Source organism: Gorilla gorilla, chromosome 12 (assembly GCF_029281585.2).
Source record: "Gorilla gorilla gorilla isolate KB3781 chromosome 12, NHGRI_mGorGor1-v2.1_pri, whole genome shotgun sequence".
Lineage (NCBI taxonomy): Eukaryota > Metazoa > Chordata > Mammalia > Primates > Hominidae > Gorilla > Gorilla gorilla.
The window spans coordinates 31,106,011-31,178,099 of record NC_073236.2 but is presented as its reverse complement, the minus strand read 5'-3'; the positions used below and the strand labels follow the sequence as shown (position 1 = coordinate 31,178,099).

The 72,089-nt window shown below is 43.6% G+C and overlaps 1 protein-coding gene and 2 pseudogenes across 1 annotated transcript; 2 read left to right on the top strand and 1 right to left on the bottom strand.

The window, feature by feature from the left end:
• Positions 1 to 31,863: 31,863 nt before the first annotated feature.
• On the top strand, positions 31,864 to 42,806 carry LOC134756424 (uncharacterized; annotated as a pseudogene).
• Positions 42,807 to 47,097: 4,291 nt separating this feature from the next.
• LOC115933574 (sodium- and chloride-dependent creatine transporter 1-like) lies at positions 47,098 to 55,388 on the bottom strand. Its single transcript, XM_063695517.1, is given in 14 exon segments — positions 47,098 to 48,243; positions 48,425 to 48,595; positions 48,681 to 48,781; positions 48,868 to 48,964; positions 49,290 to 49,402; positions 49,721 to 49,815; positions 49,931 to 50,034; positions 50,122 to 50,160; positions 50,162 to 50,257; positions 51,190 to 51,322; positions 51,766 to 52,015; positions 52,808 to 52,933; positions 54,462 to 54,573; positions 54,575 to 55,388. Coding segments are annotated over 14 exon segments (1,644 nt in total). The 5' UTR covers positions 54,728 to 55,388; the 3' UTR covers positions 47,098 to 48,189.
• A 7,357-nt stretch (positions 55,389 to 62,745) lies between these two features.
• Positions 62,746 to 63,652, top strand: LOC115933559 (immunoglobulin heavy variable 1-18-like; annotated as a pseudogene).
• Positions 63,653 to 72,089: the final 8,437 nt, after the last annotated feature.

Sequence of the window (72,089 nt, the reverse complement as noted above, 5' to 3'; positions counted from 1 at the left end):
TTTCAGTAGGAAAACCATATCTGTTGAAATGAAGGATTAAATATATGGTATAAATAGCAGAAGGGTTAAATTTGAGGAGTGCTCATTAGTGAGATGGAAGATAATGTTCAAATAATAACAATTTTTTTTTTAATTTAGAAAACTAGACTTCACATGTACTGCTGATGGGAGTACAGACTGATGCAACCATCCAGAGAGCAATGTGGAGTGAAATGAAATCCAAACCTATGAACCAGCAATCCTACTCTTGATCCACATGGCAAATCAACTTAAGTTTAAACTCATGAAAGGATATGATATCCATTAGAGACATTTGTTGCTGCAGGGAGTTGGAAGGAGGCAAAGAATCTATCACTGTAATACACACACACAATTGTTCATGAAAATGGAATACAGGCCAGGTGTGGTGGCTCATGCCTATAATCACAGTGCTTTGGGAGGCCGAGGCGGGCAGATCACAAGGTTAGGAGTTTGAGACCAGCCTGTTCAATATGGTGAAACTCCATCTCTACTAAAAATACAAAACTTAGCCAGGCGTGGTGACATGTGCCTGTAGTTCCAGGTACTCGGGAGGCTGAGGCAGAAGAATCACTTGAACACGGGAGGCAGAGGTTGGAATGAGCCGAGATCACGCCACTGCACTCCAGCCTGGGCAACAGAGCGAGACTCCATCTCAAAAAAAAAAAAAAAAAAAAAAAGAAGAAGAAGTAATAGTGTGCTGTGCAGCATGAAAAAAAAATGAGGTAAAGATACACACGATAACAAGAATAGGTCTTAATAATATAGTGTTGGATTTACAAAAGTAAAAACTATATATATAGCATATAACTCAAAAACAACCAAAAAATTTTACAGTTTTCAAAAATGCATATTCGAGGGCCTACCACAAACACATGAATGCAACTGAAGTAAGAGGGAGAAGCAGAAGGAAATAAAAATAGAGATTAGAGATTAGGGCAAGATAAAATAATTCGATAAATCAAGAAATTCCTATTTTATTTATCATGATAAGAATGTACTTTAAAAAGAGGATGACTACATAAAATGAGTTAGGGAGGAGTACCTCTTTTTCTATTGTTTGGAATAATTTCAGAAGGAATGATACCAGTTCCTCTTTGTACCTCTGGTAGAATTTGGCTGTGAATCCGTCTGGTCCTGGGCCTTTTTTTTTGGTTGGTAGGCTATTAATTACTGCCTCAATTTCAGAACTTGTTATTGATCTATTCAGGGATTTGACTTCTTCTTGGTTTAGTCTTGGGAGAGTGGATGTGTCCAGGAATTTATAAATTTTTTCTAGATTTTCTAGTTTATTTGTGTAGAGGTTTTTATAGTATTCTCTGATGGTAGTTTGTATTTCTGGGGGATCAGTAGTGATATCCCCTTTATCATTTTTTATTGTGTCTGTTTGAGTCTTCTCTCTTTTCTTCTTTATTAGTCTGGGTAGTGGTCTATTTTGTTGATCTTTTCAAAAAAACCCCTCCTGGATTCATTGATTTTTTGAAGGACTTTTCATGTCTCTATCTCCTTCAGTTCTGCTCTGATTTTAGTTGTTTCTTGTCTTCTGCTAGCTTTTGAATTTGTTTGCTCTTACTTCTCTAGTTCTTTTAATTGTGATGTTAGGGTGTCAACTTTAGATCTTTCCTGCTTTCTCCTGTGGACACTTAGTGCTATAAATTTCCCTCTAAACATTGCTTTAGCTGTGTCCCAGAGATTCTGGTATGTTGTGTCTTTGTTCTCATTGTTTTCAAAGATCTTATTTCTTTCTGCCTTAATTTCATTATTTACCCAGTAGTCACTCAGGAGCAGCTTGTTCAGTTTCCATGTAATTGTGCGGTTTTGTGTGAGTTTCTTAATCCTGAGTTCTAATTTGATTGCACTGTGGTCTGAGAGACTGTTTGTTATTATTTCCATTCTTTTGCATTTGCTGAGGAGTGTTTTACTTCCCATTATGTGGTCAATTTTAGAGTAAGTGTGATGTGGTACTGAGAAGAATGCATATTCTGTCAATTTGGGGTGGAGAGTTCTGTAAATGTCTACTAGGTATGCTTGGTCCAGAGCTGAGTTCAAGTCCTAAATATCCTTGTTAATTTTCTGTCTTCTTGATCTGTCTAATATTGACAGTGGTGTGTTAAAGTCTCCCACTATTATTGTGTGGGAGTCTAAGTCTCTTTGTAGGTCTCTAAGAATTTGCTTTATCAATTTGGGTGCTCCTATATTGGGTATATATATATATATATATAAAATCATTGGCACTCCTTGTTGCATTCATCCATTGACCATTATGTAATGCCCTTCTTTGTCTTTTTTGATCTCTGTTGCTTTAAAGTCTGTTTTATCAGATACTAGGTTTGCAAACCCTGCAAGGCTACAGTAACCAAAACAGCATGGTACTGGTACCAAAACGGATATATAGACCAATGGAACAGAACAGAAGCCTCAGAAATAATGCCACGCATCTACAACCATCTGATCTTTGACAAACCTGACAAAAACAAGTAATGGGAAAAGTATTCCCTATTTAACAAATGGTGCTGGGAAACTAGCTAGCCATATACAGAAAACTGAAACTGGACCCCTTCCTTAACACCTTATACAAAAATTGACTCAAGCTGCATTGAAGACTTAAACATAAGACCTAAAACATTAAAACCCTAGAAGAAAGCCTAGTCAATACCATTCAGGACATAGACATGGGCAAAGACTTCATGACTAAAACACCAAAAGCAATAACAACCAAAATTGACAAATGAGATCTGATTAAACTAAAAAGCTTCTGCACAGCAAAAGAAACTATCATCAGAGTGAACAGGCAACCTAAAGAATGGGAGAAAATTTTTGCAATCTACCCATCTGACAAAGGGCTAATATCCAGAATCTACAAGGAACTTAAATTTACAAGAAGAAAAAAAACAAACAATCCCATCAAAAAGTGAGCGAAGCATACGAACAGACACTTCTCAAAAGAAGACATTTATATGGCCAAAAAACACATGAAAAAAAAATTCAACACTGGGCCTTACAGAGATGCAAATCAAAACCACAATGAGATAAAAATGATGAATTCATGTCCTTTGTAGGGACATGGATGAAGCTGGAAACCATCATTCTCTGCAAACTATCGCAAGGACAAAAAAACAAACACTGCATGTTCTCACTCATAGGTGGGAATTGAACAATGAGAACACATGGACACAGGAAGGGGAACATCACACACCGGGGCCTGTTGTAGGGTGGGGGGAGGGAGGAGGGATAGCATTAGGAGATATACCTAATGTTAAATGATGAGTTAATGGGCGCAGCACACCAATATGGCACATGTATACATATGTAACAAATCTGCATGTTGTGCACATATACCCTAAAACTTAAAGTATAATAAAAAAAACCACAATGAGATGCCATCTTATGCCAGTTAGAATGGATATCATTAAAAAGTTAGGAAACAACAGATGCTGGAGAGGATGTGGAGAAATAGGAATGCTTTTACACTGTTGGTGGGAATGTATATTAGTTCAACCACTGTGGAAGACAATGTGGTGATTCCTCAAGGATCTAGAACCAGATATATCATTTGACCCAGCAATCCCTTTACTGGGTATATACCCACAGGATTATAAATCATTCTACTATAAAGACACATGCACATGTATGTTTACTGCAGCAGTATTCACAATAGCAAAGACTTGGGACCAACAAAAATGCTCATCAATGACAGACTGGATAAAGAAAATGTGAAACATATACACCATGGAATACTATGCAGCCATAAAAAGGATTAGTTCATGTCCTTCACGGGGACACAGATGAAGTGGGAAACCATCATTCTCAGCAAAAATACACAGGAACAGAAAAACAAATATCGCATGTTCTCACTCATAAGTGGGAGTTGAAAAACGAGAACACATGGACACAGGCAGGGGAACATCACACACTGGGGCCTGTTGTGGGGTGGGGAGCTAAATAAATATAAATATAATTTAAATATATACATAAATATAATATAAAATGTTATGACTAAATTCTTTGTTAAATAAAAAGTGAATGAACAAGTAAACAAATGAATCAATAAAGGTAGATCAGTAAGATTGGACCTGTTACGTTTCTGATACACTTCTGTCAGCATCTATGCCAAGCTTTGCCTAACCACCTTAAGCTCCCAATGGTCCCAATTTCTTTATTCTTGACAAATGAACTCATTTCTACTTTATTGAAACCATCAGTGACCATCTATAAAGAGCTCCTTTATGTACCTATAAATCATCCTAGCTCACATTTTCCTACATTTGAAATCACCCATTCTTGAATTTTCAGTGCCCATTGTCCAGACTAACTTTTCCACTAGAACTTTAAATTCAATCAATTCCTTTTATCTCTAGCATCAAATATTCTCTATCAGCTTTAAGCTGTTAATCCTCTGTGGTTCCTCCTGTACTAATGCAGACTCATGCTAGTCCATTCCAAAAGACCTCCTTGATATGGCTACTATTACATAGTCCTTCCTTTATTAAAAATATTTCATCTCTAACTCCCTATTGTAACAATGTGTTGTTATGCTTCCTGTTAAGTTTCTTCCTAAAATTTTTCATTAATAAACTACTAAGAAATAAAATATACTAACTTATAGTATTCTGTGACTAAGATATCTAAAGTTTGGTTTGATAGTCCATTTAAGGAGTAGATTTTCCCATCTCTTTCTTTGGGAAAAGGAACCTAGCCAAGCCCAGATTTGTGTGTCTATGTGAATCAGTAACACTTCAGGAAGGAAGTATGACATAGTGGTTAAGGTCACAATCTCTAAAATCAGACAAAGTATATTCAAATGCCAATCTTAGCAGTTATTAGGTATGTAAAGTTGAAGAATTTCATTACCTCTTCTGATACAATTTTCTCATCTGCAAAAGTGTGTATTGGTAGTATAGGCATTATATTTTTGTGAAAATTAAATAAAACAATAAATACATAATAATATTTTTAGTGTTAGGCTCATAGTAAAGGGTTACTATGTATTATTGTCATTTCACTGTGGCTCTTATTTCTGAAGGACAGGACAGTCTACTAAATGTATTGTAATGTAATGAAAATAACTAAGCCATGTTATTCTATTATTTTGTAAAGTATCTCTGGTTTTTCATTCACTAAAAAACATGCCTCTCTTTTGGGGACACTCCATTGTCCTTTTCTTCTAGTCACATTGAAGTCTGTTTGCCTTTGAAGGCAGCCACATTAACTCACTGTCTACAGGGAAAAATCGCACCCCTTTTTATGGGAGGAAGTACAGATTTTTGATTCCTGAGTCCTGCTAATACAAGTAGCACCTCACACTTTACCCAGATTGATATCCCTCTTTCTCCACTTCTCAGCTTGCAAAATGGAGTAGGCAATTGTTTAAGGGGAAAAGCGTATGTGCTTTCAAATTCCAGTTCACTTCTCATTAGTGAAATCTGTGGATTGGTGAATACAATTAATCTCCTGAATTATACTTTGCAAAAACAACCAACACTTTTTCTTAGACACAATACAATGCAATTTCATACTAAAGAAAGAATATTACCTATTAGCATAATCATGCCATTTTAATAACAATAAATGGATATTCATTATCCATTTTTGTGCTGAGAATCATTTGGTGTTTTATTCCTTTCCTATAGACCTGAAGGTATCAAAATGCTACAGCAGTAGTAAATAGTAATCTTTGTTGTTAGAGAAAGAGGCAATGGTTTTGATTACATTCTGGTTTGAGGTAATCTGATTGTGATAGCATGTTTGGTGAGAGAAATTTGTGATCAATTTCTTTCTAACATTATTATTTACTGTAATATTTTTAAAATCTATCAACCTGTCCTTTTAAGGCTTTTATAACATGAACCTATCCTGAATATTTTTGTTTCTGTCTAATGCTTTATTTCTTTTCTTGATTTTTAACTTTCCATCTGAACCATTACTTTTTCTCAAAATAGTGTAAACCATCATCTCTATGTAAATGAGTATACTAAAAATACATCATAATACCTATCCTGAGCTCCAGTCTCAAATTTCCAACTTTTTTCTGGCCATTTTCATTTTTTACTTTGTTTTATGTATAAAGAAAACAAACAAAAACTAGCAAAAACATAAAGCTGGCTCCAGCTCTTATGCCAGGTGCTATGAGTAAAGGACAAAGTTCCTGACTCAAGTTTCTCCTATTTATGTCAAAGGTACTATTGCCAAACTGATCAAAAATTTGTGGTCACAGACATTGTCATTACCTTGGTTTGCCTATGCCTACTCATATACTTAAATTCTTTTTTTCAATGATTTCTCAAATTTATTTCTACTTTCTTTACCTTCTGTGACCCTTACACTTAAAAGGTGAAAGTGGAAGACAGTCTTTTGATTTTTTTTTTTTGAATGTACAAAATACATGTTATTCCCTGACTCTCCTTTTGATGGATAGCCCTTTTTTGAGCAATTTACAATCATTTTCTTTTTTTGATTATTTATGAATAAAGTTCAAATTCTCACATCTAATATTCTAAATCCTTCATAATTTGTCCCAACATTTACTTCTAATTGTATATTCAAATATTCTGAAACAATCACATTATTCTGTCTAATGTATGCATTCTATACTTCTGAATATGTTTTCTATGCTTATCACCAAATTTGCACTTGTCTTTTGAATAATCCATAATGCATTTTTCCTCTTCCCCATATTGTTGAAGAGTATCGCATAATAGGAAGCTCTATTAACCTTTCTTTGATCATCATAGTCCACGATGGCATCTCCCTCCTTAGAAGATCCCCAATATATATTGCATAGCACTTTTCTGAAAGTTACTTTTTTGTGTTTATGTTTCTTATGTTCAGACTTGGATATTAAGTGACCTGAAGATAAAAGATCTGTATTCTACATCTTCTGTTCACACATAGCACTTACTGAGGAACTATACACATAGCAATTCTATAAAGTAGGGAGTGTTTTCTAGAAAAGAAGTGACTATGTGTTGATACGTCTCCTTCAATTTTATTAATAAACTTTCATTTACGAATATGTATTAAAAGTGTCTTTAGGCTCTCTTTATATGTTTGACCCATTTTGTGGTAAATGTGAACAGTGGAACAAGATAGTTGCAGTGCTAAACTTAGACTAAAGGGAAGAGGAACTCAGGTTCTAGGCCAGCCCTTTAGAGTGAACCACAAACCACTTTCACCTTCCTCCCATGGGGGCTGGGAAGGAGAGTAGAAGGGGAAGTGGCGATGAGTCCACAAAACAAGTGAATGTGCTCATGTGAAACAAGACTCATGCCCATCCATGTGCTATGCCAATGTACCAATACTCAAGACTCTGGATTCCTCTTTAGGAGAAATAAAAGGTCCTAAGATTGCTTTCAAGGTCTATTCAAGGCCATTCCCTACACCAGCCTTTTTGAAGGTGGACTGGTGTGTACAACCCTTGGTCAAAGGGATGTCTCATGAGGAGATGCTGGACAAATAGGCTGCCGTATCTTGGATGTAACAAACCCTTCATCCAGCAAGATGGAAAGAGGGGTGGAAAGAGAATGAAATTGGCTATGACCTGGGGCCTCTTTCCAATCCTCACATTCCACTGTGGACCTCTCGTGGCAGTCCAAGAATGCAGATTTCAATTTAATTTTTTAAGTTGTTATGAAGTTGTCAATGTAGGAATTTCAATACACTTTAACAGTTCTTAAGCTTGATTGATGTCTTATAAATATGTAGTCATTAATATGTGGGTCTAGATTTGCAATACTTCTGAACTTCCACAAATGTTAGGGACAGGCCTGAATAGCTAACTTTTTTCTTTTATTTCAAGTTGACTTAATATTATAAAAAACATTTTATTTTTTCCTTTAATAGAGTCAAGTATACAGTTTCTGTTTTCATCCAGTAACTTTAGCAGAGACTTTTTCTCTCTGCTAGTGAAAGAGAGGACTCAGGTTTAGAGGAAATTTGCTTTTTCAGAACATTTGATCTTCGTAACACATCAAGATGTATTTAGAGAAAAGAACACACGGACTTAGTACTATTTATAAATAGCTTCTTTACCCTTACTCCTAAATTAAAACAAAACTAAAACCTAGGAAAAGCACTTGCATTATACAAAATTTATACTTTAGCTATTTCTACATTTAAAAATAAAATAATATAAATCACCAATTTTACGTTTTAAGCAAAAGTGTATTCTCAAACTTTATATTATTCAGCAATACCTATTACTCTCCAAGTATATGCATGTATCATTTCTCTCATTTAAAGTCTCTGACCACATCTAGAAAAAGTGAAAAATGGTGCAGTCATTACATTTTTGTTTTGGAACTGGGAATTTTATTTAGCACAATATAAATAATTAGGGAGTAATTCCTTTTATACTATTTTTCATCCACTTTTTTTTTTTTTTTTTTTTTGAGACGGAGTCTTGCTCTGTCGCCCAGGCTGGAGTGCAGTGGCGCGATCTCCGCTTACTGCAAGCTCTGCCTCCCGCGTTCACGCCATTCTCCTGCCTCAGCCTCCAGAGTAGCTGGAATTACAGGTGCCCGCCACTAGGCCTGGCTATTTTTTTGTATTTTTAGTAGAGCCGGGGTTTCACCATGTTAGCCACGATGGTCTCAATCTCCTGACCTCGTGATCCGTCCGCCTCGGCCTCCCAAAATGCTGGGATTACAGGCGTGAGCCACCGCGCCTGGCCTCTTTTTTTTTTTTTTTTTAACCATTTCTGATTTACTGAAATCCAGTCTGTATTTAATAAGGCTTAAATATTTGTATGTTTAATGTAACAATATGTCCTCAGTGGCAGCTTGATTAGATTTGGATTTTAAAAGTCACTGTAGAAGGGAGGAAAAATATCAAAGAAGGGATACGTACTGGTGACAAATACTTTTAAAATAGCATAACTCAAGTAACGCAAGTCAGTCTCGCCAGCCAAATGAAAATTATAGGTGGAAATCTCACACTGAACCTGGAGCATTTCCCCTTCCTGTTAAAGTAGTTTCTTACTGATGTATTCATAAAACAATACTGTCCATTTATGTCTTTCAGAAACCATTCTATTATTTTCATTAACATACCTGTATATTAGAATAAAAACTTTACAAGGTTATGTTTTCATTTTCCACTTTTTTTCGTTTCTGTATTACTTTTTATATCAGTTTAATTTTGGCATTTAACCTAGCTATCTAATACCTTGGCAGTCAACACATTTCCCACCCTTGCTCTTGAATATAATGCTGTCAGAGAGTGGGATATGAGAAAAGCAAGAGGTTTTCTAAAAGGAAAAGATCTATCTATCTATCTATCTATCTATCTATCTATCTATCTATCTATCTATCGATCATCAGGAGAGAGAGCCTAGAGACATTATAAAAGAATTAAATTCAAATTGTAAGATCATAATAAAGTTTAACACATCATGATTTATAAACTACAGATATAAACTAAATAACTTGTTTAAAGCTCCAGATGCTGCTTTCCATAATATTTTAAGTGAAATACTGTGTGTATAACTTAAAACCATTAGGCCATGAAGACCATGGAGGAGAATATTTTAAGAATCAGTCACAATCTGAAGTGACATTATTGTTTTTTGTTTCAGTACACATTAGTACCAATTAGTTAATTTTAATTTGTGGAATGAATCAGTAAACAATAAAAGGGTATGAAAGGGTAAAGCACAATTTAAAGTGTTTTGGAAAATGTGGTCAGAAAACAACATAAGATCAGTAGAATAATTCTAGCATATCCATAGAATAATTAATATTATCACTATAGTAAACATGATTTAGCTCACACTATTTGGAGAAAAGAAAATTCACTTGCAGTATTCTGCACATTGTGTTATTTCTGCTCAAATGACATACTTACAATAATTTGATTGAAATCATGTGACTCTCCTGAGCAATCATGTTCTATCTTCTGGTTTAAGGCTATGTAGATATTAAGAGACATACAGTGATCCATCTTCTTTGTGTGGAAATGATCAAACACTACAAGTCAGTTAATGTGTTTTCAATGGTGAGGGGTTAATACCAAAAGATTTATATTAGAATTGTATAGCATCTATATTTCTAATCCTTAGTTATTTGTATGAACAATTAGAAGTCTGACCTGTTTGGAACTTATTTTGGGGTAAATAGGTTCCCAAGCCTTCTTGCAAAGGACATGCAAATAATGAAAATATGATATTAAGAACCACTCCACTGTTATTAAAATGAAGATGAAAAGAATTAAATCAAAGTCTGCCATAGAATAATTTATAGATACCATATTGAACATTTTCTAAATATGCCCACATTCTTGGAGTGGCAGATAATGTGTTAACATTATAATAAGCATGAGTTAATAAACATTATGCATATTTTCTACTACAGATGAGTATACTTTTTGGCCCTTTTAATGAAGGATGGGGAATAAGCAACTCCCTGTAAGAAGAAGAACAGAAATGGATCCATTTTTGACTTGAAACTTTTATAAAAATAGCTGTATTTAATAATGTTTTACTTATCATGGGTACATTTTTTTTTAACTTGTGTTCATAAGGTAGATTCATTCAGCAAAAGAGTAACCGGTACTAGAAGAGAAGTAAGAAATTCATGGCTGAGTTGTAGTTAAACTATATCCGTCTGAAACTCTTTCTCTCTGAGGAAGCTTTTAAAATTATTTTTTCATTTTTCCAGACCTTTTTTCTTGATCTCTGCATTTTCCTCTAAAGCAAAGACTATCAATGACATTCTTAAACTTTGAAAGATTTAGGATGAAGGGAATATTTACCTATATTTTAGAAATAGTGCAATTTTGGAGACTGAGAAGTCTCTCAGGTTATTATCATCAATGTAGAACTTACCAGAGATGACTTTGGCTTTCTAAAGCATCTAAAATAAGCTATAGTATGCCCATGTTCCTGCAGCATTGGACTTACATAATTTCAAATGTTAATAATACCTTTCATGGATGCCTTTACAGGTATGCATAAACAAAATATCTCATTTTTTTAAATCATTCTGCCCTCCATATGAAACTATTGGTCTATTGGATATATTTTTATTAACTGTTGATTTGAAATTATTATAGATTTACAGAAGGTTGCAAATATAGTACAGAGAGGTCTCTCATACCCTTCACCTAGTTTCCCCAGTGGTTACATTTTTTTTGTAGCTACAGTAAAACATTAAAACCAAGAAATTGACATTGAAAAAATGTGTATGCATACATCTGTCATTTTATTACATGTGTAAATTCTTGTGACCACTACCACTATCAAAATATCTAACACTTCTAGTGAAGTGTAAAAATCTTATCTCGTTGGAAGTCTCTTTACCCATCCTTGTTTATATAATTTTTTAAATTTTTCACTTAGGTATTGATAACCATTTCGATGTTACAGTTTTTGATTCAAAAGTCAAACATAATTTAGAAAACTCAAGAAGAAAAATCTGTTGTACTTATTCATATTTTTGCTCTTTCTGTTACTCTTACATTTTTCTGATGATTTCAGGCCCCTTATTCATTTTATGTTTCAAGAACTTTTTGCTTTTCTTTAGGGTAGGTCTGTTTGCAACCAATTCTTAATTTTTCTTCTTCTGAGAATTTATTTAATTCTCCTTCATTTCTAAAGGACATTTTTGCCTAATACAGAATTCTGGATTGACAGTTCTTGTTTTGCAGTACTTGAGAAATATATCACTTCCTTCTGGCCACCATTATTTCTGACAGGAAATCATTGTCATTCAAATTGTTTTTCTTCTGGAGAGATGAAGCATTGTTTTACCTCACTGTTTCCAAGATTTTTTCTTCTGCTGTTTTCTGAAATTGACCTGTTTCTTTGTTGATATTTTTGTATCTGTCCCGTTTTAGATTTTCTCATTTCTTGAATCTGTAGTTGTACGTCTTTTGCCAAACTCGAAAACGTTTTGGACATCATTTTTTCAAATATATTTTTAGCCCAACCCACTTTTGCCTTTCCTTCTAGGACTCTGATGACATGAATAGTAGGTTTTTTGCTATAGTCTTATAGGTCCTTGAGGCTCTGTTCTTTTTTTTTTTTTTTTTTTTCATTTTCAGTCTATATTCCCTCTGGTCTTTGGATTAGTAAATTTTTAATGTCCTATTTTCAAGTTCACTTATTCTTTTCTCTATTTCCTCCATTACCCTATTGGGCCATCAAGTACGTTTTAAAGTTTCAATTATATTTTTCGGTGCCAAAATTTCTATTTGTCTCTTGGCACCTTCTATTTCTTTGTAAAGCTTTCCATTGTTTCATTTGTTTCAGCATATTCGCAATTGGTCATTAAAACATTTTTATGGTGGTGGCTTTAAAATCCTTGTGAATAAATCTAATTTATGTGTTATCACTGTGTTGGCATGTGTTATCTCATTCAAGATGAGATTTTTTTCTGGTGCTTGATATGCTGAGTAATTTTCAATGTATCTAGGGTAATTTGGATATTATGCTATGAGGTTCTGTATTTTAACTCTTGGAAATAAACCTCCTGTGACACCACACATGGTGAAAGTGGGGGTGCCTTGTTATTGCTAGGTGGTGATAAAAATTTATCCCTGCTCAACCACCTTTGGAGAGTGGGGGATTTTTTTCTTGTTTCTGCTCCCACTATGGCCTACACTGAAGGGAAGGCAAACATCAGGAGGCCTTGGACCTTTTTACCACTAGATGATGGTGAAAGTTCCAACTTCTCACTTAGTTTACTTTGACACCTAAGGAATCTGGTGGAGGAGGACGGGGCACATTGTAACTACCTGGTAGAGAAGAAAGTTCTAGATTCCCACACGGCCTTCTCTGATATCACCCAGACATTGATAGGCGGCAGGGCCTGTTAGTTTGTATGTTTAAATTACACATTACCAATAGTATCACTTTGCATAAACCTATACTAAACTAAAAGCACAGACCCCACAGAAGATATGTAATTAAAGTTATGTTGTAGTATGCAGGTCTTTTTCACAGATGCATTCAGTGTGTGGTTTAAAAGGAGTTAAAAGTTTAGTTCTAGTTACCATGCTAGAAGAACTTAATATGTAAAAGATGACATCATCAAAGACAGTGAAAGTCCTCTTTAATGTCTCAAGGCTTTTCATTGTGTATCATGAAATTTTGATTATCTGTTTCTTTTCAGTAAATATTTAGTCTATTTTTCTAAGTTTAATATATTAGGATTTTCATTTTCATCAATCCTTAGTGTTTGTACTACTGATATTTGCACATACAGTATGAGAACATACATTTCAAATGATCATTTTTTAAAAATTTCTTTGAGATATATCAAAAGTTCTATACCATATAAAGGAAAGTTATTCTACTATTCTAAAGCAGCTCATAAAATACAATGTACAAATAGGACAAAATACATACAAGAAGCGGGAGAAACGTTCCTAAGCAGCTCCACTGATACAGTGGAGATATAATCTCTCCTCTCTATTGAATGAATTTGCTGAGGGTCGGTGCATATAGTAGTCAATGGAATACAAACCAATAAAAATATAATAGATAAATAGAATGAAAAGTATCCAAGGGTCAAGTGCTAAATCTGTTCTGCTGATTCCAGCTGATATTTCCTTTTCTTCTTTAACCCACATGAAGACACTCTACTAAAAAGTCATGTATATCTCAGGCATACTGGTTTTCATTTGTAATTTTCATTTTATTGCACTTTCAATTTTCAGGTTTTGTCCATCTTTCTTCCCCTTGGCCCTTCCATCACTTCTGCTACTTGATGAATTCTGCCTTAAACAGTAGCTAGAATATAAACATTTAATAAAATATTAACCTGATTGCTTGCCCTCCCTATAAACAATAAAATGACATACATGAACAAATGACAAATACAATATTTTATGTTGTGTTTATTTCTACATTTCTCCGAGGCTTCTTTTAATCTTTATTAAAGTTTATTATAGCAAACTACTATCAAATATTTCCATGCATTTAACTGGTTATTGTAACATCAACACAAGAGAGCAAATGAAACTTGTGAAGCTTATACTTTCTATTGCTCTAAGGTGTCTATGCAGATCATTATGTATTCTTCACCACAGGTCAGTTGCTTAGCGACCAGAGAAGTAGAGAACTACTAATTCAAAGTATTCTGTATTGCTGCCAAGGCTTGCTGCAGGACGTTGAACTTGGAAACAGCAGAGACTGTGTCAGATAAAAATGTTGCAGAGGATGAAAGAAAAATAGTTGCAGCATTATCATACTGGTTATTATTTACTTTATGGTAAATTCTGCAAAATGCTTTGCTGTGCTTCTGCTTTATAAGAAATATTAAAATTGATTTTACTATTAAGGATCATTTATGCAATCAGATTAAAAATCAGAGTTGTGGCATCTATTTTTAAAAAGTAAAACAGAACAGAAAGGAGAAAAAGAAGAGGAGGACAAAAGAGAAGAAACAGAAGCAACAGCACTAAGTTAGATCCAGGTCCCTAAAGATAAGTAACAATATCTGTATGAACTTTTCTGATTGCTTATTTTATTTTGTAATGAAAACAAAGAAAGAAGAGGATGAGGATGGAGATGAGGATGAGCAGACTGAGGAGGAAGGCAAGGAGAATAAGGAAGAGGAGCAAGAGGTAAAGGAGAAGAAAAGAAAAAAGAGAGAGATAAGATTATTAAAAATCAAACTAAATACATATTGGAAAAACAGTTGAAAAACAAACCAAAAGTAGCAACACTCTAACAGAGCAATAGTATAAACAAATTTATTCAAAGCATTAATTTTATATTAGTCTGTATCAGGCTTTCTAACCTGTACATTATATAAAATTAGGATTATTTTCTCTCTTCTTTCCATGTAATGTACAATTCATGTATCCATCAAAAATAGATGAGTGGTCATTGTGTGACATCTTTCACTTAATAGAAAAGACTAGGTCAGAAAAGAGGAAATGTCCTTCACAAGACCAAGTTGGCTCAATTTTCCTGATAGCTTATTTGCTACAAGAATTCTGATATAATTCTGTATTTACAGGCTCATTCTCACTCTCTCACAATCCACAGGCATACAAACAAAGTGTGTGTGTGTGTGCACATGCGTTTGACAAAGAGAGAGAGAAAAAGACTTGAATAACTGTTTCTTATGAGAATTCATTTGTGGTAATGGTTGCTGCTTGTATTTCTATAAAGATTACTCCTAGTAATGATCAAAAAACAGGACATATGTTAATTAAATGTTCAGTGACTTTATAGTTAAATATACATATAATGCACATTCCAAGTTTTTAAAAAAATAACAATCAATAAATAAATGTTTTAAATCACAACTGGTCAGAATTTAGTTGTTAATATTCAGATACCATTTCAATATTGTGTAGAGTCATTATGAATATCATTTGTCTGCAGTACTCTGAAGATAAAGGTGGTAAAACATGTGTTAGTCAATGCTCTACCTGTTATACAGCCTTTTAAAACAAATCCTTGGCATGAGATTGTCATTTGTCTGTTTCTCATAAAAGCTGAGTGTAGAACATCCTAAAAATCCAGTTCAGCTTTTTTATTCTTGTTACATTTCTGCAGAATTTTAATATAACTTTCCTTTTGTGTATTTATGCCTACTGTTTCTATTTACTTACAGGTGGCTTGAATTTTTTATCCAGAGATAAAGTTAATGCAAGAAAGAATTTAAAAATGTATGGTAGATTATCAAAATTCTTAATTGAAAAAAAGGTCAAATCCACCTTTGCTACAGCACACAACCTAATCTTATATCTGTTCATCTTTTTTGTCTTTGTTTTAAAAACACATACTTGATAATCATATTAGATGGTTACAGCTTTCTATTGCTGCATAATAAACCAGTCTAAACATAGCAGCTTAAAACAGCTAAGTAGCACAGATGGACCTGCTCACGATTCTTCAATCTGGGCTGAACTCAGCTGGGTGGCTCATCTCTTCCCTAGATGGTGTCTCCTGCTGGACTCTTTAATATGTTTGTATTTAGAGGCAGCTCCATAGGGACTGAAGGATCCTAGCTGGCCCCATTCATATGTTGTGCTGGAATGACTAGAAACTGGGTCTTCCTCTCTATCTTCCCAGTCTTTCATTCCTCCTGGTCTTTTTCATTATAAGGTGTCTCATCCACAAGGACGCTAACCTAGACATCTTTGCACAGTGGCTCAAGGTAAAAGACAGAGTAAACAAAAGCTATAAACCTTCCTTAAGCCTAGGACTGAAACTTATACAGTGTCTCTTTAGCTGCATTCTCATGGCTCAACTAATTCACAAGGCTAATCTATTGTCTGGTTGGGAGGATAATGCAAGGACATGAAATCAAGGGACATCCATAATTCATTGGGGACTGTTTGGTACGAATATGAGTTAAGGCTTAAATTTGTTCGAATACAACTGGTTCTAAAGCATCACATTGTTGTATTAGGTTTCCAGGGTTGTCATAACAAATTACAACAAACTTGATGACTTAAAACAACAGAAATTGATTCTCTCACAGGTCTGGAGGCCAGAAGACAAATCAATGTGTTGGCAGTATTGGTTTCCACTGGAGACCCAGAAAAAACCCATTCCATGCTGTCAGCAATTCTTAGCGGTTTTTGTCTTTCCAATCTCTCTGACTCTGTCTTCACATGCCTCCCCGCCTTTTTTTCTGTGTCTTTCTGTTATTCTATTTCTTATAAGGACACTCATTAGATTTAGAATTTATTGTAATAGAGGATGAGCACACTTTATTACCTTATTACATCTTCAAAGATACTTATTACGAATGAGGTCAGACTGTGAGATTTTGGGTGGACAAACCTTTTGGGCAAACACCATTCAACTCTTACGATTTTCTATCAAAATGTATAATTTTCTCCCATACCTTTTCAGTAATCTCCACCATAAAGAACTTGGATTTAGAACACTTGGATTCAGTAATCTCCATCATAAAGAACTTGGATTTAGAACACTTTTTTTCCACATGTATTTAAGCAATGTTTCTCAAAGTATATTCCTGAGAAAAGTATTTCAGTTATTCTATGAGTAAAAAGTTTCTTGGTCACGCAATTTTGGAAATTACTGCTTACTATTAACACCTCCTGGATATTTGCTTTGTGCATTAATTTATTAATGAGAAATCATAAAGGAAAATATGCTAAAATTTTAGGAAGCATGTTTTTCCCAAACACCAATAAACACTAAATATCGCCAATTTTATTCAAATGATACCTATCAACACCTTACAGAAAAAGGGTTATGTGCCAAAGGTCCTGATTTGACCTATTGTGTTGACTACATGATATCTGTTTCAAAATTATAAACAAAATTACCACGAGTATTACTAAACATTTTAGTAATCTGTGCCCTTGCAATTCAGCAAGCCATTGCAACTACCTGGAATTTTTTTTCTCCTTTTTATGGATAATTTCTACTGGTCCTTTAGATATCAGATTAGAGGTTATTTTCCAAAGAAAGCTTTTCTTCACTCCCCAAAGATTCAGTTAGATGTTCTTCCAGTGATTTTTATAGCTCTCTGTTCTTGGTGGTAATGTATCACTGAAACACTCTACTGTAATTACCTTGGTTTTTGTTCTTTATTTAGTGCTCAACCATATGCTTGCTGAAGTTTAGAATGTTATTCGTCATTGATTTTTAAGACACAACGGATATTTAATCAATGCTTATTAAATGAATAGATGAGAAAATTTGACATTGGGTAGAAATCCTTTAAAATATTTTGCATGGAAATCACTTTTTGCTTTCAAAGTAATGTAATTAAAGACTTTCAGTTCCCACAGTTTGCAACAATAATCTTAGGAACTTAACTATTTGTTTTGTGAATATCTAGCACTAAACAATGAGCTAGAAATTTGATAAAACAGTTCAAATAATTTTTAAATCTCTTTGACTCAATTAGTCATGACTGAATTCATTAATACCATTAAGATATTAACACGTCTTTTAAAAAACAGTGTTAAATGGAGCTGGTCAAGCTATGCATTTTAAGAAGAAAAAGTACTCTCTTTTTAATAGGCTCTGCATAAGTAAGGCTATCCTCTTTTTCATAGTTTTTCAGAAACAATAACTTTGTCATTTTCTATACTTATTGATAATTTCCCCAACATATTAACAATTAAGAAATAAAGTTACGGCAGCCTAATTAGTCCAGTCAATACAGGAAGTAAATTGTTAGGACAGTGGGCATACCATCTTAGTTAGTAAGATATGGACATTCAACCACACTCTTTCCCTACCCTAAGACACACACACTGTCAGAGAAAATGTTATGATGTGACTGATAACTTTATGCTCAAAGCTTTCCAAAATTTCATATATAAATATTGTACTTTTATCAATATAAGATTTCACACTGTAAGAAAACATTGGCATAGGAATCATTCCTTTTACACAGTTTGAAAATGAATTTTAATGACATTCATATCTGATAATATAATGTCATGGAGTAAAAGTTATTTTCTTGATATAAATATTTTATCATTTGAGTATATTCTCCCTGAAATCTAGGTGTCAGTCTAATAAAATGCATTTCTCAGTTCACTGAATATGACTCCAGGATAAATAAAAAAGAACATTCATATTCAAAAAAAGTAATTTATTTACCTAGTTTATCCCAAGATTTATACTGTCAATGCCTTCATTACAAATTAAGGGCTAAAATATATAGTAAGTTCCTGAAGCTCTACCAAATGTTATCTATACTAAGTAGAATTAAATTAAATCATTGTGTTAACTTTTTATTCCTATTAAAGGATTTAGTCTTCTTCTAGTTTAGATATAATAACAAAAGCAAATGTACATCCCTGGTTTCTTGCCAATTATAGCTGGGTCACACCTGCCTAAGTAGTGTTTTATAATAAATACATGGTAAGTAAATTAGTATCCAACCCTCAGGCCTACATGGAATAAATTTGGTGGGGTACTTCTTCCTTGGGAAAAAAATGTTGTTAGCATTTTTTGTTTGCTAGTATCCTTTAGACCTACTACCTATAAAAACCCCTCTAAATGAAGCCTCTGGCAGCATTTCAATAAGCTAACTTCCATAGGTTTCTTCAGTTCTCCTTTAATTTGCCAGCAGAGATCTGACATGAAAAAGTTCAGGTGCTGTTTTATAATATAAGAAAACATATACATGAGACTCCTTGTTCCTTGTCATAATCACATGTACAGTGCTTTAATTTCAACAAATCATATAGAAAAAAGAAGGTTGGTTTAAGTCATCATCACAAATAAAAAAGCCCATAAACCTACACCTATATTGTGGTCTTGTAATTCACCACTTGGAAGCTTGTAAAACCTAAAACTTAATATGCCTACAAATTTTGAATATTTTAGAATATACTCAATTTGCTTCTACTTCTTCCATTGGGGTTCATGGCTATCATACACTGTAAGACAGTTAGTAGACGCAGCAGAAATGACTTCAAAATATTTGTGTTTTCTGTGAAAATTTGAAAATCTGTTGACTCCCTGGTTGTTCTGTTTGGAAGTCTTTTATGCGTTGCTTTCCCTTTCTTATTTCTCCTCACACACATACAAGCTCTCTTCTTGCCTATTGTGTGTACTTGGCTGATTTTCTGGGCACAGTGCCCAGTTGGTTTAATGTGTGCTTACTATTCTCTATAGCATTCCTGATTCTGTTTTGGAGATGGGTATTCTATGAATTATTAATGATAATTATCATCCTTTAGAATCAACTTTGCTTTTGGAATTTAGAAACAAAAGATGAACATTGAGCCCTATGGGTAATCACCAGCAATATCAAGGCCATGTCCAATGCTTGACTGTAAGGGAAAGGAATAGTGAATATACTGAAGTGAACAAAACAGGATTATTCCTACAAACAGATAAAATTAACAGAAGAAAACTTAAAGTTCAAAATGTATTACTTGAAAAAATGCTCATAATATTATTTTACCATACCCATTTTACCATTTAAATATTACCAGTAGTTTTTTTCCTCAATATCCATTCATAAGCTTATTCTTTAAAAACAGAAGTAGGGAAAGTGCTAGCTTTTTTGCTTCTTATTCACAGGAACTTGTGCACCTGATGTAGTATAGCACATTCTCAAACATCTAATAGGTCACTTCTGAATTTTTCTCTGAATTTTGAATAAGATAAAAAGAATTTGAATTTAGCTATCATTTCAAAGAAGAAAAAAGTTGCATTTGCAAATTATTTACACAAGCACAAATTTTTAGAGAAATAAATACTAGAGAAAGAAAAACAGAGAGGAAAATAGGTGGTGAAAAAATTCTTTGGAAGTGCAAAAGAAAGAAAACTTTTATTGGCAATGACACATGATTATTAATCCCCACGTCTAAGTAAATTTGGGGTCTTTACCCTTGCTATAGTTTGGACATGCGTTATTCTCTCCAAAATTCATGTCAAAATTTAATTTCCCATGTAAGGTGTTAGGAGATCTTGCTTTGAAGAGGTGATTAGGTCATTAAGACAAATTAATAACTTTCTGGTGAAACTGGGTTATTTTTCATGATAATGGATTAGTTCTCATAAGAGCCGGTCATTCTAAAGAAAGTTGCCTCTTTTATAAAGCAATGTTTTGCCTGATTTCCATTTTGTTTCTCTGCCTTGCTGTGACATAGCATGTGGCTCTCATCAGAAGCTCAACAGATGCCAATGCCATAGTCTTGGACTTTCCAGCCACCAGAACCATAAGCTAAATAAACCTTTTTTTCTTTATAAATTACCCAGTCTCAGGTGTTGTTACAGCAACACGACACAGACCGAGACAACACTACACCTGTAATACGTAATATTTTGAAATTAGATTTTAGCTTAGGAACAATACATACCCAATAAAGTGGAGCTCAGAAGACATCACTTAAGAATTGTTAAATAAGTGCCATCTTTTTGTTTTTATACTGAAAAACAAATGTATCGATTCTCAATTATTTTCTCCCTAATGTAACAATAATAACATAATATTGTATTTTCCAAAACCATTCCTCCTTTCTCTCAATTGTATGAATTTTTCCTTTTTTCTTTCTCCTTTTTCTTTTTGGAGTATGATAAATATTTTTAAATCTATCCTCCTGAAATTGCATCTAGGATTTGGATATATTTTGCTATAAATCTTTGCTTCCTTGGAATAAAAATATTCTCTACATTTTTATTATTCTAATGTTGATTCAGCTTTGGAGTTAATTTATATGCAAAGCAAATAATTTACCCAAACTTGTAAAGGATATGCATTATCAGAACACAACACCTGCAGGACAAAAGAGAGGTTAATTTCATTGTTGCTCCAAAGCAGAAGGAGATCATTATGGAGCCTGCAGTAACCAAGCTCTGTGAAATAGCTGCATTAGTCATTAACTTTCCAGCACTAAATTTCATATCAAACTCAATTAACTACTACATAGCTTTTAATGACAGTATTTTTTCAGATGCAGCTCTTGTTTACTAATAAGATTTCACATCACGACTATCTGTTCCATTACTTCCTCCATGTTAATGAATTCAAGTCTTGATTTTCTCCAAAGAAAATGGGGCAATGAAAATTGCATTTCCTAAAATTCTCCTTGAATTATGTTTTAACATTTCAAGTGTGTTAATGTAATGCTTTAGAAGCTAAAGGGAACGATTATATAGGAAGCTAAAGTCATCTATGTCTATCCTCGGGATTGATTAAGTTTGCTATTTATACATGTTTCCCCCACAACATTGCTGTGTTGGAATTTATCAGGATAGGAACCATCTAAATTGAAAATGCCCCTTCGTATATTTTTATCACAGTGAAAGTCAAAGCCTAGAATAACAAAAAGGCACAAAATTAATATCATCAGGAAACAATTTACTCAGCTAATTAGCATAACATTCTCATATAAAAAGACAGATGGATTAAGGGATCAGGTCATTCATAGCCTGCAGCAAACTGCTTCAGTCTTTAATCCCCTGCTGTTACCTATCAACTGGTACTCTTTTTATGGATTTGGACAGATCCCTGGGAAGATTTAGATTCTCCCATTGGACTGATTCACCTTGTTCCTTTAACTTTTTATTGATGATGTATTTCATTATTTCCTGACTAAAACAACAGTAAGAACTCTAAATTAGTTAGCAGCTAAAGAATTGAACTAAAGGTGTATCTCCACATTTCTCATATAGTAGCTTCTACAACACACACACACACACACACACACACACACGATGCCCTGCAGTGCTAACAAATAGGCTCCAGCTTGAAGACAACCATAGAAGAGTTATATATATATATATCCTACTTCAATAAAAATTGGGATTTCATGCTACATACGCAACATTCAAGACAATTAGGAATAGCACAGCAACAGCCAGTAGTAACTATGAAAAATATCAAATTCTTTACATGGAAGTAGTCAATCAGCATAGATTATAGATTTCCATGAGTCCTTTAAAAATGTTTCCAAAAATAATGTCTAAGAAAACTATTAGTGAAGATGTTTGATCTATTGTACAGAAACCAAAACCAACAAATCAAAGAAAAGGCCTCCGGGAAAAAAATTATTTTAAAGTTTTAGGCAACAGGGAGATAACTTATTTCCTTTTGACTATTGTATTAGCTTTCTAGGGCTGCCATAACAAAGTATCACAATATAGGTGGCTTAAAAAAAAAACAAACATTTATTGTCTCACAGCTCTGTAAGCTAGAAGCCTGAAATCAAGGTGTTGGCAAGATTGGTTCCTTCTGAAAATTTCTGACTTAAAGTCCGTTCCACGTGTGTCTTCTAGTTTCTGGTGGTTGCCAGCAATTTTTGGTGTTCCTTGACTTGTGCATGCATCACCCCACTGTCTGCCTCCGTCATTACATGGCCTTCTTCCCTATATTTCTTTATGTCTCTCTATGTCCATATTTTATTTCTTTATAAAGAAACCAGTCATTGAATTAGGGCCCATCCCATTTCAATATGACCCTGTTTCAAAATAACATCTGCAATAACCTATTTCCAAATAAGGTCATAATTTATAACAAGAACTATGTTATATAAAATAAAATTCTTACTTCAGCATAAACAGTACATACTTTCCACCCAAACGAACACCTGTATGGGAAAAAAAAATGTAGTCATATGATAGCTGGGTATGTGTTAGATCAGAAAAATAAAGTTCAATGATTAGAACATTTAACACCATCAAGCTAATATAAATGTGCACATGCATTTATTTTTATTGTAGGAAGGCTTACCAACTTAATTGGCAATTTCACTTGCCCAGACTTCCTACCTCAGGAATTGGACTTCCACTTAGGTGGAAAAGAGATTTATGCCTTAAAGATTCATCTGTAGCTCAGTTTCCATAGGCAACTAATTCTCCTTTCATTGACAGACTCTTTCTATAGCTATGTTAATAAATTCAGTCCCAACATAGTAAAATCCTCTGACTTTACCCCCCTTAGGTTAGTTTACAGTGCTTCAGAAGGCATTCTTTCTTCTCTTAGTTTTATATATTTATGAAGAGTTATATAAAACTAAGAGGGTTGTATTTTTGTAGCCATCTTTCTGATTATCCCCATGTACTGAGAATATGTGTGTGTGTGTGTATCGATACATTTTATTTATATGTGTGTGTGTGTGTATATATATATATATACATGCAAGACTATATGTATATAGTCTTGTCCTATTTGGAGGCCCATTAAAGTATTTTTTCTTCCCATTCTTTTACTTCAACTATGATATACAATTAATTCTGTTATACACACACACACACACATACATATACACATACATATATATGTATGTGTGTGTATACATATGTTTTAATAATCAAAGTTACAATTTATTTTGAACATATTATTTGCCAGAATTTATATGGCATACTTTGAATTCACTAACCTATTTAATCTTTAATATCTAAATGGGATAATTATTATTATTTATTTTTCAAAGATGGGGTAACAAAGGCTTCTGTTACCCCTCAATGTTGCCCATTCTCCACAGACTGTATAATAGAAGTTAAAATTATTTTTGCCCAACATCAAATATCTTGCATCATACTGCATTCCTTTCAGCAACCTGCATTTTTCAGCAACCTGCAATTTCCCTATAACCTGGAAATTTTGAACCTCCATGCCTTCGTGTGTAATATTTTCTGCATGAAAAATGTGTCATTTCAACTTATCTAACTCTTGCTTACTATCTAAGGTAAGGTAGAAGTGCCAACTTTTTCAAGGTTTTAGATAAAAGGTGAAAATAATAGTCTCTTGGTCCACACTCACATAGCCATTTGTTTATATTAAACACCATATTATATTATGCTATTAATAGTCAGCTGTTTATTCATCTCCTTCAGCAGACTCTAAAGGCCATTAGGGACTTGCTAATTCATTTACTAATTAACTAAAGAAATTCGAGGAGAATATCAAGAATAACCCTCTACTTGTTCCCAGCCACCATTCATCACTCACTTTCTTAATTGTTCATTCACAGTGTACATATACAATGATGTCAGAAATGTTACGCCATACCTCCATGAGAAACAACTTTTATTAACTGGAGCACTGTGCTTGTATACACTTCCTTTCACCTTTAATTTTACAGTCTCCTCTCATTTCTGAAGTTACTTATTTCAACGCATTTTTTCCCACCCATCTCAGTGAGGTTGTTTCATATGTTTTCAATAGTTATAATATTTTGTCACACTCTGCATTCCATCTTGCAATCCCTCTACTTCCTAAAGGATAGTTTTTTTTTAAAGTTATATAAATTAATGTTTCCTCCTCAAGCTCAGAAACTCCTGTGGATTTTGAGAAATGCATAATGTTATGTCCACCATTACAATATCACATAAAATAGTTTCAGTACAGTAAAAAATTTGTTTTCATGTTTCACATATTTAACCCTACTTCCTCTCCCCTCACCTCTGGAAGCAATAATCTTTTATACTATATTGTTTTGCCTTTTTTACCATGTCATATATTTAGCAATATATAATACGAGGCATTTGCTGACTAATTTCTTTCACAGAGCAATAAATATTGAATATTCATGTATTTATTCCTGTAGATTTATATTTATTTCTTTTTTCTGGATGTACCAGTACATCAATTCACTTATTTAAGGTTTAAGGCCATGTAGGTTGCTGTCCATTTTTGATAATTATAAAAAAGAGCTCTGATAAACACTCACATTTTTATGTGATATAAATTGTCACATCATTGGGATAAATACCTAGAAGAATGATAGCTGAAGTGCGTGGTGAGACGATATTTAGATTTGTAAGAAACTGCCAATCCGTCTTCCAGTGTGCAGTACCATTTTTAAAATTCCCTTCAGCAAACAGCTACTATTGCTCTACATTTTCACCAGAATTTGTAATACTTCGGTTCATGGATTAAAGCCATTCTAACTAATGTGTGGTAGTATCACAATTGTTTTAATTTGTGTTTCTTTAAAGAAAAAAAATACTGTTGAGCATATTTTTATATGCCAGTTGCCATGGGTATTTCGGGGGCAGGGGTGAGGTGTCTTTTCAGATTCTATGCACATTTGTAATTGGCTTGTTTGCTTTCTTATTACTCAGTTTTCAGAGTTATTTGTATGTTAAGATACCAATACTTTATTAGATATATGGTTTACAGATATTTTCTTCTAGTTTGTGGCTTTTCTTTGAACTCTCTGGAGTCTTTCACAGAGCAGAAAATTCCATTTTAAATTTAACAAACTCTAACATCATTTTTTCTTTTGTAGCTAGAACTTTTCGTATTAATATTATATCTAAAAATACATTATCAAACCTAATGTCACTCATTACATGTAAAGCATACTTTCTTTTTCAACTATTCTAGTGGTTCCCCCAGAGTATCCAATACACATTTGTTACTAATCTAAGATCACCTTCAAATAGCACTCCACCAGTTCACATATAGTGCAGGTACCTTAATAAGAAGTGACAGCGTGCTGGCAGCCATTGCTCGCTCTCCGTGTCTCCTCGGCCTGGACGTCCACTCTGGCCGCGCTTGAGGAGCCCTTCGCCCCACCGCTGCACTGTGGGAGCCCGTCTGTGGGCTGGCCAAGGCCGGAGCCTGCTCCCTCTGCTTGCGGGGAGGTGTGGAGGGAGAGGCACAGGCGGGAACTGAGGCTGCCCGCGGCACACGCAGGGCGGCCCTGCACTCACAGCGGTCAGGCTGGCGCCACAGGCCCTGGGCAGTGAGGGGCTTAGCACCCAGGGCCAGCCGCTGCGGAGTATGCGCCGAGTTCCGCATCACTGCCGGCCCGCCCGCCCTAGGCTCCAATTCTTGCCAGGCCTCAGCCGCCTCGCTGTGGGGCAGGGCTCGGGACCTGCAGCCCGCCATACCCGAGCCTTTCCCGGCCCGCGCCTTCCCCTGTGGGCTCCCCAGCGGCCGGCGGGAGTCTCCCCAACGGCACTGCCCCCTGCTTCGCGGCGCCTGGTCCCATCAACCACCCAAGGGCTGAGTAGTGCAGGCGCCTGGCGGGCAGCTCCCCCAGAGGCCCCAGCGCGGGATCCGCTAGGCAAGCCAGCTGAGCTCCCCAGTCAGGTGGGGTCTTGGAGAACTTTTGTGTCTAGCTGGAGGATTGTATATGCGCCAATCAGCACTCTGTGTCTAGCTCAAAGTTTGTAAACGCACCAATCAGCACCCTGTCAAAACAGGCCAATCAGCTCTCTGCAAAATGGACCAATCAGCAGGATGTGGGTGGGGTCAGGTGAGGGAATAAAAGCAGGCTGCCACAAGGGACAGTGATAATCGGCTTTCGTCCGTTTCCGTGGTGTGGAAGGTTTGTGTTTTTGCTGTTTGCAGTAAATCTTGCTGCACACTGTTTGGGTCCACACTGCCTTTATGAGCTGTGACAACCACCGGGAAGGTCTGCAGCTTCATTCCTGAGGCCAGTGAGACCAGGAACCCACTGAGAGGAATGAATAACTCCAGACGTGCTGCCTTAAGAGCTGTAACACTCACCGCGAAGATCAGCAGCTTCACTCCTGAAGCCAGCGAGACCACAAACCCCCCAGAAGGAAGAAACTGTGAATACGTCCGAACATCAGAAAGAACAAACTCCGGACACACCATCTTTAAGAACTGTAACACTCACCACTAGGGTCTGCAGCTTCATTCTTGAAGTCAGTGAGACCAAGAACCCACCAATTCTGGAAACGTTAATAGAATAGTCCCAGTTCATCCTTCATACCTTTTGTAACATAACCATCAGGCATTTCTCTTACCCACATGCTGTAATTGCCCAAAACATTTACTAATATTACTTCAAAGAAACATGTAGTTTAAATAGATTTACAATAAGAAAAAACTTTTTTTTCCTTTTTCAACATATTTGCTTTCTTATAAATACAGGTTTCTGATCTATATCACTCTTCTTCTCCATGAATAACCTCTTTTAACACATTTGCAGGAAAGTTTTCTGGCAATATATTCCGTTAGTGTTTTATTGTCTGGTAAATTCTGCTTTCCCCTCTGCTTTTGAAGTATGATTTTGCTAGATGTAGAATTCTAAGTTGGTGCATTTATTCCTTTAACACTTTAAACATTTCCCGCAACTCTCTCCTTTCTTGCCTGGTTTCTTACTGGAAATGGGCTGAAATCCTTGCTCTTTTTTCTGTACAAGGAATGTAGTTTTCATTCCAGATTCTGTCAAGATTTTCTGTCTATTTATTGATTTATTTTCTTTTATTCTACATATAGGAAATGCTGTGTCTGGTGCTGCATTTTTGTTGTTTGTCATGAATTATATTCTATGAGCTTCCTGGACCGGTCGTTTGTTTCATGTCATTATGCTTTAAAATTTCTTGACCATTACTCATTTAGATAGATTCTCCTCATTTCTGTCTTTCTCGTCTTTCTGCTATTCCAGTTTCCAATTTTGTACAACTTTAGAAACTGTCCAGCGGGTCTTTGATGTCCTTCACTTTTTATTTTTCTTGGCACTTTGTTTTAAAATGTATTTTTGACCTATCTTTAGTTTCACCAATTCTTTCCCCAAACATGTCTGGTCTACTAATGAAACCATTGAAAGCATTTTTAAAAAATCTATTGGTGTTATTTTAATTTCTAGCCTTTTCTTTTGGTTCTTTGTTAGAATTTTCATCTCTCTGCTTATACTAATCATCTTTTATTGAATATTTTCTATTTTCCACTAGTAGAAAAATTTATTGAATATTTTCTACATTTTCCACTAGTGTCCTTAACATCTTAATCACAGTTATGTAAAATTTTTTGATTGCTATTTCCAAAATATGCATCATCATCACTGAGTCTTGTTCTGATGATCATCCTGTCTCCTCAGATTGTTAATTTTTTTCTTGCCTTTTACCATGTTTTGTAATTTTGTTGCCATTGTTGAGAGCCAGACATGTGGTATCCATAATAGATATTGAGATAAATTGATGCTGAGATAAATTGATACTGAGATAAAGTTAATTGAGGATATATGTTAATCTGTCTTGGAGTTGAACTGCATTTAATATTTGTTATAGCTCAAGTTTCTGAAGGTTTCAAATTCCTCTAGTGTCCTTGTTTTTGTCTCCTCCCTTAACTTTGGGTTTCCTTAAGTACTCATCTTCAAACAGTGTCTGTTTCTTGTAGCTCTTTTGTCTGTCTCCTTATATTGGAGTCATGTTGGTTTAAATTTTATGGTATGAGCAGAGAAATATGTTCTATAGTGCTCGATTGAATATCTGCCTTTCAGTGGGCCTATGTCTTAGGTTATGACTTTTACGAGTGTTTTGCCAGTAGTTTATCTTTTGTCCCTATTACAGGACTGCCAGATTCATATGCCCACTGAGCAGCAATAGACCAATACACTGAGACATCATAATTTGCAGCAGAAAAAGCGTTTAATAATCACAATGCCATTGGGCAAAGAGATGAAGGAATCCTCAAGCTTCAAATCTGTCTGCTTGAGGGGTTCTGGGCCAGGGTTTTTAAGGGGATTGTGGCAGGTGAGGGTTTGGAGAATTGGGGTTGTCAATTGGTCAGGTCAAGGAAGATTAAATCATCACGATGTGAAAACTGCATTCTTCCATGAGTCGGCTCCTTGCTGGGACCTTCAGATCAACTGGCATCAACGATTTTATCAGTATGCGTAACATAAACGAGAAACTCAAACAGAAAGCATATCATCTCACGTGCCTTAGATCTTATCTATAGAAAAGAAAAGGAACACAGTCTTGTGACAAGGGCTACACTATCTTGGGGGAGTAAGCAGTAACTAGCTACAAAGAAGTAGGCCAAATTGGGAAGTGGATTTCATGATTGCCACTGATTATTCTGCAAGCCTAGTTGAATTTTATTTTCTCCCTTAATTGGTTTATAAACTTTTCTTTGGGACAGTTTCATCTTTTATCCCCTTTAGATGAGAAAAGAAGGTTAAATGAGGAGGTGCCAAGATGGCCAATTAGAAGCAGCTGTGGTCTGTGACTCCCATCTAGAAGAACAAAAATAGCGAGTGAATTCTGCACCTTCATCTGAGGTATCCAAGTTCTCTCACTGGGACTGACAAGGTGATTGGCGTGACCCACAGGGAGCAAGGAAAAGCAGGGTGGAGCAATGCCTCACTTGGGAGCTGCATGGGGCAAGGGGCACTCCCACCCCCAGTCAAGGGAGGCAGTGAGTGATTGTGCTACCTTTCCTGAGGAGCCATGCTTTTTCCGTGGATCTGTGCAACTCACAGATCAAGAGATCCCCTTGTGAGCCCACGCCACCAGGGCGTTGGGTGCCAAGCACAGAATTGTGCAGACTCTCATCACCGCTTAGGCTGTGGCCAGTGACAGCAGACTGGAGACTGTCTAAGATGACTGAGTTCCCAGGGGAAGGGGTGGTTGCTATCACTGTGGCTTCAGTTGGCTGTTTTACCCAGGTGGTGCTGGGGAGACGGAGGTTTAGACCGGGAGCACAGCAGCTGTGGCAGATCATGGCCAGACTGCTTTTTTAGGCGGAACCTGGATCCATCACTACTCATTGGGTGGGGCCCCCTTGTGGGAATTTCACCAACTCCAGCCAGAGGTTTATGGACAGAACTGTGATCTTCCTGGGCAGAACTCCTGTGGGGAGGGGCAGCCACAGTCTCTGTGGTTCAACAGACTTAGTCTTTCTTGCCTGCTGGCTCTGAAGGGTCTGGACATTCTGGACAAGGGAGATTCCCTCCAGTGCAGTGCACCCTCTCTGCCAAGGGGCAGCCAGAGTGCTTTGTTAAGTGGTCCCTGATCCTGTACATACTCCCTAACTGATTGAGACCACCAACAGGGGTCTCCAGGCACCTTATACAGGAGTGTTCCTTCTGGCATCATATCAGTGCCCCTCTGGGATGGAGCTCACAGAGGAAGGAGCAGGCAGCCATCCTTGCTGTTCTCCAGCCTCCACTGGTGACACCTCCAGGTAGGGGAGGGACCAAGTGAATAGGGTCTGGAGTGGACCCCCAGCAAACTGCAGCAGCCCTAAGGAAGAGGGATCTGACTGTTGAAAGAGAAACAAACAAACAGAAAACAACAACAACAAAAACATCCACAAAAATGACCCCACAAAAACCCCTTCCAAAGATCAGCAGCCTCAAAGATCGAAGATAAAAAAGCTCATGAAGATGAGAAAGAATCAATGCAAAAATGCTCAAAACTCAAAAAGCCAGAGTGCCTCTTCTCCTCCAAATGATTGCAACACCTCTCCAGCAAGGGCACAGAACTGGGTAGAGGCTTGAGATGGATGAACTGACAGAAGTATTCTTCAGAAGGTGGGTAATAACAAATTTTGCTGAGCTAAAGTATATTCTAAAACAATTCAAAGAAGCTAATAACTATGAAAACATTATAGGAACTGTAAACCAGAATAACCAGTTTATAGAGGAACATAAAAGACCTGATGGACCTGAAAAGCACAACACGAGAACTTCACAATGCAACCACAAACATAAATAACTGAATAGACCAAGCAGAGGAAAGAATCTCAGAGCTCAAAGACTATCTTGCTGAAATAAGAAAGGCAGATAAGATTAGAGAAAAAAACTGAAAAGGAATGAAAAATAATCAGAGAACTATGGAATTATGTAAAAAGGCCAAACCTACAACTGATTGGGGTACCTGAAAGAAATGGGGAGAATGAAACCAAGTTGGAAAACATACTTCAGGAAATCATTCAGGAGAATTTCCCCAACCCAGCAAGACAGGCCAACATTCATATTCAGGAAATTCAGAGGACATCAGTAAGATCCATGAGAAGATCAACCCAAAACACATAATTGTCAGTATCTCCAAGGTCAAAATGAAGGAAAATTGTTAAGGGCCACGTCAGCTAGAAAGGGAAGTCCATCAGAATAACAGTGGACTCCTCAGCAGAAACCCTATAAACCAGAAGAAATTGGGGGCTAATATTCAACACTCTTAAAGAAAATAATTTCCAGCTCAGAATTTCATATCTGGCCAAACTAAGCTTCATGAGCAAAGGAGAAATAAAATCCTTCTCAGACAAGCAAATACTGAGGGAATTCATCACAACCTAGCCTGCCTTGCAAGAGCTCCTAAAGGAAGCACTGAATATGGAAAGGAAAAACCATTACCGGCCACTACAAAAACACAGTAAACTACACAGACCAATAATACTATGAAGCAACAACATTAACAAGTCTGCAAAATAACCAGATAGCATCATAATGACAGGACCAAATTCACACATAACAATATTAACCTTAAATGTAAATGGACTGAATGTCCCAATTAAAAGACATAGACTGGCAAACTGGATAGTCAAGACCCACCAGTGTGCTGTATTCAAGTGAACCATCTCATATGCAAAGACACACATAGGCTCAAAATAAAGAGATAGAGGAAAATTTACCAAGCAAACAGAGAATAGGAAAAGGAGGGGTTGCAATAGTAGTGTTTGAGAAAACAGGCTTTAAATCAACAAAGATAAAAAAGACAAAGAAGGGAATTACATAATGGTTAAGTATTCAGTTCATCAAGAAGAGGTAACTATCCTAAATACACATGCACCCAATTCTAGAGGACCCAGATTCATAAAACAAGTTCCTAGAGACCTACAAAGAGATTTAGACTCTCACATAATAATAGTGGGAAACTTTAACACCCCACTGTCAATATTAGACAAATTATCAAGACAGAAAGTTAACAAGGATATTCAGGACACAAACTCAGCTCTAGATCAAGTGGATCTGATAAATATCTACAGAACTCTCCATTCAAAAACAACAGAATATACATTCATCTTGGAGCTACATGGCACTTACTCTAAAATTGATCACATAATTGGAAGTAAAACACTCCTCTGCAAATGCGAAATAACTAAAATCTTGATAGTCTCTCAGACCACAGTACAATCAAATTAGAACTCAAAATTAAGAAACTCACTTAAAACTGCACAACTACATAGAAATGTAACATCCTGCTTCTGAATGACTACTGGGTAAAAAATGAAATTAAGGCAGAAGTCAAGAAGTTATTTGAAACTAATGAGAACAAAGAGACAATGTCCCAGAATCTCTGGGATACAGCTAAAACAGCATTGATGTAAATGTATAGCACTAAATATCCACATCAGAAATATCTCAAATCAACATCCTAACATCACAGTTTAAAGAACTAGAGAACCAAGAACAAACAAACCCCAAAGCTAGCAGAAGGCAAGAAATAAGTAAGATCAGAGCAAAACTAAAGGAGATAGAGACAGGAAAAACCCTTCAAACAATCAACAAATCCAGGAACTGTTTTTTTGAAAAAAATTAACAAAATAGACCTTTAGCTAGACTAATAAGAAAAGAGAGAAGATCAAATAGACACAATAAAAAATGATAAAGGGGATATCAACACTGAGTTTACAGAAATACAAACAACCATCAGAGAATACTATAAACACCTGTATGCAAATAAATTAGAAAATCTAGAAGAAATGGATAAATTCCTGGACACATAAACCCTCCGAAGATTGAACCAGGAAGAAGTTGAATCCCTGAATAGACCAATAACAAGTTCTGAAATTAAGGCAGTAATATATAGCCTACCAACCAATGAAAGACCAGGACCAGATGGAATTATGGTGGAATTCTACCAGATGTACAAAGAGGAGCCAGTGCTATTTCTTCTGAAACTATTCCAAATGATTGAAGAGGAGAGACTCCTCCCTAATTCATGTTATGAGGCCAGCATCATCCTGATACCAAAGCCTGGGAGAGATTCAACAAAACAAGAAAACTTCAGGCCAGTATCCCTGATGAACATCGATGCAAAAATCCTCAATAAAATACTGGCAAGCCAAATCCAGCAGCACATCCAAAAGCTTATCCACCACAATCAAGTTGGCTTCATCCCTGGGATATAAGTCTGGTTCAACATACGCAAATCAATAAATGTAATCCATTACATAAACAGAACTAAAGATAAAAACCTCATAATTATCTCAATAGATGCAGAAAAGGCCTTTCAACAACACTTCATGTTAAAATTCAACATCCCTTCATTTTAAAAATTCTCAATAAACTAGGTATTGAAGGACCATACCTCAAAATATTAAGAGCCATTTATGACAAACCAACAACCCATATCATACTGAATGGGAAAAAGCTGTGAGCATTTTCATTGAAAAGAGGCACATGACAAGGATGCCCTTTCTCACCACTCCTATTCAACATATTATTGGAAGTTCTGGCCAGACCAATCAAGCAAGAGAAAGAAACAAATGATATTCAAATAGGAAGAGAGGAAGCCAAATTGTCTCTGCCGATGACATGATCCTTTATCTAGAAAACCCCATTGTCTCAACCCCATTGTCAGCAAAATCTCAGGATAAAAAATCAATGCGTGAAAATCACAAGGATTCCTACACACTAACAACAGACAAGCAGAGAGCCAAATCATGAAAGAACTCCAATTCCACAATTGTTACAGAGAATAAAATACCTAGGAATACAGCTAAGAAGGGAACTGATAGAAAGAACCAATATGATTAAAATGGCCATACTACCCAAAGTAATTTATAGATTCAATGCTATTCACCTTATACTAACATTGACATTTTTGACAGAATTAGAATAATCTGTTTTAAAATTCATATGGACAAAAAAGAGTCTGTAGAGCCAAGACAATATTAAGCAAAAATAGCAAAACTGGGGGGATCATGCTACCATACTTCAAACTACACTACAAGACTACCAAACCAGCATGTAAACAAAACAGCATAGTGGTGGTGCAAAAACAGACTCATAGACCAATAGAACAGAATTGAGAACTCAGAAATAAGACCACACAGCTACAACCATCTGATCTTCAACAAAACTGACAAACACAAGTAATGGGGAAAGGATTTTCTATTTAATTAATGGTGCTGGAAGAACTATGGAAAAACTTTAGCCATATGCAGAAAATTGAAACTGGACCCCCTTCCTTACACCTTATACAAAAATTATCTCAAGATAGGTTAAAGACTTAAGTGTAAAATCCAAAACTATAAAAACCCTAGAAGAAAATCTAGGCAATACCATTCAGGACATAGGCATAGGCAAAGATTTCATGACAAAAATGCCAAAAACAATAGCAACAAAAGCAGAAATTAACAAATGGGGTCTAATTAAACTAAAGAGCTTCTGCTCAGCAAAAGAAACTATCATCACAGTGAACAGACAACCTACAGAATGGGAGAAAAATTTGCTATTTATCCATCCGACAAAGGTCTAATATCCAGAATTTACAGGGAACTTAAACAAATTTACAAGAAAAAAACAGACAATCCTATTAAAAAGTGGGCAAAGGACATGAACAGGCACTTCTCAAAAGAAGACATTTATGTGGCCAACAAACATGCAAAAAAAAAAGTTCAACATCACTAATCATTAGAGAAATGCAAATCAAAACCACAGTGAGATACCATCTCACACTAGTCAGAATGGTGATTATTAAAAAGTCAAGAAACAACTGATACTGTTGAGGCTGCAGAGAAATAGGAATGCTTTTACACTGTTGGTAGGAATGTAAATTAGTTCAACCATTGTGGAAGACTGTGGCAATTCCTCGAAGTCCTAGAACCAGAAATACCATTTGACCCAGCAATCCCATTACTAGGTATGTACCCAAAGGAATATAAATCATTTTATTATAAAGATACATGCATGTGTATGTTCATTGCAGCACTATTCACAATAGCTAATACATGAAATCAACCCAAATGCCCATCAATGATAGACTGGGTAAATAAAATGTGGTACATATACAACTTGGAATACTATGCAGCCATAAAAGGAAATGAGATCAAGTCCTTTGCAGGGACATGGATGGAGCTGAAAGCCATTATCCTCAGCAAACTAGTGCAGGAACAGAAAACCTTGAAATATGAGCTATAATGAGGGGCACTAGAGGTACTTGGCTTTAAAAAGACATAGCTGCAGTGACATGATGTTAGTTACATAGCCTTTGAAGCCATGTTGTGTGAAAGAGCAGTTGGATATTGACGTTGGCTACCAAAACCAATGGGTAGGCATTTAGATTTTGGTTCACTAGAAAACCTGAACTATCTATCGATTAAGCTCTCAAAAACGAAATAGACTGCTGCCTCCTAAATAAAATATGTCTCCCACTGTGGAAATGTCATTGATTTTCAATTTGTATAGCTTTTATTATTATTATTGTAAGGCCAGGAGTGACAACTTCTGAGCCCTTCACATGTTGGTGATAAATCCAAAAGTCCTGTAACGTATTTGTTTTCTCATTTTTTAAAACCAAATATTTGAAGCTATTTTATTAAGGGTTTCCTTTTCCTCAAAAAGTAAATGCATTAAGTATAATCTAGATATTCTACACTCATGAGAAAGATATTTCATTGTATATAACCAGAGCTATAGGCCTACAAACATTTGGACTTTATCAGAGGTAAATAATAAGCGATCATACTATTAGTTAAAATTAAAGTATAAATTTAGATCATTATATTTAATTGGTTATTTTTTAAAGCTGACTCTGTCCTGAGGCACAAGTCAAAATAGATCATTACACTCAGCAGGTAAAAGTTGTACTTTTAGGGGAAAAAAAAATTCACCTTAGGCTCTCAGAATACTCAGCTTGACTTGAGGATTTGTACACGTCTCACCAGCTAACCTTTGCTTAATCTATTTTCTGGTTAACAAAGATGAAAGTAATATCCTCGAGTAGAGTGTAGACTATATTTAGAACTTTATGGTGAGGCATGTATCCTCTGATCCATGCATCATTTACTTCCGTGACTATAAATGTGTCTGACATGGGTGGTATCCCTGTTTGTAGGTGATGTGTGATCTTTCATCCCTCCCACTCAGCCCAGAATGTTGAAACTATCCTTTGGAGTAGAGCTGCGGAGTCAGATTTAGATGAATTGCAATGCTTCCTCTTCCTCACAGGCCTCTTACTACCTTAAAAATGCTAGCAAGGTGCCAGGGTAGGCAGATAGGAGTGCAGCCTATAAAGATGGGAATGTTTGCTGTTCTTATGCAAGTGGTTCATTGGCTTTTTACTGAGCTGCTCCACTGAGGTTGAAGGCTCCATCATCTTCTACCTCTAGCCACTGAGAAAGGCAAGTAGGCAAACAGCTGGGAAGGTGGCTATGATCGGACAGCATGTGTCATCACCTAGTCCAGTGACAGTCATGATGAATCAACTCCATTACAGGAGGCTCAGCCACCTTTTACCAAAAGGACCATGTGCCTCCAGTGTCCCTCCTACTTTGGTGTAATCAGATAGATAGAAGTCAGAACATTTTAAGAGCCTGCTAGCTAAAGAGCTTCATGATTGGTAGTGTTGACCTTATCTTTAAAAACAATCTCCAACTCCTTATTCTTTTTTGTAAACCTATTTGAAATTTTGTTAAATGCTACCATTGCCAGCCAGGGTATTTGTTCTCCTAGGTTTGGTAAAATAGGAACTCAGAAAGTTCTAAATTCTTAGAATTTTCCCTGATGTTCTTGGCTTATCCTTTACAAAAAGGATTCCCAAGCACTGCTCCGTGCCTAGGCATTGTGGTGAAGTTTTCATTCATGTGCAATGAACCAAGTAAAATAAGGTCATTTTCATGAGGTTGCTTTGTTTTTTTTTCCCCTGAGTTTTTAATAATGATATTTAAGACTATCATTTATTGTAATATTAAGTCTTTTCTCCTTTCAGTGTTAAAATGTTATTTCTTTTATGAAGTAATCTGGTGACAGTATATAGCATACTGGTTGGTTTCTGTTTCTTTTTAATATGCCTACTGACAAAATTTTTACATTAGCAAACCTATAGAAATTACTTTAATATTTAACCATGTCTGAAATTCAAAATTCTGGCACCATTCTGAAAGGCAGTTGTGATTCTCACTCAGCAAAATTCTTATCAGTATAGAAGAGTGGAGATTTCAAAAAGAAAATGACCCCAAGCCCAAGTCCTTCCTAAGTTGATAAGACTCTAAGATCTTCCAAATAGTTTTAGACTAAGTCTTATGAAAATTTGACTAAAGATTTCATTCTCTTTATCTCTATCAAGGAAATACTCCTTAAAATTCGTGTCAACCAGGCACGGTGCTCACACCTGTAATCCCAGCACTTAGCACTTTGTGGGGGCAAGGCAGAGGATCAGTTGAAGCCAGGAGTTTGAGACCACTCTGAGCAACACAGCAAAACCTCCATCTCTATTTTTATTTTTTTTAAAGTTAGTGCCAAGTATGTGGTTGCAATTAATTAGCAAAGCCTCTAAAGGAACACTATGTGCCATTTAATCAGAAACAGGCTTCGAGGACACTGTGCTTTTTGTGAGACACCACATGTGACTTCCTGCTCTTTCACCTTTGGAACTCTGGGTCAGATATAGACTTTGGTCCTTAAAAACAAGAAGCTTAAATAGTGACGTCATCTTAGTTCTTGTAATGTAGTTGCAGATCAAATAACCATGATTCATAAACCAACACAAAGGAACCCTTTGCTTCTTGACTGACTCCAGAATGAGTGAACAACATGACTAAGAGCCTAGTCGCAGAGCCTTTCTCCAGACTACCTTGCTGGGTCCCGGATATTAATAGTCTTGGAAAGCGGTTTCTACAGCTGCTGCTTTGCCTGAAAATAGCAATGCTTTTCCCAAACATGCACATAACACTGCCTTCTCTTAACGAGAACCTCCAAAATAAACAATAGTCACCCTTGACCTACTAAACAGTCATCACATGGAGATGAGTTTTTATCCTCACCTTCTTGCTTCTTCAATGAACAAGTAGTAACAAGCAGCTCCTGCGTGTGCCTCGATCTGAGCTGGCATACCATTGCTGCCGAGACTGTATAAAGTGCAAATTGAAAAACACAGGAGACTCACATCTATATCAGTGAACACATTTTCTTTCCTTTCTTACAGGGTTTTGGAAATTTGCCCATCTGCATGGCAAAGACCGACCTTTCTCTGTCTCACCAACCTGACAAAAAAGGTGTGCCAAGCGACTTCATCTTACCTATCAGTGATGTCTGGGCCAGCATAGGTGCTGGGTTCATTTACCCTTTGGTCGGAACGGTGAGTGAGTCACACACAGCGTGTGCCTGTGTCCTGATTCCTCTACACCCTCCAGCCCAAGAAGACCTCGTTTGGGGTGCTGTTACATAATGGATGTGTTCCAGCGCAGCCTGCATGACGGGTTGGGAAGGAGGCTGGCCAGAGAAGAGAGTTCTATCTTACGTTGGGACCTGGGAGCCATTCCCTGTTAGTTTAGAGAGAAGAGTGGTTCCGAGCTCAGGTTCTGGAGTCAGGCAGACATAATTTGGAATTCCAGCCATGTCCATTTCTGGTTTTTGGCCTTGGGTACATTGATTTATGCTGCTGAACTTCAGTTTCCTTCTCTATAAGCTGGGGCAGTGATAGTAACTTCCTCATCAGGTAGATGTGAGGATGTGGCCTGGCATGTTGGAAGTGCTCGGATTGATTAGCTTCTCTCATAACCTTACCAAGGCAAGCCCAGCCTTGCAGGGAGGAAGGTGGTGTTGTGGCTTGTCTGGCATGTCTAGGCCCCGACCCGCAAAGTGCCGCGTTCCGGGACCTCATGCTGTATCGAGGCTCTTCCCAGCCCCCCAGGCTCCTGCTTCCAGCCCCTCCCAGAGCTAAGGGTGGCCGTTGGGCACAGTAGCAGAGGACAGCTCCTGGGCCCCACCTTTTCCCTCACACTGCCAGCTCCAGGTTGGTGGCTTCTCGCTCGGCTGCCTTGGCAAGAGGGCAGGTCCAGGCTGGAGCCAGGTGTGGAGTGGGAGCAACCAGGAGGTGCTCCTGCCAGCCCTTCATGCTCTTTTTCTCACTTCTCCCTTCTTTTTGTAAATAATCGCAGCCTGCTTAGACGCCTGGTGACTCTCATCTCGCAGCAGGCCACACTGCTGGCCTCCAATGAAGCCTTTAAAAAGCAGGCGGAGAGTGCTAGTGAGGCGGCCAAGAAGTACATGGAGAATGACCAGCTCAAGAAGGTGAGTCCAGTTTCCCTACCCACCATGGGGCGTCCTGGTGTTATACTGCGGGAGCCACATTCTTTAGGGCCTCAGTGGCCACTGCTAGCCTATCACCCTGGGAAATGTGCCTGAAAAGCCAGAGTTCGGTGGAGGCGCAGAGGGGAAGTCCTCAGTGGGGAGAGTATGCCTGCTGGAGGCGTCTGTGTGTGAGGGTCTGGGTGATGAGGAGGGTGTTGCTGCTCTCGTTTCCATCCACTGCTTCCAGTCAGACCCTTCCCTGAGAAAAACAGCCCCTCAGTGAGCCAGGCCCTCTGCTGTGATCCGAAGGCCCTCAGCTAGGCCCTTGTTCCCTGCAAGATTGCCGCACCCCCTCTGGAACTCGGGGTCTGTGGCATCCCTCAGTGCTGGAGAGGAGGTGGGGGCAGGGTAGTTGGCCAGTCTTAGACGTCCTGTCAGGAGGTGAGCTGCAAGGCAAGCTCAGAGGGATGTGGATGCAGAGGTGGGATAGAGCTGGCCAGGCCGACTGGGGGCTCCTGACTGCAGTGAGCGGCACCGTGTGGGGAGCACGAGGCACCGCCATCCGCGGAGGGGTTGGTGAGCACCATGGAGCTGCTGAGCCCTGCTGCTCGGGAAGGAGGCAGGGCCAGGGGCCAGGGCAGGCAAGGCGTGCCCGGCGAGCTGCAGCAAGTGGCCCCGCTGGCGCTTCTCTTCCCCTCAGCAGGCAGCCACGCCCTGGCCTTTGCCTAGGAGCTGGGAGCAAGTGGTGGCTCTGTTCCGCATTGACATTTCCGAAGGGGCAAGTGGCCAGGGCAGCTTGAGGAACCACAGCTCGGTGGGGAGGATGGGGCTGGAACCTCTCCCTCCCTACCTCCTGAGTAACCCTGGCCTTTGGCGCTTTTCCCAGTGATCTGCTGTTGATAGAGGCAAACTGGATGTCGGGAATGCTGAGGTGATGTTGGAGGAAGAGAACAGGAGCCTGAAGGTTGACCTGCAGAAGCTAAAGGACAAGCAAAGTGAGGCTCGACCTTGTGTCCTTCCCCGCAGGGAAGTCCAGAGGAGCGTCCTCTGCCCACTGCTGCCTATTTTGTGCCAAAGTATTAGTAACAAGCCTTGCACGCATGCTCGAGGGTTGCGTGAAAACGAACAAATAGCACCCTGTGTCTCCAACCCCAATGCAGCCATGCTTAGCCCGCAGGCCAGTGAAGCTAAGTGGTTTGAATGGGGCTCAGGAGGAACCAGGCTGCAGTCGGTGGGCCTTGATTGCCCTGCACTAGAGCAGTGCATGCTGGGGCTTTCCCGTCCAGAGTGTGGCACGGTAGCCCCAGCATGCCTGGGGGCTGAGAATGAGGGGAGTGTGGGAGTGGCGTTCAGGAGGGGAGTGGGCGGCTCCCAAGCGGCCTGCCTGTCTTTGGTCTCCCACGCATAGACTTAAGTCTCGGGCGTTTTCCCACAATACCACAGGCCTTGCCTGCTGCTGCTGTCTGCAAGGCATGGTTGTCATTGGGTCTCGCTTTCAGGCTGGGATCTTGCTCCCTGTCTCCCACCTTCAGCCTCCCTGGAGGTTACCCTTGCCGAGAGCCACTAGAGTTCCCCTCCATTAAAGGGACTGGGGGATGTCCTCTGTATTTCTTTTGCTTTATCTTGAGCTTTTTTGTCAGCCCTTTCCCTCTACTTTGGGGGCCTGCAAAAGCAGAGGGGCTTTATTTTGAGAAGTAGGCTCCTGTATAACCTTGTTTGAGATAGATTTGGGCCAGTTTCTGGTGTCTGTAGCAGTCAGGTTTTTTCCCCCTAATTCCTGTCTTTTCATTTCTGTTTTCTTGGTCATTTACATCATTTAAAGAACTAGAGAAAGCTTAAAACCAGGTTCTGGCCATGCGGAAGCAGTCTGAGGGCCTCACCAAGGAGTACGACCACTTGCTGGAGGAGCACGCAAAGCTGCAGGTCAGCCCTCACGTATCGCTGCGCCCAGGGCAGGAGAGCAGAGCAGGATGAGGCAGCCCGTGCGGGTATGGAGAGAACCTTCCAGGGGCCCAGGGGCCGGCTGCCCTCTCCCCCACTCCCCCTGGCCACCTCTGCCCTACTGAGTGGGACCGTTCACCGGGCAGGAGAGGGGTGGCCTGGCAGCAGATGTAGGCACTTGCCGAGGCGGCCCTCAGGAGTGGCACTGGCTCACTAGGCTCTGAGCCTTCCTACCTTCGTACTCAGGCTCATTCAATGGTTTGGGGCCCGGTCAAGAACAAATAAGCAGGTGAAACTCTGGGACCCACTGCTGGCCTTTTTTCCTAGAGTGCTGGGGGGTGATGTAGGGCAAAGATCCCTGGGCAAGTGAGGGCACAAGGTGTCAAAAAGTCACCTCCCCTAGCAGGCACTAGTTGTGGCCATCACCTGCTGCCCTAGGCGTGATCCGAGTCCTCAGACTAGCTTGGGTGCACCAGGCCGCATTTGGAAGCCCAGGTGGTCTTGACTTTGGGAGTGAGGGCCACATAAATACTCCTAACTTTGGACAGCTGGCCTCAGTGCTTGGTGGCCCAAGTTTGGGCACCACAGCAGGTGGGGAGGAAGGGTCCAGCCTCAAAGGGGGCACCCATGCCTTCTGTATAGGGCAGGCTTGGCAGATGGGACTTGGGCTTCGAGGGCACCTGTCAAAGGTGTGCAGAGTTGGGAAGGGCCTGATCAGGTCTTGAAGGGGACTGGATGCCTTGCTGTTCCCTGCAGCCAGGACTCAGCCCCCAGTGAGGTCCTGGCAGTCCTCCCTGGCTGGTGTTAGGTCCAGGGCTTTCCTTAGAGTGTGGGCCAGGGCTGACGCTCCCACCCTGGCAGGCCTTTGGGTGTAGCCGAGGAGCGGGCCCCTTGCTTACTTGAATAGCTGTTGTTAGGAGAGAGGGGAACCGAGCTGGACCTCTGGGGCATGGGGCTGGAGGTGGCAGGGGAGGAGTGGACCCGGCCAACCTACTGCTGTGGGATTTCTGTCCCTTTCCCGGCTGCAGTAGATGGTCCCATGGACAAGAAGAAAGAGTAAGGACCTCCTTCCTCCCCTGCCTGCAGCTGGCTTCCACCTGGCACGTGCCTGCTGCTTCCTGAGAGCCTGGCCTCTCCCTCCAGTACTTCTGTTTGTGCCCTTCGCTTCCCCCATTCCCTTCCACAGCTCATAGCTCCTCATCTCGGCCCTTGTCCACACTCTCCAAGCACATTACAGGGGACCTGATTGCTACATGTTCAGAATGCATTTGCTGTCATCCTGCTTGGCCTGGCCAGGTCTGGCACAGCCCTGGCTTCCATGCCTGAGCGTGGAGGGCACGAGTTAGTTGTAGTCCAGCTTGCGGTGGGGCTGACTTCCTGTTGGTTTGAGCCCCTTTTTATTTTGCCCTCTGGGTGTTTTCTTTGGTCCCGCAGGAGGGTGGGTGGAACAGATGGACTGGAGTTTCTCTTGAGGGCAATAAAAGTTGTCATGGTGTGTACATGGTGCGGTGTGTGACTGCGGCCGTGGGGAGGGCTGTGCTTTCTCTCCTGCCTGGAGCCCCCAAGCGGCCACAGCCCTTCAACCTGTTTCCCCCACTGAAGGCCAGGCTCACACCTGTTCTCGAAGGCCCTGCCCTCTCTGTCCTCCTGCTCCCCGGGCTGGGCCAGGCCTTGCTTCAGGGCCACCCGCTGAGTGTGTGTCCCGTCTGCCTCCCTGGGTGTGGGCAGCTTGGGAGGCTCAGTAAACCGGCGGTCTTTTGGCTAGAGGACTCACTTGCCTTCTCTGGGTTCCTGTTCGTCACATTTGGGACAGACAGAACGTGGCAGAATGCCACTAGTCACTCCCTGCCCCACCCCCTCCTGAAGGTTTGCAGGATGACCTCTGATTAATGCCAACTGGGAGAGGAGACTTGTCCTTGGCAGTGACCTGGAGCTGGCCCAGGGCAGAGCTAGGCAGAAAGGGGCTGGGAATGTGCTGGGGCCCTTGGCCCTGAGAACGTGCTGGGTGTATGCCTGCCACCAGAGCGCTGTGCTGGTGCTGGCTCCAGGGCATCCCTCCCGTGGCTCCCTCAAAACTGTGTCTTCCAGGCCCACAGCAAGCCAGGCCAGAACCGGGGCTTCCTGCCTGGCACCAGTGCCCAGGCCCCTTCACTGTGCTGCTCTCCAGTAGCACATGAGGAAGGCAGCCCCCGCCCGCAGCACAGTGCTCCCACCCTGCAGGGCCTCTGCCATGCCTGGTGTCTGCATGAGGACTGGGCGGAAGGGTCAGGGGAGCAGGTTAGAGGTGTGTCTCCTGGAACTGGGGGGACCCCTGAAGGATGTTGATGCTGGCAGGGTAGCTGATGGCCTGCTGTGCATGCTTGCTTCTGCCTGCCCTGTCCAGGCCCAGGCCAGTGGTTCCCTTCTCTAGCATCCTGTCGCCCTTCCCTTGTGCTCAGAGCACAGCCGCCTCATGACGAGTTCTGTCCCTTTCCAGGCGGTCTGAGACGTGGTGTCTGAGGGAGTAGGGGACACGTGGGCAATACCCTCTGGTTGCTGTGCCAAGGCCGAAGGCTGATCCCACTTCTCCAGGAAGTGTTCTCGGCTACCTTGGGCCTCCCTGAGCTCACCCTTCTCTGAGCTTTGAAAGGCTAAAGTCCAAACGGGTGCTTCCCTCACCAGCCCTGATGGCTTCTTCCACTGTTCTGCCTAGGCTAGCAGCAGACAGAAAGCTGCACAAGGCCAGCTTCTGGAGCGCCCTTTCTAGTGGAGTGACAGAACAACAATGGGGCAGGGGTGTGGGCACAGGCTCTTAGAGATGAAAATTGAGGCGCTTGCCCAGCCTAGGCTGGAGGGCGGCCTGCAGGCTCGCGCTTTCCTGGATCAGCTTCTGTTCCAGGGCATTTGCACCCGTGGGCATCCTGATCTGTTTTCTTACCCATCTTCCACTAGACTGCAAGCTGCTTGAGGGCAAAGCCTGCTGCTTGTTGATCTCTGTGTCCTAACCCCTGATGCGGGAGCTAAGTCCTGAGGTAATGGTGTCTCCATTTCAGAACACACTTTAAATGACACGCCTCTGTGAAGTTTCCTTTTTTCAATGTCTTTTTTCTGTGTGTTTGGTGTCATCATGGTGCATGAGGTGGCTTGGAGGGCATTTGGCCTGGAGGTGTGGAGAACAATTAGCAGAGGGTGATTGTCATCCAGGCAGAGACCTGGCCAACAGTGTATAAAGCAGTTGGCCTGAGCTCAGGGGTCCTGAGGGTGACTGTGGGCTGCAGGACAGTTGGAGTCGGTTGGGGACAGGGGCTGTGTGAGGGCCTGGGGCACCCTGGGGAGAGGTCTTGCCGATGTTGGGAAGCACCTTTGCAGCTAAGGAGGGCCAGGCTGGAGATCTGGGAGCTGCCAGCAGGTGGGGTTCTTGAAGGCGCAGGCATGGTGAGAGGACAGGCTTCTTGGGGAGAAAAAGAAAACTGGAAACAGCAGTTGCTGAAGAGATGGGGGCCAGGGACCGCAGGTCAGGCTCCAGAGCCCCCGGCTGAGCTAGGGTGGGACTGCACTGCCACTCCTTTCTCTGCTCCCTGTCTGGCCCATGTATTTCTCACCCAGGCTCTTGGTTGGCCGTATTCTAAGCCAGGTCCCTCCCCTGGCTCCAGAAGTTTAGGGGTAAAGCACCTCCATAGGGGGTGCTGCCCGCTGAGGAGCAGGGCCTCTGGGGGTTCTCCCATAGCACGATAGCAGTCCTGGGCAGGACACAAAGGGAGCAGCCCAAGCTGTCACTTTGCTCTGAGGGGCCACCTGCTCCCCCTTCACAGGCTCCGATCCCTGATGTTCTCTGTGCTTGCCTGAGCCGCCCACTGCATTGCCTGCTGTGCCCTGCCGTGGCGCCCAGCCCTTTCAGGGTGGGGTGCCACATGCTCATCTTGTGCACGGGGTCCCGCCCCTTGAAGGACCTGTCTGTACTCACTGTCTCCAATTCCTCTCCGCCTCTTCTCATGGTAAATGCATATATATCATACACATATATAGTGTCATCAATGTATATGTAATGAGCCATTTTCACCATCGTTGTGTGCAATTCAGTGGCATTAAGTGCAGTCACAGTGTTGCGCAGCCACCACTTCCATCCACCTCTAGAATTTATTTTCTCAAACTGACACTCTGTCCCCACTCAACACTCCCCACCCTGTCCCCAGCCCCTGGCACCCACCCTTGCCCTCTGTCTCTGTGGATCTCCCTCCTCTCATGTAAGGCCCTGTCTCTCTCACAGGAGCAGAACCCTATAGCAAGTGTCCCGTTATGATGGCTCATTTCACAGAAATGCCCTCCAGGGGTCAGCCATGTTGTGTCGTGTGTTGGAGTGCCTTCCCTTTCCAGGCCGGCTCATATTTCCTTGCCTGGGTGAACTACGTTGTTGTCTCTCCCTTCGTCTGCAGATGACACTGGGCTGCCGCCACTCCTTTACTCAGTCGCACACCAGCCAGCCTTTCACACGCACCCCCTCATGCAAGCCACCCTCACCAGGCCCCTGTGACTCTTGCCAGACTCAGTGAGCATTTGCAGGTCACTGTCCTTCACCAGCAGCAGCAGCAGCAGCACTGGACAGATGGAGCCAGCCACTGCTCCTCCCTGACCTGTGAGGGGTCCTCACTGGCTCAGGTTGCAGGACCCCACCAGGAGCTCTCAGGCATCCTCCCCCATCGCTGCTGCATCTTCCCTCTGCACCTCTCATTGTGTCCTGGGACTTGCGGCGTCCCTTTGAGCTCACCCAGGCTCAGGGCTTTCAGTGTCATCTCTATGTGGTAAGAACTTGCAAAGTTCCATCTCCAGTACTTTCTGGAACTCCTGTGTCCACCTGCCAACTAGACATCTCCACTTGGATGACACTTCCTGCATGACACACCCAAGGCTGACTCCGGACCATTCTCTCCTTGCTTCCCTGTTGCAGGACCTGGCAGCTCCATCTTTCCTCTTGCTCAGGCCAAATCTGTTGTCCTTAACTCCTCTTTGAGCCCTGCATCCTGGTCATGCACAACCCCTATTGGCTCCACCTTCAAAATTGATCCCTGATGCAAAGAGTTATCCCCTCTGCTGCTACCAGCCTGGCCCAAGTGACACAAGGCACATGTTCAGTGACAAATTCTTGGGGTAACATTTTGAAAATTTCAGCACCCATGGCTTTACACCCACCCTTCCCTGTGGGTGTGGCTGCTCCCCAGCTCTCTCGTCCTGCTCTCCCCAGGTGCCTCGGCTCCAAGGGGACAAGGCTTTCCCTGGGCTGCTGCCTTCCCTGCTCCCTTCCCAGTCCCCAGAAGGGTGCAGGCCTCAGAGGTCTCCCGAGCAGAGCCTTGCCCACCGCAGCAGCTCCAGCTGGAGGAGGTTCCCCCTACTTCCTGTACCCCGACCCCTTAGAGCAGCAGAGGCAGAAGCAGAGGCCTGCTTTGGAAAATGACATGTTTTTATTTCTATGTTGGCAGTGGCTTTTTAGCACAGTAAGAATGTACCCACAGGCCCACCAACCTCACCCAGCCCCAGCCCTGCCTCTGTCCGGGTGTCGGGGAAGCCTTTCTTGGGGTCACTCAGCCGTCTCGGGACTGGATGTGACAGACATACGTGGGTTAAAGCTGCTACACAGAAGACTGGAGGTGCAGGAAGTGCATCTGCCTTAAGCCTGGACGTGGGAGCCGTGTCCGGGGTCCCTTCCCGGGGGTGTGCCCAGCCCAGGGCACAGGGTGGGAAGCCTGAGCAGACCAGGTTAGCAGCCCAGACACCCAGGACGGAGTATTGCAGCCTCTTGCCCCACAGACCTGTGGGCAAAGGGACAGCATGGGGACAGCCCCGAGGCCCCCACCATGCACTTTTCCAATCCATTCTGGGGCTGGGGACCACACACACACATCCACACAACAGACTCGCACACACAACAGCTCGAAGCTTTTGTTTTGCCTCTGAAAGTTAGATCTGTAAATTCACACTCCTAGGCTAGGGGCAGAGGGGTAAGGTAGGGCTCACAGGGATGGGAGTGGTAAGGAGAGGATGGTTTGGGCTCCTTCCTCTTTTTAGAAATATACAAGCAGAAACCTCATTCTCTCAAGTTTTTATAAAATGTGCAAAATACAAGCCTCCTTTGCCCAGAGGCACCATTTACATCTGGTATTCACCTTTGCTAAGAGATAGAAATCTATATATACTCTACGTACTCACGCACGCGTGTACTTGCACCCAAGCTCACACAATTGATATTGGTGGTGATTGGTGCAGGAACCAGAAGGTTCCACTGCTGGCTGGCTCTCTAAGCTTCTATAACAGGGATGGGGAGAGGGGTATAGCCCAGCTGAAATATTTGTCTTGTTTCTGCTGCCCCTCCCTTGCCTCCCTTCTCCTCTCTCTCCTCCCTCCCATCTCTTCCTCCTTCCCTTCCTCACATTCCCAAGCTGCCACTGCTGCTTCTGGGGTGAGGGGTCACCCAAGGGTGTGCTGCAGAGCAGAGCCTGGAGAGGTGGGCAGGGGGTGGGCGTGGCAGGGGCAGGAGAAGAGCAGCACTGCGGGTGGGGGTGGGGCACTAGGCGGGGCCTAGGACCAGCTGGGCTAGGACTGGAGGGGGAGACGCATCTATTTTTGGTGGGTTGTGATATTTTTGGCGTTTTATTAAAAATGGAAAAAGTTGTTTTAGTGAGCACTCATGGTGCTTTCTCCCCTCCTCTCCCAGGCAGACCCCAAAAGTGTCAGGGAAAGGCAGGCCCCCTGGAGGGGTGGGGTGGGGCTGAAGCAGGGGCTGCTATGGCTACCAGAGGTGAGCTGGTGATGTGAGCTGAGCTGTCACATGACACTCTCCACCACAATGACCTTGCTGCTCTCGGACACTGGGGTCAGGGTGGTCAGGCCCCTGACATCTGCGTCCTGAGCTCAGTACTCCAAGTGGTGGAGGCCCCAGATGGGCTGGGTCAGGTGCTGCCAGCACTGCAGGAGAGGACATGTTGAAGCCCCCAGGGTCACCTGCTCATCCCCACGGTGACTTCCTCTGCCTCTCTCCAGTTCCCACTGCCTGCCACCCTAGTCGGGGCCACTCCCTGGCTAGGAAGCAGGCTGGGTTGAATGTTCACAGCAGGGGAGGGGAGGGCGGGCCGGGCGGGAGCCTTACCTCAGCCATGGTGCCCTTGGCCCTGAGGAGGCAGCACGGGAGGTGCAGCAGCACACACAGCATGGAGGACAGTGCGAAGGCCCAGCCTATGGCCTCACCCCACCACGGGTACACGTAGGTGTTGTTGTAGACCAGCGGCTCATAGTACACAACGTTGAAGATGAAGATGCCCTATGGACCAGAATGCCGCGGTTAATGCGGCCCCCACCCCGCCCTGCCTCCCCCTCTACCCCGCCCCACCTCCCCCAGCCCTTACCATGCAGACCAGTGGGGTGAAGAAGGACCAGCACCATTTCATCCAGGGGCAAGGTCGGTACCCAATCATACAGGCAATGTCGTCCGTGAAGCGGTCAGCTCCTGTGGCGAGGCGAGGCGGGAGGGCCAAGCTGGAGACCTGCCTTCCCCGCCACCGTGCCCCAGCCCAGCCCTCAGCCATGACCTACCGTACACCCAGGCCATCACCACACACTCCCAAAAGGCCTGCCAGAGCAGGGTGGTGCCACTGGACGAGTAGTAGTCAAACAGCAGGTACATCCCGCCCTGGGGGACAGCCCAGTCAGGGAGGATGGTGGACGGCCACCAGAGGTCACAGGCAGACCCCCCCACCCCACTGACGTCAGTCACCATGGAGAGATCAATGACAAAGCGGAGGGCACAACAGAGGGCCACAGAGATCTCCCTTTGGAAACGGAAGTAGTAGGAGGCCGGGAAGAGGTCGAGGAGGCCGGTGATGAAGCCCTCCACACCTACAAACTGTGGCCAGGGCAGCTCAGGCGGAGCCCCGCACCTCCCTCCACCCCTTTCCTTGCCTGCAGCCCTCACTCTGCCCCCCTCCTGGCTCCCTGTCCCAGAGCCCCATGCAAACCTGGCTGTCAAGACCAAGCAGCAACAGCATGAAGAAGAACAGGGCAGCCCAGAGTGGGGCCACTGGCATCAGTGTGACAGCCCGCGGGTAGGCGATGAAGGCCAGGCCCGGCCCTGTGGGAAAGGTGCAGGCTCTAGACCTTGCAGCCGATGTCCTGCCCTGCGTGCACCCTGAGCCCTGCCTGCAACACTCACGCCCATGCCCACACCTGCCTCTGAGGCGCTGTCAACCCTGGGTCGTGCAGCAGGGGCTGGCAGGTCCTGTCTCTGTCAACATTGACAAATCCCAGGACCTGCCCCCGCAGGCCCACAATCTGACAAGTTCCGTTTGAATCCTTGTCACTTTTCAGCATTTCTATTGCGTGTTCTTGTACATCATGCATCTGGGTGGCAGTTGCTGCTCTGGAGGCGGGGCTGGGGGTAGGGCCCTACCTGACTCTGCCACCTTGGAGATGTGCATGCCCTGCTCTGCAGCCATGAAGCCCAGGATGGAGAAGACCACGAAGCCAGCAAAGAAGCTGGTCCCACTGTTGATGAGAGCCAGGATGATGGCGTCCCGGAGGGGTGGAGGGGCCAGAGTGGATGGGTTAGGCTGCTGGGCAGGGCAGGACAGGGCATGGGTGGCAGGCCGGTGGTGCTTACTTGTAGCAGTTGTTGTTGAAGTGGTTGTAGCTGCCCAGGGCTGTGAGGGCCCCCAGGCCAATGGCGTAAGAAAAGAAAATCTGGGTCCCTGCATCTATCCATACCTAGAGGAGGGCCGGAGAGCGCAGGCATGAGGAGCCTGCAGGGCTCCCCACCAGCGCCCTGCTGCAGCCTCCCCACCTCCACCTCACCTGAGGGGACCCCAGCTTTGACCAGTCAGGCTTGAGATAGGTAAATGATGCCGTCCAGGGTGCCAGGCAGCAGCACTCCATGCACCAGCAGCATGACCAGGACCACGTAGGGGAATGTAGCAGTGAAGTACACGATCTGGGGGACCAGGCTGCTCAGCGGGGACTGCGGCACCACCTCCCTCACACGCCCACTCCCAGCACCTCCGGTCCCCCTTGCAGGCAGGTATGTTCAGAGGTTCCCATTCTCCTCCAAGCCATGGCTCCCACCAGAGGAAGTTAGGGGCAAGGCTGGGCCCCGGCAGCCCTGGCAAGTGCAGTGGGGAAGCTCTCTGGGCGCCTCGTTTGTCTGCAGGGACGCATGTTGGTGGGGAGCGGGCGAGCCTCTGGGAGCTCTCCTCAGTGGGGACAGGAGGCGTGGAGCATGTGGGGAGTGAGAGCTGTGTGAGTGTGTGGGCAGTGCAGGTGTGGGAGGCCCAGGCAAGGAGCAGGATATTGGATCGGGGCTGGGTCCCCCTCCTCTTCGGGAGAGAGGTGGGGGCTGAGCAGGTGGAGAGTGGAACTGGGCCAGGCAGAGGCAGGCAAGACACGGCTGCCACACCGTCTGCCCCCTCTTCCCACATGCTGCTCTGGGGACCTTGTCCCCCAGGGAGCTGGCCATGTCCCACAGCTCTGGACACTGTCTTCTTTGTTCAGGTTACTCCCCAGCCTGACCGGGAGCCCCCAAGGGATGTGGCCAGACTCTGCTCTGGGTCCCCAAGGCAAGATAGGCAGGTAACAGATGGCCAGACCAGGTCCACCAGACTGTCACAAGAGTCAGAGACTGGCAAGAGGGCACCGGTGGGGGTGATGGGCACAGGGAAGGGACAGTGCCTGCCGGGGCCTCTCCCCACAGGGGCAAAGGCTGCTGGGCCCTGGATTTGTAGGGTGGGGAGCGTTGCTTGGCTTTCAGTACCTCCCCCTTCCTTAGGGCTAGACTCTGGTCACCTCCCGTTGCCACAGGTGTGCCTGGCACAGACATCCAGCTCCCAGGGCTGAGCCACCCTCCCCCCTGCATGCCTCTAGTGGTACCTTTCCCGTGGATTTGACCCCCTTCCAGACACAGAAGTAGACCAGCACCCAGCAGGCCAGCAGACAAAGGGTCACCTCCCAGTTGAGGGCCCCTGGCACCTCCAGTCCCCCAGACAGCCTCAAGACTTTGTTCCTAGGGGAGGGAGGGAGGTCCCATGAGGCCTGTGCCAGCAGAGGATGGAGCCACAAGGTCCACCCCCAGGAGTCGTGGCTCCTTTCTCTCCCACAGCCCAGGGTTCAGCGGGCCCTCTTGTCCATCTGGGCTGGGCCTGGAGCCCATGAGCCCCTGGCCTTTGGGAGGCCACTCCCATCCCACCCCACATGCAGCCCCAGCTCTCCCATCAGGTGGGAGTGACCAGGACAGTGATAGGCTGCCGAACCCAGGAGAGAGGCTGACCTGGCCCAGCCCCTGGGGCTGGCCCCAGGACTCTCCGAGGGCAGGAAAGGGCAGGCAGGGTCCAGGAGGGACTGCCAAGCAACACCCTGGTCCCCCCTCAGGGCCATTCCCCTGGAGCCGGGCAATGTGAGGGAGACCTGGGGGATGGGATGGGCTTGGCCCAGAGGTGCTGGACTCACTCCCAGAACTTGATGACAGGGGACCGGCGGTCAGCAAGCTGGTCACAGGTGAGGTTGGCCAGGCTGGCATTGGCACAGTCTTCATGGCGGAAGATCTCCACACAGTCGGGAGTGTTCCAGGTGTGGCCACATGTGGCCCAGGGCAGCGTGGTGGTAAAGGACTTGACCAGGTAATAGAAGCCCCAGGCCAGGACCATGATGTAGTAGCTGTTGCAGTAGAAGATGATCACCATTGAGGCGTAGCCCAGGCCTGGGGCCGGGAAGTCCTTGCCATGTAGATTCTTTCCTGGCCACCTCCCCCTGCCACCCCTTTATCTCCCCACCCAGGCTGGCAGTGCTCCCACCGTCTGTCCTTCTGGAGCCTTGTTTGTGGTGCTCCTGACTCCTCTGGACTCCCCCTTGTGTGAGCCCCAACACTGGGCTGACTCCGCAGCCTGACTCCTCTCCTCCAGCCGCCCCCTAGACCCAAGGCAGGGCGAGCCCCTCTCCTCCTGTCCCCATCTGACCAAGTGCTGTTGAGTCTCCAGCCTCACACACCTGGCCCCTTCTGTGGGTCCCACTGCCACCATGGCAGTTCCAGGAGGTCCAAGCCTCCACCTGGCCACCCAGTAGCTCCAGTCCTCAGCAGCTGGTGGTGGTGGTGGTGGGGAGGGGGGGAGTTTCCAGTAGCCTGAGGTAGTGTTGGAGACAGTTGCCCCCACAGTGGGCAACCTCAGTACGTCGCTCCACCTTTCTGTGCCCCAGCGTCCTTGGGGATAGTAATAGTAGGACCTACCTAGACAGCCAAGTGTGCTGGGCAGGTGCCATCCCCAGCCCGGCTATGCCTGGCCTGTCCTTGCCTTGTGGAGCTGCCTATGCCCCCTCTAGTCCCTGCTTCCCCAAGTTCGCTGTGCGGCATGAACATCTCCTCCAGGATCCCCCCTCAAGACTGGGATGCCATCACGTGGCCCCAGGCCTGGTGCTCAGGACAAGAAAAGATTTCTCAAGTGGGAGCCAGCTGGGAAAAGGGGGCAGTCCCTGAGGCTGGCCAAGGGCTGCTCACCTTTGAACAGGGGACAGATGTTCCAGACATTGATGCTGCCTGCCTTCATGAACTGGCCCAGCTCCAAGAAGAAAATGGGGATCCCTCCAACCAGGGAGATCAGGACGCCGGGAATAAGGAACACACCTGGGGGTGGAGGCACAGGGTGGACTCAGGGTGGCCCCCAGCCAGGCTGCCCAGGCCCAGCAGACCAGCCCAGACTCCAAAGGCCCCATCACAACTTCCCACTGGGTAAGTCAGTGTAGGGGTGGCCACTGACTCAGGCCTCAGGTGGGGTCTTCAGGGTGTGGGTTCAGTGTGTTGAAGAGGCGCTATGGTAGCCCCTGGGCCATTGAAGCCCTATTCCCTGGGTGGCAGAGAGGCCCTAGGCCCACAGGGCTTCCAGCCCCATGGTCACTTGGGGTGATGGCCATGGAGGACATGCACGCTCAGACACGCAGGCTGTCCCTAGTGCCGCAATTCCCTGTTTCAGGCAGCACAGTCAGGGCACATGCATGTGTGCGTGTGTGCCAAGGCTGGGTGATCAGGCCTGAGGGGCTCATCCAAAGGCAGGGAGCACAACTGTCCTGCACTTGGACGCTTGCCTGCAAGTGTGAGGTCCAAGGCGGAGGGCGGGTGGGTCACAGTCCCCTGCTGGTGGGATGACCACGTGCAAGGACAGAGGGATACAAGTGCGGGAAGAGGGGCCAGGCCGGCCTTAGCAAGCCCAGGGAGTCAGGCTCTGCAGAAGATAGGGCGTGACACAGGCCCTGGCCAGCAGGCTGGGGTGGGGGTGGCAAAAGGGCAGGGAGAGCTGGGTGCCACTACCCTCTTCTCCTCTCTGGGCCTCCTACCCTTGCCCTGGCTGGGCTCGCTCCACTACTCAGAGGCCGAGCTTGGCTGCAACTTGCCTGACTCCAGGTCCCAGCATCCTTCTCCTGACCTTGGGCAAGGCCTTTGCTCTGGACCTGTTTCCCACCCATCACCGGGTCACTTCGGCTTCCAGCAACCCCAGTGCTGTTTTGTAGTCACAGGACACACGCGTGCCCATCGCTGTTGCTAAGCTGGGCCCGGGTGGGCGGGCAGGCATGGGACGTGCATGCAGTGTGTCCAGTGGCGGCGCCAGGCGGGCCAGGCCGCAGGCTTCCCAAGCCTGGCTCGGGCACCCAGTGTTCCAGGCCCGGGCCAGAGGGGAGGGGTGGGAGGGCCGCGAGGGGAGGGGAGGGCAGGGGGAGGGAGAGGCCCATTGTGTGTGTGTGTGTGTGTGTGTTCTGTGTGTGCACACGTGGGGGGCCCACACAATGTGACGCTTGTGTGCCCGACCCGCAGGGGCAGCCAGGGCTCCTTACCTCGAGGAGACCCCAAGGAGCAGGCCTGCTTTCCCACCTCGGCGGCCAATCGCTCCTCCCAGCCCAGGAGTCTGGGGGGCAGTCTCGCGGGCATCGCCCGCCCCCTCCCCTCACCCTGCGAGGCACATGACTGCGAGGGGAGTGGAGGCGACCGGCTCAGCCACCGAGCGGCAGCGGCGGACCAGGGGTGGCCCCGACCCCGCGTGCCCGGGGGCCAACCGCTGCCCGGACTTCACCCCTCCGCGGCGGCTCCTGGGGTCGGGGGTCGGGCGTCGGGGGTCGGCAGCCTGCTGGGGGAGGGGGCTGCGGCGGGCGGGGGAGCTCACCTCCGCCGTTCTTGTAGCACAGGTAGGGGAAGAGCCACACGTTGCCCAAGCCCACGGAGAAGCCCACGCACGACATGATGAAGTCCATCTGGCGCGTCCAGGACTCTCTCGCGCGGCGGCATGGCCAGGCGGCCGCCGGCTGTCCCCAGGCCCGCGGGGCCGTCGCCCTTGGCCGGGGCCCCGTCGGGCCCGGGCGCGGTGAGGGGGCCCTTCTTCTGGTCGCTGGACACGCTATAGATGCCATTCTCGGCGCTCTTCTTCGCCATGGCCCCGGCGGGCCGCACGGCCGGGCCGGGGTCGCGGCGCCTCTCGGGGGGCGGCGGTCAGGCGGGGGGCACCGGCGGCACCGGGAAGGGCCCCGAAGGCGCGGGCCGGCCGGGGGCCGGGGAGCGGCCGGGCCGGGGGACGGGGCGGCGGGCGGGCGGCGGGGTGCGAGGCGCGGGCGGCGCTGTCAGAAGCAGTCCACGAAGCACTTGAAAGTGAGCCTGAAGAATCTCCTGTGTGTCGGGGGCCCGGAGGCGCGCGGGCGGCGGCGGGGCCTGGGCGGGTGGCGGCGGTGGTGGCTCCTGAGGCTCTTACCCGCGGCCCGGGCGGCGGCGGCAGCCGCGGCTCCTCGCCCGACCTGAGGCTGAGCCTAGCGGGGCGCGGGCGACATCGGCGCCCGCGGTCTGCAAGCGGCGGCCGGAGCAGGGGCCGGGTCCCGCGGCGGCTGACCGGCTCGCCCGCGACTCCGGTGGCGGCGGCGGCTCAGGCGCGCCTCGCCCTCTCCTTCCCGGCGGCAGCGGCTGCAGCCGCTCTCGGGGCCGCGGCGGGCTCAGGGACTCGCCGCCGCTCTCCGACTGTCCCTCTCTTCCCCATCCCCGGCCGGCCGCAGCTTAAAAACCGACTTCGGGGTGATGTCACTATCGCCCCACCCCCACGGCCGGCCGCCCCCCTCCCCCTCCCCTCCGCCTCCCCCTCCCCTCCCCCTCCCCCTCCCGCATCCCTCCCTCCCGCCCTCCTCGTCACACTCCGCTCACCTCGTCCCTGCCCTCCTCCTGGGGAGGAGACGCTGCTCCAGCGGGAGGCAGGATGGTGGCTACCTGGGGCGGCTGCCAGCTCCTCCCGCAGGGCTCCGGGCCGCCCCTCGCCCCAGGGTCGCCGGCTCCTAGTGCGGCCCAGGCTTTCTGGCCGGCCCCTCCCAGCCCTAGGTAGACGTCCCCCGGGCCCCCTCAGCCCTCCGCCTCCCCTTCTCTCCCACTCCTGGCAGGCTGCAGCCGTCTCCTCCCGGTGCTCCCTCCTTCCTTGAGCTTTGTCCACCGCTGCCCACTGGGGGCTAGAGCTTCCCGGCTACCCTGGAAGCTGGAGGCCGGGACCAGCTCTTCAGGTGACAGGCCTCTGTGTCTCCACAGTGGCCAGAGGGGAGCCTGCCTGACTGATGAGCAAGGCTCGACTTTGTCACCAAGGCAGAGAAGGGGCCCGGATAAATGACCCCGGCGGCCCCCACCCCTGCCTGGTGTGAGAGTGGGTAGGGGCTTCGGACTTGAGGGGACTGGAGCGGGAATAAGGCAAGGCTGCCCCCTGGTGCCTGGCGGGTGCACAGACCCTTCCCCAAAGGCCTCAGCCCTGAGGTCCTGGCTGCCCGCCCCCCACCCACACCGTGTTCCTCTCCCCAGGACCCCCGAGGCCTACCCAGCAAGAGTCAGCTTTTTGGGCTGCCTCTCTGCCGCCAGCTGAGCAGCTTGCCTAGAATTTTCTAGGACTAAGAGTAGCCTGGGGGTGGGGTGGGGAAGGAAGTGGTCATTGTCCTGGCCTGGGAGGTAAAGTGTGCCCCCCTCAACTTCAAGCTCCCTGATCTGATCGTGGACACTGCAGTCCCCAGATGGCTCATCCCGTTAAGCTAAGCCCGCGGCCATCCCTCCAGCTTTAGGAAGAAAAGCAGTTCTGGCCCAAGCCAGATTGAGCTTCCTGGGTGAGGGAGGGGCAGTGTCCCCACCCAGGCTTGCAGGAGGAGCCTCAAGGGGTGTGTGTGGTTGGGGGAGACAGGCGGTGTCACCTGTGCTTAGACCAGGGGCGGTGGGCGGGTACCCTTGAGGTGGCAAGGTCACACTGCTCATCAGAAGTTTCTCACTAGGGTCTTCTCTGGCCCAGCCTTTGACTGAAACTGGTCTGGAGACAGGGGCATTAGAGAAGTGACTCATAGATGGCCTAAAGAAGCGGGGCCACTCAAGGACCCAGGACAGAGGGAAGAGGGCCAACCCAGCTGGACCACAGGCAAACCCCATGGCCTTTGAGAGAAGAGAGAAGAGGACCCGGTGAAGTAGGCTCGGAGGCCCTCTAGAGACACTGTCCAAGTTACTGAATATCTTATTCCTAGAATGAGACACTGCACAATGTGTTCTGACACGAGGGGATGTAGCTATAGTTAAGGGACAGGAGATGTGATCACGGGAACAAGAGTCTGTGATCCAGCAGTTCTTTCTCCCTCACAGTTGACCAGAAACAAGGCCCCAGTAGAACAATGGAAACATTGACTTAGGTCTCCACAGTCTGATGTGAGATAAACAGCAGGTAGTTTATGCTTCCATTTTATAGTAGGAAATTTAATAAAGAAGGGCCATTTTGGGGATAATACTATTCTCTAGGATGCTTAAATGCCCCCAAACAGCACTACAGTGTCCCACGGCCAGGAGCTACAATACCTGGGTCTAGAAAGCAGTGGACAGAAATATCAGTTTCCCTTGCCACATGTATGATGAAAATTTGAAGAATGTTTCTTTCCTTCTCCATAATCATAGGCTGCGATGGACTGGAGGTCCTGGTACATAAGAATAGATGTGTCTCCAGTAGGAACAGAATTAGTCCCATAAAATAATTGTGCTGCCGTGGTTCTCATACTGTTGGAAGAGCTGACCAAGAAAGTGTTGTAACAGCTGCAGTGTTTATTGATTCCTATCATATTTGGGGCTACATTCGCAGCTACCAAGGGAAAGAGAGAGAAGTAATTCTGGCCTAGATAGAGTCTATAGATTTTTTTTTCTTTCCTTCAAACTGAGGTTTAAAAAAATCACATCAACTAAAATGCAGGTGATGATGAAATGATCAAGGACAACAGCCATTAAATGTTTCAGGTGTGTTTTAACCCAAAGTCGCACAACATGTGAGAACATGAGCTCTGGAGTCGGGAGAATCTCTGAGGAGAATCTAGAAGGTGGGTGGGAGGAAACAGTGATTCACGTCTGAGGAAACTGCAGGGCTACCTCCTGTAGGGGAAACGAAAGCCTGAGCCTCTCCTACAGTGCGCTCTCTAAAAATTTTTGGCTGACTTATTGTATTCTTCAGCACCAATTTTTTTTAGTTCTCTTTTAAATATTTTTATCTCTTAAAATTCTCACAGTGTTCTTGCATGCTGCCACTAGCTTATTAAACATGATTGTAATATTTAAATTTTCTGCCAGGAAATCCATATGCTTTTATATTCATTGATGCCAGTTTCTGGACCTTTATGTTGTTCCCCTGTTTGGACCATATTTCCCCATTTCTTCATTTTCCTTGATGGTCTTTGTTGCCATCTACTCATCAAAGAAAAACAGCTCTTTGTTCATCATAACAAAGAGCCATACTCTTCCAAGCCTAGGCCCTTAGAGAAAACCTTCACCAGTCACCCCGTCAGTGATTGTGGATCGCTCAAAAACTTCATAATAACTTCACAATATTCAAACTTCTGTCTCTGTTCTTAGTGTCCCCCAGGTTTTAGAGCATGTTGGGTTGTTGCAGGACTCCTAAGTAGGGGAGGTAGAAACTATTTACTCAAGCACCCTCTTGAACAGGTGCACCATTCAATACAGTTTTATTATTGAGGTATGATTCATCAGAATAATGTCAATTCAAGCGCCTCTCAACCAGTTGTCTAACATTGAAATGTTATAATTTATTATTTGGATCTCTCTGTCGTTTATCTTTCGAATCTTAGGTAAAATTACAAACTGGTATAAAATTGCCTATTTGGCAAATGATCTGCTGCAGAATTTTCATTTTCTATGTATCTCTGTTTGCACTTAAATCCAAGTTTATATTAGGCATGTATCTAGAATGTAGAAATAAATCTTAAAATTCCTTCATTTTTAAAAAGATTATGGGGTTTCCAGAAGATGGGAGAATATTCTTTATTTATAAAATACCTGATTCCACATTTTCCAATAGTTTCCTCTTTATCAACCTCCTCTCACATTATACTATATTAAGCAAGGAGAAATTAAAACACACCGTCCACACTTTGCATAGAAATCCCTTCAATCCCCTCAGCTTTTTTTTTTCTTTTTTTGACGGAGTTTCACTTTTGTTACTCGGGCCTCGGCCTCCCAAATTGCTGGGATTACAGGCATGAGCCACTGCATTGGGAAGCTCGAACTGGGCAGAGCCCACCTCAGCTCAGCAAGGCCTACTCTCTCTATAGACTCCAGCTCTGTGGGCAGGTCATAGCTGAATAAAAGGCAGCAGAAACTTCTGCAGACTTAAACGTCCCTGTTCGACAACTCTGAACAGAGCAGTGGTTCTGCCAGCATGGCATTTGAGCTCTGAAAATGGACAGACTGCCTCCTCAAGTGGGTCCCTGACCCCCGTGTAGCCTAACTGGGAAACACCTCCCAGTAGGGGCCAACAGACACCTCATACAGGCAGGTGCCCCTCTGGGACAAAGCTCCCAGAGGAAGGATCAGGCAACGATATTTGCTGTTCTGCAATATTTGCTGTTCTGCAGCCTCTGCTGGTGATACCCAGGCAAATAGGGTCTGGAGTGGATCTCCAGCAAACTCCAACAGACCTGCAGCTGAGGGACCTGACTGTTAGAAGGAAAATGAACAAATACAAAAGAATAGCATGGCCAGGCACGGTGGCTCATGCCTGTAATCCCAGCACTTTGGGAGGCCGAGGCGGGCGGATCACAAGGTCAGGAGATCGAGACCATCCTGGCTAACACAGTGAAACCCCATCTCTACTAAAAATACAAAAAAAATTAGCCAGGCGTGGTGGTGGGCGCCTGTAGTCCCAGCTACTCAGGAGGCTGAGGCAGGAGAATGGCGTGAACCCGGGAAGCGGAGCTTGCAGTGAGCTGAGATGGCGCCACTGCACTCCAGCCTGGGCAAGAGCAAGACTCTGTCTCAAAAAAAAAAAATAAATAAATAAAAAGAAAGAAAGAAAGGAATAGCATCAACATCAACAAAAAGGACATCCACACCAAAACCCCATCTGTAGGTCACCATCATCAAAGACCAAGCTTAGATAAAACCACAAAGATGGGGAGAAACCAGAGCAGAAATGCTGAAAATTCTAAAAAACAGAGCATCTCTTCTCCTCCAAAGGATCACAGCTCCTCACCAGCAACAGAACAAAGCTGGATGGGAATGACTTTGACAAGCTGATAGAAGTGGGCTTCAGAAGGTCAGTAATAACAAATTTCTCCAAGCTAAAGGAGCATGTTCTAATCCATCACGAGCAAGCTAAAACCTTGAAAGAAGGTTAGATGAATGGCTAACTATAATAAACAGTGTAGAGAATACTTTAAATGACCTGAGGGAGCTGAAAACTATGGCACAATAATTTTGTGATGCATGCACAAGCTTCAACAGCTGATTTGATCAAGTGGAAGAAAGGATATCAGTGATTGAAGATCAAATTAATGAAATAAAAATAGAAGACAAGTTTAGAGAAAAAAAGAGTAAGAAGAACGAACAAAGCCTCCAAGGAATATGGGACTATGTGAAAAGAAAAATCTAAGTTTGATTGGTACACCTGAAAGGGATAGGGAGAATGGAACCAAGTTGGAAAACACTCTTCATGATAGTATCCAGGAGAACCTGTGCAACCTAGCAAGGAAAGCAAACATTCAAATTCCGGAAATACAGAGGACACCACAAAGATACTCGCTGAGAAGAGCAACCCTAAGACACACAATTGTCAGATTCACCAAGGTTGAAATGAAGGAGAAAGTTTTAAGGGCAACCAGAGTTGTGCCATGGCACAGTGTTGTGCCATGTCCTTTCTCTGTTTTCTTGCCTGTTTATTTATGTCAAATGTGCCACCTACATGTAATAAGGTCAGAATTCTGCCTCCAGTAACACATCAAAGGTGACCTTTGATTGTACTTTTGATTTATGCTCCAAGATATTGATTATAAATTTCATCACCGTCATATTTTATGTCAAAATAAATCTGCATAATCTGAATGTCAATACATTTTGGAATCTATTAAATAACTGAAATTGCAAGAAATATTACCCGCTCCAAAAACTGGAGAGATGGGCATGTCCAGAATTGCAGTTAGCACTTGCTTAACTGGTGCAGAAACTGCAGAAGCTGCAGAAGCCACAAGTCGTTGAGGGCACTTACATGGTAACCACTATAGACGTCTGAAAGACAAATGTGGACTCGGTAAATGTGAGCATTCCAGAGGGTCTTATACTTCTAAGGTTTCTGGACTTTCTCTCCAGAAACCTCCAGATTCTAAAATATACAATCCAAATAAATTTCCTGTGGGTCAGAATTGAAGATGAAATGAAGATGATTAATTATAGAAAAATACACCAGGAGCCTACTTCAAAAGCTTCTAAAGGGAATGACTTTTCCAGAACCTTATCCTATGTGAAAGAAGAGAAATCTCCCATTCCGGATTCTCCCCCATTCTTCCATTATTATATGAATGAGTAAAGTTAGCCAAAAGGGGTAAGATGTACGTAAATAGTCCAGGGAGGCCAAAACCACAAAAGGGAGTAACAGCCAAAAATGAGCTTTTCCCCTGGAGATGCTTTGTTAAGGTCGCAGCCCAGAAGAGGAAGCCTGTTGAATCTCTAGGTTTCCATTGGAAGAACAGGCAGTGCTTACCTGCACTGCACAATCCATTCTAACTAGGATGATGACTATGGATTAAAGATGAAAGTGTGGCAATGCACAGACTCTATCTGAGGAGAACACAGAAACACTAAGACAATGACAGAGGGTGAGACAAAGGCAGTAGAGCAATGTGAAGCCTCTGACATCATGATTTTTAAGACCAACATCTTGTAAATGCCATCATAGATCTCAGCTTCTTTTATTATGGGGACTTTGCTGGTTTCCTAGCTGAGAAAGTGAAAATAACAACCCGCATGCACTTCCCAAGTCTCCACCTGTATCCTGTTTGCTTTAAATCTCTAGGAGAAGAAAGTCAGATAACTGGGCCTAGTGTCAGTGTAGGAGGCACTTCCTAAAAGCTACATATTAGGAAGAAGGGAAAATGTGTGTTATTGGAATAGTGGATATGGAGTGGGCTTTCATCTGAATGTATCTGCACCTGCTGGTATTCTCAGATGCAACATTCAACTGCAAGAGCCCAGTGAAGAAACATGGCACTCCCAAATCTCCTGTAAGTTTTTGTCTTCATTTTGGTTCCATTAATGAAGTGAATCTGGAGCTTCAGAGAAGGGGCTCCCTCCTGTGTCATTGAATCCTTGCTCTGGGTCTCCTTGCAGAGTTCAATAGGTTTAGTAAGGCTAATCAATTGTTTCAAGAGATGGTGTCAGCAGCATATGGTGCCACTGAAGGAGTATGATAAACCAGGACACAGCCATTTCATGCTGGGCTAGAGAAGCTTGGGGGAAATGATTTGTAAGTCCCAGCAGGAACCTCTTTGCAAGGCAGGGTCTGGGCTATTGGGGGCACAGACCAGGTGAGTTAGATATCAATATGTAAAGATGAGGACCTATGGATATGAATTGAAAATATATAAATACTTCAAAAAATTCCAATAAATTGAGTCCAAAATTAACCCAAATTATTCAAAACACAAATTCCTTGACAAATATTTTGGGAGCAGTGAGTTCATAAAGAATTTGAAACTACCGTTTCAGCTTCTGATTCTTATTGTTCCTGAGATGAGAAAATCATCTCTAATCACACATCACAGAGCAAATCTGTAAACAAGAGTGTTTCTATTGAAGATCCTGGGGGATCTGAACACCAGTCAGGTGCTGGAGACACTGTTTCAGGAGCGCCCAGCAGATCTCAGAGGGACCTGCTGGTCACTCATGTGGGACATCAGCAGTAACTTCCTCAGTCATCAGTCAGCTGTGCTGGTGACTGATGGATCCAGGACAGAACCAAGGCACCTGCTCAGTGTCATGGAGAGTGATGGTTCCAGAAATTATCCAGGTGGTCTCTATGCTTATTAAATGTAGGTTCACAGTGAGGAGCATGTCCTGAGGGGGATTGTTCTTCTGTGAAAGGACCTCTGTTCATGAATGTTCATAAATGGAGCAGGACATGCATTTCCTCAAACAGGAATAGGGCTTGGACCATCAGCATCTCACTCTTGTAAATCTGATGTGTCATTTATCTTCCGTTTCTTATTATTAACCAGGCTTTGTGCTATGAAATGCTATCTCATGAATATGCAAATAACCTGAGATCCACTGAAGTAAATTTGGATGTCTGTGCCCTGAGAGCATCACCCAACAACCACATCCCTCTTCTATAGAAGCCCCTGAGAACAAAGCTCCTCACCATGGACTGTACCTGGGGGATCCTCTTCTTGGTGGCAGCTGCCACAGGTAAGGGGCTCCCAAGTACCAGTGATGAGGAGGGGATTGAGTTCAGTCAAGGGGACTTTCATCAACTCCTCCATTCTCCTCACAGGTGTCCATTCCCAGGTTCAGCTGTTGCAGCCTAGGGCTGAGGTGAAGAAGCCTGGGTCCTCAGTGAAGGTCTCCTGCCAGGCTTCCAGATACACCTTCACCAAATACTTTACACAGCGGGTGCGACAAGGCCCTGGACAAGGGCATAGTGGATGGGATGCATCAACCCTTACAATGATAACACACACTATGCACAGACGTTCCGGGGCAGAGTCACCATTACCAGTGACAGGTCCATGAGCACAGCCTACATGGAGCTGAGCAGCCTGAGATCTGAAGACATGGTCGTGTATTACTGTGTGGGAGACACAGTGCAAAAACCCACATCCTGAGAGTGTCAGAAACCCCAGGAAGGAGACACCTGTGCTGACACAGAGGAGATGACAAAGATTATTAGATTAAAGATTTGCTTAGAAAATGACATTAAGTCATTAAAGAAAAGGAACAATATTAATGTGTATTTGAGAAATTTTAATTATTTGAGAGATTTTTCATACAACATTTATTCTGTAAACAAATTTCAATGATTAAAGAATGAATCAAATTAATGAAACTAATATAGAACTTCCTCTGAAGGTATCTCTGTAAACATTAATTTCTTTTTCTTTTTTTTTTTTTTTTTTGAGACGGAGTCTTGCTTTGTCGCCCAGGCTGGAGTGCAGTGGCGCGATCTCGGCTCACCGCAAGCTCCACCTCCCGGGTTCACGCCATTCTCCCGCCTCAGCCTCCCGAGTAGCTGGGACTACAGGCGCCCACTACCACGCCCGGCTAATTTTTTGTATTTTTAGTAGAGACGGGGTTTCACCGTGTTAGCCAGGATGGTCTCGATCTCCTGACCTCGTGATCCGCCCGCCTCGGCCTCCCAAAGTGCTGGGATTACAGGCGTGAGCCACCGCGCCCGGCCAAACATTAATTTCTTAATCAGTGCTGTAAGTATTTTGGAATACAGACACAAAATCACATTTTAAGTCTACATTCATATCTATTAAAAATGCCAAAAAAATCTTTTGTGCATGTAGCATTTTGAATTCCCACCATCAATGCATGATAGTTCTTGGTTTTCCACATTCATATTGTCATGTATCCTTATGAGAATTGTGTGTTTTAACCAATCTAGTAGGTGAGTAATGGGATCTAATTTTTATTTAAATGCACATGTCCCTCCAAAAGTTCATATTTAACAATTTTCCTATAACTTCTGTTGAGATGCCTCTCCTGACATTTGGTTCATTTTAACTGCATTGCTTCGTTTTGATTCATTGCAAGTTTACTTGCATATTGTTTATAAAAGTCATTTGACAAATTAAAAGAATTCATTTCACAAATATGTGACTTGGAAGTATTTTTTCCAAGTCTGTGGCTGTCTTTACTCCCTTATCAGTGTGTATTGCAGAAACATACGTGTGTGTGTGCATGTGTCTGTGTGTGTATGTGTGTGTTTGTACAAATTTAGATTCAAAAACATGTAAAATTGTATTCATTCATAGATGATGTTTTTGGCATTATATCTGAAGTCTCATTATAGAATACACAAATAGTGGTTATTTTTTCCATGTGTCTAAGCTCAGGCCACAATCAACTCATGAGTGTTTAAACTTCACCTACTTGATTGGAGGACTATTGACCTCAGATATTTGGAATACTTCTGTAAGGAGATGTGTTCATCTTCCCAATATTTATTTTCATAATCATCTATTAATATGTGTATTGGTTTATGAATATATATTTCATACACTGAAGAAGATCCATGCTGTATTATTCATTTTGTCATTCAAATCACCACAGCTTTATTAGGTCCTGGGAGCTCATTTAGTTTGGATCCTGTATCCTTACAGTGCACCTCATCCTTTTGTTTTTGAACACTTCCCTGTTTCCTTGTATTACAATAAATTCTAAGTTCATTTTCTATATTACCTCTTTTGTACATAGAATTCGCCATTTTTCTAAAGATTGCTTGTTTCTAATGTTAACGAATAGCAGTAAAATAAAAAAAATTGTGATACCGTGCATAATTACTTCTAGGACCTCTCAACCTACTGGCCTCGTAGACTTGCATGTTTATATGAACCCATGTTTATGGACACATCAAAACTATTTATGTACCTAATCTTCTGTAACTTTATTATATTAAAAATGAGAACACCCTGGTCTCCTGACCCAACTATGCTACCACGTGGACCTTTCTAGCCTTCCTTCCTTGACTGTCCATAACCATCCACTTTAAAGTGAGGAATCCTATCCCACCAACTGCCTTATTATTACCTGGTTGCACAATTTTAGGACACATGCATAGCGGTATCAGAAATGTAAAGCTCATTGGAAATATGTTTATCTACTAGAATAGAGTGCTATGTGTAGTTTCTTTACATTTTAAACATACAGAATTTCCTCATTTTCAAAGTTAATCAGACTAGCAACTTCATTTTCTACTTTCTTCAGTGAAGTCATTTCAATTACACCATATAATATCATTTATTTGAAATTCGGTATAAACCAAAACTATAGTCAAATAAACAGATAGAGGATATTCAAGGAATTTAGAATGAGTATTAAATAAGTAAAAATGGCACTGTTTAAGAATAGTAAAATTATTTTTAGTGATATAAAATGGTTGAGACATGATGCAGTTAATTTTTCTAAGCTCATAATTGTGTGATGGAAAATATAAACCTAAATATATACAATTTTTGTAAAAAGTATTTAGCAGTTCATTAAACCCAGGATTAAATGCAGACTGTACAAAGTTATCTAATAACTTATTTGGTGAGGGTGGGGATGTCATAAGATGCATGCAAAAAAGAATGAAGTAATTTTCCTCATTTGCATATAAGATGTTACCATTCACTAAAGACCTTTAATTTAAAAAAAAATCAATTTTCAACGTGACCCAGGTTTTTTCTTCCTGACAAGCAAATAACCCAGATAATTCTTTTCTTTCCTTGGTTGAGAAAGATTTTCCCCGAACTTCAGCTCAGTTCAGGCACACACTGTCCCTGAATGGGCATTTACCCTCAGATGGGTACACACACCTGTCAACATGGGGACTCTTCTGTCAGACAAACACACCTTTACTCACATGGATTCTTCCCTCAGACAAACACACATGTCCCCACATGGACTCTTTCCTCAGACCACCACATATGTCCTTACATTTACTCTTTCCTCTGGTAATGACATTTCCTCATGTGGACTCTTGTCTCAGACAAACAAACATGACTCCATGTGAACTCTTCACTCTGATAAGTACACATATTTCCACATTGACTGTTTCCTGACACAAGCACATATATCCAATGTTGAACTGTTTTATGGCAAAATGATCTCAAGATAATAATTATAAAATCCCTCCCTGACAAGGTGTAGATCTGCATTTTTTAATTGTACCTTAGCTTTGCCTTAGTGTCAAGAACAGTAGTTTGTAGCTCTAAATGCACCGATTAGAGATTGGTGTCCGTTTTCTCTGGAAATGTATTTTTAAGTTCTTACTGGATGTATTTTTTTTGATAATGTTTGCTACTGTGAAGATACCTGAACAGGTTCCACACTAGAAAATAAAAAAGACTAATCAGCAGATTAACCCTGTGCATCCAGACCCATGAGTCCTTTGACCCTGCCCCCCTGAAATGGAGACACAGAGGACGGATGAGCAATGCTGAGTGGTGCACCCAAGACCACAAAAAGAAAGACAAGGAAATGTGTCCCCTCCCCTCCTCATGAAAGGCAGCTCATCCCCTGTTCCTTCAGGCCCTGGTGAGGAGCCAACCCATGTCTCTTCTCTTCCTCAGTGTCCACACCGTGGGGTCTGCACTGATTTGGGCTTCCCTTCTCATCACCCTCAATATTAGTGTCCCTTGTGAATCAGGTCCAGCTGCGGCTGCTCCACATGGGGCCGTTCTTCCATTTCCTCAGTGTTTGCAGAAGTCCTGTGTGAAATTTATTGATGGAGTCAGAGGGGGAAAAATTGTACAGCCCAGTGGTTCACTGAGACTCTCATGCAAAGCCTCTGATTTCTCCCTTACTGGCTACAGCATGAGCTTGGTCCAGCCAGCTTCATGACAGGGATTTGTGTAGGTAGAAACAGTGAGTGATCAAGTGGGAGTTCTCAGAGTTACTCTCCGTAAGTACAAATAAATTAACAGTCCCAAGCGACACCTTTTAATGTGCAGTCTACCTTAAAGGGACCAAACTGAAAGTCAAGGACAAGGCCCTGTAATACTGTGAGAGACACAGGAGAGGGAATATCTGCGTGAGCTCCGACAGAAAAATCTCTGCAGGAAGACAGGAGGGAGCTGCGTGCTAGATGCTCCTCAGAACCACCAAGGCACCTTGAGGACAAACTGGGGGCACTCAGAACCACCAGGGTGTGCTTAGGACCATGGGGTGCTCAGGATATTAGGGGGTGCTCAGGATCACGAGGGGGTGCTCATGACACCAAGGGACACTCAGAATCACAAGGGGGCACTCAGGACACGAGGGTTTGCCCAGGACCACCAGCAGGCACTCAGGTCACCAGGGGGTGTTCAGGACCACCAGGGGGTGCTCAGGACACCAGGGGGGCGCTCAAACCACCAGGGGGCGCTCAGGACACCTGGGGGTGCTCAGAACCACCAGGGGGCACTCAGGACACGAGGGGGCACTCAGAACCACCAGGGGGCGCTCAGGACACCTGGGGACGCTCAGAAGCATCAGGGATGCTTAGGATATCACACCGCCCTCAGTACCACGAGGGGGCGCTCATGACACCAGGGGCACTCAGAACCACCAGGGAGCGCTCAGTACACGGGGTTTCTCAGGAAGCAGCTCCAAATCAGGAGCCTGAGAAGCTGTGGTTTTCTTTTAAACCTTGGTGATTCCCGACCTGGTCAAGCAAAGGTCTTCCCCAGGATCTCTCACCATTTCTTCCTTGTAAATCCATGATTACTTTTACCTACAAAACATTAACTTAGAACAGGATTTAATTCAACTTTTAATGCTGCATATTTTCCAAGTAATACTAGCAATGATCTCTCAGGACAATTTTTAAAATAGGTTATTCATATATTCTCTTGATTAAAAATAATACTATTATTAAAATAGTAAAATTATAAAAATCACACCTGTAATCCCAGAATTTTGGGAGGCTAAGGCAGGCAGATCACTTGAGCTCAGGACTTTTAGAACAGCCTGGCAGCACAGTGAGGTCTTTTCTATACAAAAATAATAATAATAAATGCCTGGGTATGGTTCCACCTGTGGTAGCAGCTACTTGAAAGGCTGAGGTGGGAGGATCCCTTAAGCCTGGGAGGTTAATGCTGCAGTGAGCTGTGATTGTGCCACTGCACTCCAGTCTCGTTGACAGAGTGAGACCCTATTTAAAGAAAATGCATATCCTCAATACAAACTGTTTCAATGATTAGAGCTTTGTATTTTTGTGCTGTAATAGTCAAACAATTGTACATGTTTTTTAACATTAACTCAGCATATACATGGTATTTTGTTTCTTTTTCTTTCATCTGCTGTTTTTGGAAATTAAACACGACTTTAAATGCTCTTGTTCTCCATTTTGGTTGGCTTCAGGTGTCCTGTTTTTCAGACTGTTTCTCCATCTTCCCTTTTTCTTTGAAAGTATTTTACCTTCCTCAGTCTCCATGAAGGAAAAAGAAAGTCACTTTACTTTCTGACCTCCAAGTCTGGTGAATCAGTTCCCTTGCCTTCATAATCACTGAAGCCAACCAAGTTTAGAGGATAATGGTTCTCCTTAGAATATGCTCATCTACCTGCAGACTCTTTGCCCTACTCACCCTTTTCCAGGGTCCTGCAGACCATCCCCTCATTTCCCTAAGTACCCGAGAGTGGGCTCTGCAGTTCCTGCTGCCCTCTGTGTGTTCAGCCCTGGGGCTCACTAGTGTTTTGATGATGAAGTCCAAATCCCCATGTGCTTGGACCCTCAGAGACCACCCTGTAGGAAGATGCCATTGTGAGTGAGCCCTGAAAATCATGGGCTGTATTCAGTTTCATATTCCTGGATGTTCTCTATCATAAAGGAATATTGACAAATAAATACTAGAGTTTGTATTGAATATTCATGCCAGAAAAGTTTTTTAAAAATTTTTCAAATGAAACAATTTTATCTTTCCTGGTTTGAAAACTACAATCTAAATTTAACAAATAATGTAATACAATGTTTGTCTTATTAGTTATTCAATTTATTAAAAACAGACTGATATTTAAAGTTAATACCATTGCACATTTGAGTGACATATTTGGCAAGAACAGCATTTACATTCAGCTTTAACAAAACATGTATGTAAATATATTTGTCTTTTTAGTATTGGAATAGGCAGACATACACATAGAAGAGCATTATTTTCTACTACAACCTCAAACTGCAAACACAATTTAAATTCAATTAAGTAATTAAAAAATATGAAACAAATGGGTGTGCTATCTTGGTGTTTAGATATATATTCACTTTTCATGGGCATATGTAGGTGTCTTTGCTGGGCTGTTGTGTATGTATGTGTGTTTGTAGAACCATGAAGTTTTCAAATACATCATTAAATGACATATTAATCGTGGCCAGGCATGGTGGCTCAGGCCTGTAATCTCAGCACTTTGGGAGTCTTAGGCAGGTAGATCACCTGAGGTCAAGGGTTCAAGACCAGCCTGGCCAACATGGTAAAACCCTGTCTCTACTAAAAATACAAAAAATAGCCAGGTATTGTGGCACATGCCTTTAGTCCCAGTGTGACAGGGAAACGTGGGGTCAGAAATCCCACACAGAGTTTCTACTGGTGTACAACCTCATGGAGCTGTAAGAAGAAAGCCACTGCCCTCCAGAACCCAGAATGGTAGATCCACTGACAGCTTGCACCATGTTTCTGGAAAAACCACATACGCTCAATGCCAGCTCGTGAAAGCATCCAGGAGGGAGACTGTGCCCTGCAAAAGTTTTTTAAAACTTTTCATTTGAAAAGTTTTAAAAAAGTTCTGCCACAGGGGCAGAACTGCCCAAGACCATGGGAACCCACCTGTTACATCAGGTAACCTGGATTTGAGACATGGAATCAAAGAAGATTATTTTGGAACATGAAAATTTGACTGCCCAGCTGGATTTCAGACTTGCATGGGGCCTGTAGTTTGGACCAATTTCTCCATTTGGAATGGCTGTATTTACACAATGCCTGAACTCCCATTCTTTCTAGGAAGTAACTGACTTGGTTTTTATTTTACAGGCTCATATGGAAGAGACTTGCCTCATCTCAAATGAGACCTTGGACTGTGGACTTTTGAGTTAAGTCTCAAATGAGTTAAGACTTTGGCACACTCTTGAACAGGCATGATTGGTTTTGAAATGCGACAGCAATCATGACTCTAGAGGACCACATGTGAAGTGCAACAAGCAGGCGCAGAAGACAAGTAATTCGTGATTTCACTGCAGTGCATTAAAATGGTAGACTCACAGAAGTAGAACGGAATGTTGGTTACCAGGGGCTGGAGGGTTGGACTGGAAAAAGGGAGATTTTGGTCAAAGTGTAAAATGTTCCAGTTAGACAGAAGGAGTAAGTTGCAGTGTTCTAATGCACAAGATGGAAAATATGGCTGTGAATGCATTATATATTTCAAAATGGCTAAAAATGTAAATGTTAAAATTTTTCCCACTAAGAAATTATACAGGTCAGGAGCGGAGGCTCACACCTGTAATCCCAACACTTTCGGAGGCCGAGGTGGGTGGATCACAAGGTCAGGAGTTCAAGACCAGACTGGCCAAGATGGTGAAACCGTGTCTCCACTAAAAACACAAAAGTTAGCCAGGCGTGGTGTTGGGCGCCTGTAATCCCAGCTACTCAGGAGGCTGAGGCAGGAGAATTGCTTGAACCTGGGAAGCAAAGGCTGCAGTGACCGAGATCGCGCTACTGCACTCCAGCCTGGGCGACAGAGTGAGACTCAGTCTCAAAAAAAAAAAAAAAAAAAAAGAAATTACACATTTGTGAGGTGATGGATACGTTAAATAGCTTGATTAACAATTCCATAATGTATACATGTATCATAGCATGTGTGAAGGGACCTACCTGTATGAAGGTGAGGTGACCTGGTCACATGACAGTGAGGTGACCTGGGGGATGTGTAAGGTTACCTGGGGGTATGTGTGAGGTGAACATGGGCTCATGTGAGGTGACCCAGGGTGCATGTGTGTTGGCCTGGGTGCGTGTGAGGTTACCTGGACATGCATGAGGTGACACGGGGAACTCATGAGGTGACTTGGGCATGTATGATGTGACCTAAGGCATGTGTGAGGTGACCTGGGGAATGTGTGAGGTGACCTGGGGAATGTCTGAGGTGACCTGGGGAATGTGTGAGGTGACCTGGGGAATGTGTGAGGTGACGTGGGGAATGTGTGAGGTGACCTGGGGAATGTGTGAGGTGACGTGGGGGATGTGTGAGGTGACCTGGGGAATGTGTGAGGTGACCTGGGGAATGTGTGAGGTGACCTGGGGAATGTGTGAGGTGACGTGGGGGATGTGTGAGGTGACCTGGGGAATGTGTGAGGTGACCTGGGAGCTTTTGAGGTGACGTGGGGGATGTGTGAGCTTAGCAGGAGTGTGTGTGAGGTGACAAGGGGTATATGTGAGGTGACCTGCCTGATGTGTGAGGTGACATGGGGGAATGTGTGAGGTGACAAAGGGCATATGTGCAGTGACCTGGTGCATGTGTTAGGTTACCTGGGGGATGTGTGAGGTGAACAGGGGCAGGTGGGAAGTTGCCTGAGGAATGCATGAGGTGACCTGGTGCATGTGTGTGGTGACCTAGTAGATTGACGAGGTGACCTGCGGGATGTGTGAGGTGAATTGGGACTTGTGTGAGGTTACCTGGGAAATGTGTGAGGTGACCTGCGGGATGTGTAAAGTGACATTGGGGATGTGTGAGGTGCCTCAGAGCACATGTGAGGTGACCTTGGGGATGTGCAAGGTCACACTGTGTGAGTGTGAGGTCATGTGGGATA